Here is a 72,089-nt window from a genome sequence, read left to right as displayed (position 1 = left end):
GAACATTGTGACGCTGGCATCATCACTCATATCACTCCTCTTCAGCAGAGAGACAAAGTGGAATGCTTTGATACCAACTGAACAGAACCTTGGGAGAACCATTCAACCACGTCACAGAAGGTAGAAGCTAATTTTGAGCATCCTTATCACTAAAGTGCATGGTAAAGCGGTAAAGACATCCTTATCAATGTGGTGTCACTTAAAGTCAGCAAATTTTGAACACAATTAGTAACAAAAGACTAATGTGACTAACTACAAATATTTGAATGACGAATTTGATTAAAAAATCTTTCGATGACCAATTTGGAGAGCGAGTAATCTTTTAGGGACGAATTTGATCTTTACTCTATAAATTACATTGTTTGCTAAACAGATAGCTCATTGGAGACTCTTACTCCTTTTGTATCCATCGACATGGAAAATCTGCATCCAACACACCTATTGACACATATTTCATTCACATGTTCCCATCTGGACCTCTAAATGCAATTAACTACAGGAAAGGAAGGAATTAGAAAATTCGCCACTGCAAAGTGTAGACAACTCATCCCCACTTCACAATTGAAGTTTCCACTTGCAGATACCATTGCACCAGGAAATGATCATATTTTACAATAACCTCCAAACCTACTTTTCAGTTGACCCTAATAAGCCTCTATCACCATATTTTTAACCTTGCACCAAACTAAATCCAGTACTAATAGTATCGCACCTTCACTAATATAACTCAGTCCAATTAGTTGTAGCTATAAGACCGCTAATCCTAATTTTCCTACAGCCAGTGAATAAATTCACTCCAGTACTTCGAGAATCGGCAGGCTAATTCGCTTGACTAAGTAAAAATCAAATCTACTCATACAACCACTAAATAAAATGCAGATCATGAACGAAATTCGGAAGATGAGAAGGAACTCACATGAAGAAAGATGCAGTTAAGACGAGACCAATGGCGAGAGTAAGAATGGAGAGGGTCGGGTACAATGAATCTGGGACAGGACTCGTTATCGCTTTCGGAGCCTTCCACACAAACACATCCAAAATCAGAGGAAACAAAATTATATATATAACGAATAGAGAAATGTGAAGAAATATCGGTAGAAAACGGGAATTGAGGTTTTGAGGGATCACCATGAGAGAGAGGCAGATCTTGAGCTGTTACGAATCGGGAACCTGCTTGCACGTTGCTGACTTCCAGTCTTGGTTGGCCTCAGTCTCAGACTCTCATGTATAAAACTCTGTCCATAGTGGGCTTGTAATGTATTCAGCCCAACTATCATGGGCCTCGTTTGTACCAATAAGCCTTTTTGGGTACCCAAAGTCTCAGATAATTTTTTTTTTAAAATATGGAGTTCGGTACGGCAGCCGCTTAGTTCTTGGCGTGCCGGTGGAGATACCGTCGAAAAAATATGAGAAGCCCAAGTATTATAATTTATAAATTTGTACTCATATTTTCAAGTATTTGTATATAAAAAATATATAATTTATATTTATATTTATTAGAATTTATACACATAAGTCAATATAATTTGTACTCATATTTTTTAGAATTTATATATATAAATTAATAAAATTTATTTGTTAAAAAAAATTTAGTATTTATGAGGACCAAAATTATTAAAAAATGTCTATAACAAGTTTACTATAGAAGGAAATAACAGGCCAAATGTCTTCCAAAGTCGGACACGAACAATAGTAAAACATAGCAAAAAAGCAAAACTGTTTGTTTCCCCTCTTGAATTTTGACGGTGCTACATCAATTTTTGTAATGATCGTTTAGAAGACTTAATCCTCAAGTTTTAAAGCGTGTGTATTTACTTTAAAGCTAACATTATTACAAACTCTGAAATATGATCTGTCTGTTACATACATAGATCATGGATTTTCGTAGAGAGAAAAAGGATACGTTGATTGGTTTATACAAAATGATTTTGTTATAAGCATCGGGCGATGCAGTCAATTTCACGTGAAATTAATAGTTAAAGAGTCGTTAGATAAAAATTTAATCAAATCGTCTAACGGCTCTCAATTATCAATTTTACATGAATTCGACTGAGTTTCTAGCCATTTGTATTCTCTATAAGTTGAAGATACTTGCATGTTCACTGACAGTGCCACCAGAAAGCCGTCTCATAATCTGCCATAACTGCCTGCTTCTTCCGGTCATCAGAGGACCCGAATACGAGTGTCTTCTAAACGATCCAGATTCCTCTTCCTGCCTTCCCAATCTTACCGAACAACTGAATAGTTCTGATGCAACCAATCCTCTCTCAACATCCACATTGCTCACTCTCACATCCAAATCCATATCCTGAGTGGATGATCTTCTTGAACCACCTGCTTCTTCTTCTTCTTCTTCTTCTTCTTTCGCTTCCTCGCATTCATTGCACACGAGTTTTAAGGCCTGCACAACCTCCCCCATGAAAGGCCGGTTCGATACCTCTGGTTGCACACACATTGAAGCAATTGCTGCAACTTTGGCCACACTGTCAAAACTCACATCTCCTCCTAGATCTGGATCTACTATTGCCTCCAATCCTTCTCGACTCGCGAGAAGCGGACGAGCCCAAGCAACAAGGTTTTCTTGCCCGGGAGGCTGTGACATGTCCACAGGCTTTCTTCCTGTTAAAAGCTCAAGAAGAACAACGCCGTAGCTGTAAACATCACTCTTAACAAGAAGGTGTCCTGTCATTGCATACTCCGGAGCCACATAACTGTATGAATTTTTTACACATATCATCAAAATTCAAAAATGAAATGCATTATGCATCATACTTCAGCTAATAGTAAAATTGATTTTTTTACCCGAAAGTTCCCATGACGCGTGTTGATATGTGTCTATTATTATTCTCATCTGTTGCTGTTCGAGCCAATCCAAAATCGGATACTTTTGGTGTGAAATCATCTTCCAACAATATGTTGCTTGATTTGAAGTCCCGGTGTATAACACGGGGACTCGAATCTTCGTGCAGATAGGCTAGACCGCGAGCCGCGCCAAGAGCTATCTTCATCCTAGCACTCCAACCAAGTGGACTACTTTCCCTGTCAACTCCTGTCACAAGTCCACAAAGAAAAAACAAAGCATTTTCTTCAAGTGCTCAACACAATTGAATGCTAACTTAAGACTCAAGCAACCGCATTCAAGTACCATGTAAGTGGGATTCCACGCTGCCATTTGGAACAAGTTCATAAATCAAGCAGCGGACACTTTCCTCGGTACATATCCCAATCAACTTGACCAAATTTCTATGATGAAGACGGCTAAGCATCTCAACTTCAGCTAAGAACTCGCGATCGCCGTGATGATCTTCCCTCTTTATAACCTTGACTGCCACTTTTGTTCCATCTTCAAGGATGCCACCATAAACCAGCCCAAAACCACCTTCTCCAAGTATTCTTGAACCATGAAAATTATCAGTAGCTTTTATAATATCATTCGCACTGAAAGTCTTAGCAGACCCTGTATAAGCAGCAATGCTAGATCGAAATGATGTCGAAGCAGAACCAACCCCACCTCCAACTAATGATGCAGCATTACCTGTGAAATTCACTAGTTGGATATAAAAGAAAATTTACAAGTCTTCAATCATTTAGTTTCAAACATTTTGGCTTGTAATATGTAAATAAAGTTCTGTATTATGATTAACCATCTAGGAGAAGTGATCACGGTTGTCTTACCTGGTGGTTTGGTAAGAGAAGGTTGTGAAAGCCGTGGCGTTGATGCCGGTTGAGTAACATGATCTCCATACTTGAGCATAACCCAGGCTGCTGCTGCGGCAGCACATAACACAACTGCTAGAAAAACTGAAACAGTTATAATGGCAACTATGCCTCTGCTAAGTCCACTTTTATGCTGCCTCTTCTGTATGTCCACGCCAAGGGGCTTTATTATCCCTCCATTATTGCCATCAATGGAATATGGACCACCATCAATGATGGAAATGGTTGAAGGTGGTAAAGGAGGAGAAGGAGCCAAACCTATTATATGTTGGAGGATCCCATAAAAGTTCTTGCCAAAATAGTTATGGAAGAAAATGATAGAAAAGAAAATGGAAGTTCTATATACCTGGATAGCTCACATATAAAACATCATAGTCTCCAAAGTAGGAAGCTTTTATAGCAACCTGTTTATGCCAGAATCTGTTGGAAGTGAAAAGTGCTGTAGTACTGTCAAAGTTTTCACCAAGTGGTACCAAATCAATTAAGACAACCGTTTTCTCAGGTTGCTCGGTTGCTGCATTTGCTCCCATAATCCGAACTTGACTTTGCCTCATGAAAACTCCGGTAGCAATTTCAGAAGCCAGCTCTGAAACCAAAGGGAAGAAGGTATAAAGAGAGACACTGACACGGAGACCGACTCGCATGGGCCAAACACATCTGCAAGGTGCTCCGGGTGGAGAGTTTGTATAAGGTTCTAAGCAGACGGTTGATGAACACTCTGAAAAGTGAAGAACATGATGATGAATAAGGCTCGGAACAATCCAAAGAGCACAGATATTAGCACTTTGCAGCACTAACTTCTGCATAAAATGGATCAAACAAACAAGGTTCTAACCTTCATTTGGAGGTGGGGGTGGCAATGCTCGAACTTGAGGCGGGGATGGTGTCTTTGAGGGAGAAGGAGCTACTTTAGGGGGAAGAAATGGAGCTTGCACTTGCAAATACAATTAACAAATGCATGCTAATAAGTAAATAATAATGAAATGGCAAAATATCTAAACAGAAAGTTTCTAAATAATAAGAATGGAATTTCTATAACATAAAAAGGATGAAGGCAGTCATTCTTACTTTCAGTTGGGTGAGGAGCAAGTTCGATTGATGATGAAGGAGCCGACGAAACTTGGGTCATGGGTGAATGAGTAGGAGAAGAGAATGAAGGAATTGAAGAACCTACCATGCAAAATATAAAATAAAGTAATAATAATAATTAGAAATGATCTTTGTTTACCTATAGTACTAAAAGAATAAGAAAAAAAGGTTATAGTACTTATATAGTACTTTGGTTCATTGGAGGTGAAACATGATGCCTTTCCCCACTTTTTGGTTGTAATGAAGGAGGAATTGCTTTACCTAACATAGAAAACGGTTATATTTTTAGTTGAACAAGGAAAACTTCATTTGTAGCACAATTTAATAAATCAGGTAATACTGCAAACCTTGATGATTTGAAGGGGAAGAAGAAACCATGTATGGTGATGGTGGTGGAGGAGCAGAACTGGCAGTTGTGTTCCTTGTATGATGATGCTCAAGTGATGAGGCAGAAGGTGACAATGCAGGCGTATGCTTTTCTTTATTAGGAGTTTTAGTCAATGGCTCATGATCATGATCAATTTGCCTTGCTTTATGTGCAGCAGGAGCTACATTTATAAAAAAAAAAATAATAAAACAAAATAAAGGGTTGCATATATTTTGAAACTATTTCCAATGGCATTCTAATATGATGTATATATTTGCATTTTTTCAGTATTTTGAAAAACAGTTTATAGCTTATGCTCTTATTTCAGTCTTAAAAGTTTTAATGTTACCCTACCTTGAGCAGGGGAATGTACTACAGCTGGAAGTGGCTTTGGTGATTTGTACAAAGGTACAGCAATTGGTGGTGCATCACCATTTTTCCAATTGAAGCTTCCAGAAGAAGATGACTTGGGAGAGGCAACAGGTGCTGCACCACATGTTTTTGCACTAAATAAGTTTCATGAAGTGAATTATGATTGCACTATAGCATTTGAACATAAAAGAAAGTTAAGCACACACAAATGCTGAAGTAACCACAAGCACAGGCATACTTCATGACACTGAAAGAATCTTTGTTAACATCAAACCTGGTAATGTTGATGGAATAATTGGATGGACCAGTGGCGGATTCACTGGAAATGAACTTGGTGGTGATGCAACAGGTGCTGCATGAATTCAACAACATAAGAAATAATGATAAAATTTATCAGACTAAGTTAATAAAATATACCAGGCAATATGGATGGACTAATAGGGTGTGCTTCTGGTGGTGGAGGAGAAGGATTATGCTCCGCTTTCCATGGTGGTGATGCAGCAGATTCTGTGCTTCATTTAATGGGAAATACGAAGTTTAGAACCACATAGTATGGCCTGAAATTGACTTGAAACCAGAAGCATTAAGGTGGCAACTTTAAACTTTTATAACATGCCTGGTGTAACTGGTTCTGAATTGTGACCTTTCTTTGTGCCCTCTTGAGGAGGAAAACTTCCATTATCGCTTGGTTGGATGCTTGGTGAAATTTTCGGCAAATTGATAGAAGGTGTTGCAGCTGGTGCTGTTCAAGTATTCAGTAGAAGAGCATAAATAACAACAGGAATCTGTTGAATATGAAAAATAGAAAGCCATGGCAGTGAGAATTCTAGTGACAACATGAAATGCTAGAACTTTTTTATCACATACATGGTGAAACCGGCTCTTCTTTGTGACTCAGATTTGCATTCCCATTACCAATCTTAGGTGCTAGAGTTCCATGTTCAGCAGGTGTTTTCCCTAGTGGTGGACTTGATCTAAAGGGCAGCGGCGCATTTCCTTGTGGCGTTGATGGCAAAGGAACAACCTCATGTGGTGGTGGTGACAATGCTATAGTAGTTGGACTTGGAGTTGTGGATGGTTCTATGTCCTTATCATGCTTCTGAGGAGTTGGAGCTGATGCAGGAAGTGGTAAAGCATCCGGAGGAAGCAAGAATGACCCTTCATTGTGAAAAACTGAAGCATTTAGCTCGGATGATCCGAATATTACTTAATGGACTAATGTAATGAGATTACCATTTGCTACTGCTGGAGAGCTTGGGGCAATGTTAGTCCATGAACCTATTGCTGGAGATGGAGGTACAACCAGGCCTGAATGAAGTTATAGAACATCCACATACCATAAGGTAAGTTATCAAAGATCAAAATTTACATTTAGATATGGTGACATACCATGTGGAAGTAATGGTAAACTTGGTGCATTGCTTCCAAGTGAAGGAATCACAGGAAGGAATGCTGGAGATGGAGATACAGTGGACCCTGAAAAAAAGATATTATCATATGAATGCCCAAAATTCCGTGGAACAAAAGATTAAAATTTCCATCAGCAAACATATGGGTAGAATCAGTAATTTCTTCTACAAATTTGTCATTTTGATAAAATTGTAGTCACCCACATTGTCATGTCATAAAGATCAACTCGTTTCAAATCCCAGCAGTAACTTGCATTATGTTATACTACTCAAAATTAGGCTTTGGATGCAATGCAAAAGGACAAACAGATAGAAGGCATCTCCTACTCCATTCTATGGCTATTCAAACCAATCATTTAACTGTAAAATTTAACACAGAAGTTAAGTTTAGGTTCACTGAGATATAATAACATCATTGTTAAAAAGCAAGAATGTTGACCCATATCAAGTACTTCAAGGTTCTAGACTAAGAATAAGTTTGTTTTGCAAAGTTTACAGAGGACTAACATCAATGAATTATTCTGAAGATTAAGCACCTACCTTTGGATCGTGGGACAGCAACAGAAAGAAAAATGATGCAGAGCTTAAGAAGTTGCAGCATCATTGCCAATACCACCCTCATCCCATACCAGTCTCCAACTCCAAGCACAACCTTCTCAAAAGGCCAACACTTTCTAACAAATGAGGAATAAATTACAGACACTAAAGTTGGTAACTTGAAGCAAGAACAAAGAAAAAGGGTAAATGGATTTAGAAGTAGGAGAAGAAGGCCCACATATAGTGACACTGAAGCAATCAGAAAGCTGTTTTTGGAAAACGACAACACCCAAGAACATGTGTTCCTTGAGAACAAGAGCAATGGAATTAGCAGAGATTAGAAAATTCCATGGGAGTGGTAAAACTTGATTAACCTTTTTGTTCTCTTATTTTCACCTGAAGTTAGTTGCTTAAACAAAGTTAACATGGATCCAAAGAAAGAACAAAACATCACACGTGTATTTACAATTCAGAATCACAAGAAAACTCCTTGTCCTCTCTAAGAAGAGGCAGTCACATATGTATATATTTTACTAATCTTAGGTAAGGCAAAGAGGGTGTATTTTTTATTTTTTATTTTTTATATGTATTTAACTAATCTTCTGTGATAAGGTAATAATAATGTAATGTGGTTATGTCAGTGGAGGAACATAAAAAATAAATGAATTGGTTCAGTTCAGTTCTATATCTATATAGGTTGCCTAGTTGCTTTTACTTCATTTTTGGTAGCTCCTGTTGGCCATAATAAGATAGTGATTTATATTGAGAATAAGGGAGTGTTTTACCTGTCAAAAACTCATTCTGACACATCACACTCCCACATGCTCTCATTTTACTATGACTTCCGTGACACTTAATAATAAATGGTGCATTAAAGGAGTCATCACAAGCATTAAATTAAAGATCTACTGTATTTAAATTAAAAGGCCTAGCAGTCAGTCAGAAAATAAAATTAAAAAAAATAATGACTACTACAGTATTAATTACTACTTGATCCATCACAAGCATATGAAGAAGTGTAATCTAATTGGAAGCTGGTGTGAGTGTGAAGAGTCCTCCAATTTATTTGTTTCATTCAAGATAGATATTAATGAAAAAGATGTGGCGCCCGTGACACTCTTTATAGCGGACAAAAGGTAAAAACTTGACACATTGCTTGTCAGTTAGTACTCATAACTTAGTAAAATGTTATATCAAATTAAAGATAATAAGAATTTAGATAATATCTTTTTTGGTCACTGAATTTCACCCAACAAGTACTAGAATGACAAAATTGAAATTTACACTTTATAAAGAACAATTAGTCATGATTAATGTGGATTTAATTATACTAGTTGGATGAGAAGGAAAAGTTCAGATAAGGTAATACTTAATTGTCACAAGAGTCGCAGCAATTTAATCATGGTTCTTGTATATTACTACCAAAACAAAAGCAAAAGATGTGGACTAATAATAATACAAGACATGACAGTTGATGAAGCAATTAGAGGCAAAAAAATAATGTGTTCTTTCTTCCTTCTCTCACTCATACCTATACCCAAAAAAATAATGTATGGTAGTTTTCTTGGATTGTAGTGCAATGGGCAGTGGGCACTACCATCAAGATGGCGGTGCAAACTCTCTGCTGTAACACTAGGAATCATCCCCTTGGGACCCATCTCCAACCTTATTAGCAATAACTATATAATTAACAGAGTTGCATCACTAAGCATTACTATATATCCTTATTATTATTTATTATTATATACGGTTAGTGGAATCCAGTGCCCAGATACTTCATTGCTGTTTCCAGCACTTAAATTTTATGTGCATGCACGCACATATAATTCCGATGTTTATCTCAACTAAGGGAAATTGGCTGAAGCGTTCTCGGATTGATAAATACATAATTCGTTAGCTACGGTGCGAAAAAAAAAAAAAGAAAAAGACAGGGGGCAGATGATTTGAGACATTCTTGGGATCCACCGACAGCTTCCCTCAATCATCGATTTCATTTGAGGGGCAGATTGTGATCAGTTTATTTATTATTTTATCTATGTAATATGTCGGCTTAACAAACCACAAAGGAAAATTCTTGTAAACACATAATACAGCGTTAGGCCGCTACTTTTCAATCTAAATCATACTCTTGTGCGTGAAGGAATTCCTCACCAACGAAATGATCAAATGAAAGATCAAAGTACGGCCACATATGCCCACATGAGACATAGAGATACCCTCAGATTATAGATTTTCGGACTCCAATCAAAAGTTCAACGCATGAACCAAAAGGAACAAATCACAATCAGGATCGTATGCATATTACATCATTACATGATATTAAAGAACTCATTCCTCCAATCCTCCCAAACCTAAGAGAGAGAGAGAGAGAGAGAGAGAGAGAGAGGCTACATAATACAAACTACTACTAACTAAACAGAATTCAATTTCCATAACAAGGGCCTTTCATAAACCAGTAAAATTATTTGTCTATAAAATATACACTGTTAACTCTACGAAAACTACCAGCACAAATATTGTAAGTTGTAACATCTAAATAATATCGTACAAAATGATACAAATTCACCGGTTGAAAGTTGGAACAAACTTCCCTCACCTCACCCTCAACTAAGCCAGCTTGTTTCAGAGCTTCAATGCAGCTCGTGCAAGTTGGTTGCTGCATACAGCTTGATAGAATAGCGACTTTAGATTTATGATTCTTCACTTGAAATATATCCTAACCCAAAGTTGAGGTGGCATCTCCACAATGCACATCTGATTGTCACATTACAATTCATCAACCATGTATAGAAAGAAAGATGGCACAGGGAATCCGTGTTAAGAAAGTGGAGATTTACCGTGGAAACTGCTGAGAAAAATGTCAGATCATGAAGTCTCATGAACACCAATTCATGTCACATAATGAACAACTGAAAAGTCAATTGATTCCGACAATCAAGCAAACAGGAAGTTGATGATTACAAAAATAAATATGTACCTTTTAATTTGGCATTCAGCACCTAAAGCAATTGGACATTTAACCAAAAGAGACTGTAATCACAAGTGGCACTGCTGAAAATTGAGTCTTCGATGTATGAACAATTAACAGTTTGGATCATATTCTTGAAATCGGCTCTTGAAATCTTCTACAATTTTCATTTCTTCCTCTTTGTTATGTTTGCGATTCCTCCAGTCTGCATTGTCTGCCATATTGAGCAACCCTGCCAGGACCTGAGTCAAATTTATAAGCTCCAATCTTAAACTGATGAGTACAAGAGTAATTTTCCTTATAAGAAAAAGAATGATAATCGTTGATGTCCTCTTGGGAAAAAAAAAAAAGACTGATTAAGAAGTATGTGATTCATTCTTATATTAGCATAGCATTCCATCAGTTAAGTGCCTACCTCACGTCCAAATTGGGCAGGGAATCTCACTTTCTCCTCAACACGGTGCAGCAGAATTGTGCCTCCTGGGATTTCGGCATAGAACAAACTTGACTCCCCATCAGCTTGTGTCTTCAGAAATTTTCTTCCATCAGAAATGCTATCAACTTTGTCACAACAAAGAACATAAGAATGAATATAAACTCTAAAACGAGTCAAAGTGTAGATCATTTTCTAGAATAAACAAATTAGAATTGATTTCTCAAGTCATGTCATTAGTAAGTTAGAACTAATAACAAGAAATTACAAAGAGGGGGAAGAAAGGTTAGTCAGAAGCAGACAGAACAAAAAATGAAACAGGAAGCATGACCAGAAGATTAATACTTACAACTCTTGGACACAAATTTAAATCCCATCTTTTGTGCAGCTAAATTGAATGCCTTTTCAACCATAACTGCCTTGGAAGATGGAATAGGAATGGCCTACATGTAAGAGCAGAAATCACATAATAAGAATGAAATTCAAACATATTTGACAAAATACTAGTGTTATTAAGCAGAAAATAGCTGACCCAAAGGGGAAAAAGATAAACAGAGTGGACATCTACAGTGGAGTCAACATATCATAGAACTAGAAAAGGGACAAGAAGAAAGTTAGGGGAGGAGAGGCAACCTCACGTCAAGCAAAGAGCTACCCAATCAAGTTACAAGTATTACTTATTTTACCTGAAGATTTGCATGAGTGCCGCGTATGGAAACCCACTCAAAAAAGATGACTTCCTTTCCCTGGCTCTTGCAATACCTCTGAAGACTGTTCTGAAACCGACAGAGCTCAACTTCAGATTCAGATGACAGAGACAAGGTACTTGGCATATGCTCAACTGGTACTATCAGCACATGGTCTTCAACAAGTGGACCTTTAGCCAGTGCCAAGTAGTAATTTTCACCAATGCTTATGATCAAGTGAGACTCCACATTGGGGCTTGACAAGCAAAACCAACATTCTTTTGATCTGCAGTTGTAATGTAAAGATTTGTCAAACAAAAAGCTAAAAAATAAAATTCTGAGTGAACAAGAAAGATCTCAAGTAAATGAAGACGAGGAGTAAGACCTAGTATTTTCAGATCCAGGCCGCCTAGAAGGAGGCATATCGCCTTCATTCTGCAAACTGTGCTTAAAGCTGCAATCTGGACCCCTTTCACATTTTCCTTTATTCAAAAAATCAAAGCAAACCCCTCTCTTATATTGTTCCCTTGCATCCCCATCGTGTCGAAAATTGCACTTCTCTCCACGTGGGCAAGAACCAGAAGATACAAATTTGAAACATATTTTTTCCCCTTCCCCAGCATCATGTCTTCGACGCTTTTGAGAAACATCATATCTCCAATATTGATCGTCAGACATCACATCACCAGATCTCTTAGAGACATCCTTCGGAGATGTACTTTTTTCCATGAGTGTGTATGGTGATAAGGTGCTATTTGTGGTTTTCATGGCAATCTCAGTGGAAGACATGGTAGATGCTGGAGTGGGAGAAAGTGCATGAATAAATTTCTGAAAAGAGGTGAAGAAATTAACAATATTGAAAAGCTATTAACCTTTTAAAGAGAGCAACTAATAAGTAATAACACACAAATAAATTGTGCATAGCTGGTTAGGGCTGGTTAGGGGCATTCCTCAAAAGAATAAGACATTTTCTAACCAAGAAAGTTATCAGAAATATGACCAAATGAAGAATCATGGAGGAACTACTAATCAAAATGAAGGATAGATGATGAAAGAATAAGTAAATGGCCAGACCTGCTTATCTTTATTTCCAACAGAAGCAAGCCCTATGAAACGAGTCACATGCACAGCATCAACATTGGAATATGGTTCACGGGTATAGTATATACCTTTAGTGCCTGCAATATGGTAGCTGCAAACAAAATAATAATAATAAATAAAATGATGATCAATAAAGATTAACCTCCTATGTTAAAGAACTTCATGATGTCCCCTACAAGATTAATACTGAGTTAATCTCAATAGTCCAACCAAATTCCATTTTCCTTTAAATGTTTGTGGGATTGTCATCTCCAGACTCCAGCGATATGATTAAAAGTAAAAAAAAAATCTTCTATAAAATCAAAAATACAGTTGAACACAAAAATCAGTCAACTGAACAAGTATGCTGAGGGTCCTTCCCACCAGAGCTTGAAGTGCACAGTTTGACCAAATATTGTGAAATCAGGCATATCCATACCATGCCATCTGTTAACTGGAAAAAACTCAAGCCCTTCCCTACACACGAAACTTCCGGCAAGAAAATGCTATTTGTCCAATTTTCCCTTTTTTTTTTAAGTTTCTACAAATTAGATATCTATATAACTTATTAAGTGCCAAGTAACACTTACCGTGGTTTAATCTCTTGTACTAACTCCGATATGGTTGAATCGCTGCCTATGGAATCCGAGAATCCAGCAGGAATATCTGAAGCTCTATTTGTCACCCCAGTTGGCCATTCATTAGTAACGACGAATCAAGGAAACCAACAAACAATTCACACTTCCTAGAAAAGCAGAGTAGAATTAATACGAAAATTGCAGATGAATTCAAGGATATGTCAAGAACAAGTCGACAATTCCGGGCTCCTCGGCTATTGCTCGCAAAGCATCAACATCATCCTGACTGTAGGTTCCAAACTGTTGCCCTTCCGGTGATTTTCTCCCGGATAAATAGGCCACACATAAACCTGTATATAAGCCATATGAAATACACCAAAAACACGATATCAAATCACGAAAATAGATAACACAATCCAAACATCATGCTAAACTGCTGCTAAATATGACTGATTAATTTGACATGTTCAGCGAAGTGTAAATGCAATAGAGGCATTAATATTTATATATCTTGAAGAAGGAAAAAGGAACAAGTGGATACCAAAGAGGGAGAAATTGCCACTGCCTTTCAACCAGAACAAGTTTTCGCAGACTCTGAGACCGTCCATCTTGAAACCACGATTGGCGGAGTCCTTGGAAGCCGCCAGCAATACTTTAGCGGCACCGACGCCATAGTCGCCGATGAAGTAAGTAGGAATCGGAATTTGGGAGCTGCCTTCGACGTAGGCCATGAACTCGTCGAGCTGCTCCGGCGAGTCCGGGAAGAACTGGCCCACGCAGAAAAGCGCGTCGAATGGACCCGCCGATTTGTTCACCTAAAAAGACAAAAACAACAACAATCAGTGCTACGCCAACGAAAACTGTGCAAAGGTGATAGTAAACCCTAGAGAGATAGAGACCGATGAGACGCGCTTGAAGAGCTGGTTTAGCCGCCCAAAAACGTCGCCGCATAACAGGATTCTTGGAGGCATAATGGAAAGATATACAGAGAGAATGTGAAATTGAAATGGAAATGGAATCGGAGATGAAGCTCGATGTGCTCGCGAGAGCTTCACTCTTCACTCTTCACTCTTCACTGTTCACTCTAGCGGGAGAGCAAAACGACAGGTCCTGCTTTCAAACGACATGTAGTTTTCTTTTTTTTTTTTTGCACCGATATGTGGTTTTACCGTTTGGGCCAAGAAAAACAAAAATCTGAGCCCACATTATGGACTCGTGGGCCTTCTGCTCCAGAAGCATTATTGAATCAATACATAATTACATAACTAACTATCTTTATCAATACCAAAAAAAGTTTGCATATTACATATCTTTATGGAGTGTCTTCACCTATTTTATTTTTTATTTTAATTATAACTAATATAATAATCCTTCAATAATCATAGTTTTCCATATGAATAGTTAAGCGGATCTAACTTTTATATTATATATGTTAAATGAAGCAGACCTCTTGACTTGATATTAACTTTTAGTAATCAATAATTAATGAAGTGCTGTCTATTCTTCTTTTTTTCAAAGGAAATTCCAACTAACCAACCTTTGTCAATACTCAATACGTAGGTCGCAGAATATTGTATAAATATTTAAGTAATATTTTTATACTTCATATGATCAAATATAAATTAATTAAAAAGTGACATGCAGATAGAATATTATTTTTGAATTGTTTAAATTTAAACTAAAACATATCACTCTTTTATTGATATCCAATCATAATAATTTATTATGAAACAATTTTACCATTGCTATATTTTATTTGAAAATCCACCAAATATTTGGTGCTTGCAAGTTGCTACCAGGACTACTTTCAAATTATATCTCTTCACAGTTGGTACTTTATAGTTGATACCATATACGAGGAAGCTAAGAGTGTGTGTGGTTTAAGTATTACTTTGTTATAAATATTTTATTTCTATGAAAATTAAAGATATTCAAAAGGAAAATAGAAATTGAAATGATGGTATTTTAATTCTCTAAAATCAAACTTGCTTAAGAATAGCTTTTCAAATTTTAAACTAAACATAAAAATATAATATTCTCATATTAAAATTTTTAGGAATTATTTATAATTTTTCCAACCGCACACACCCTAGGAGACATGAAGATGACATTTCAAAGTTTTCAAGCCCGGTAAGAAAATAAAATCAAAGAAAAAGATGGGGTTTGGCACGTGGTCTGGTTGGTATGGCTTTATTACAAAGTGTGAATGCGAAAGTGTGAACATGCCCAGTTTTCTTTTAGTCTTCTACTTTTATTTATATATTTTTTTTAATATGATTCGAGCAAGATTTCAAAGTAGTCGTACATAATTAATTAATTCATTAATTAATTTGAAGTGGAAGTCGTTACATTGTGGAATAGATGAAAGTGAAAGGCGCTTTTAGGATGTTCCCGGCTTCTCTCTAGATTAATCGCTTTCCATGTATTGTAATTAAGTTTTGTACATTTAAAAGAAGATATCAACTTATCAAGTGATCAATATTTTTTTTATTTGATTTAACACTATTTAATTCTCCATTTTCTTTTACTAGAAATGCTAATTTTTTAATATTCTTCTAGCTATGTAGCTAATTCATTCTATGGTGTTCTTTAATTAACCCTCGTGAGTAATAAGTATAGAAGCTAGCCACATAATTACGTTTCAACTAAGGGACACGGTGCATGATTTGTATAATTAATTAGTGCAATGGTGAATGTGAACACAACAGTGATTAATGCTGTTGATGAAGTGGGTGGTACGGCCATGTGCTTCAATCCAGCTCTTTACATTTGGTAACCTCGATTAACCATGCATCGAAAGTGATTAGTCCCAAATTACATTTTAATTTCTCCATGCTAGCTGTCTATTTACTACAAGTGGGTGGATTATATTAAACCATTTATTTACTACAAAATTAAGTTTAATTTGTTATGTGTTTGTATTAAAATTTTAGATGTTGGTCATGTATTTTTTTTAAAATAAATACGGCACGTGAATAAAATCTATTTTTAATTAAAAGTATGTTACTGCAATGTAAAAGAGATATATAAATAACGCTGTATTATTAAATGTTCAAATGTCAGGGCTGTCACTGGTTAAGTCTATAGTATGGTATAGTACAGAGTACAGTAGACCAAAACGAGTGGCTGGAATATAGTCAAGGTCAACAAAATTCACCCATTAATTATATTTATTAATAAACTAAAAAACATGGCGAACTGAGGTATATATGTATAGCATCAGCATGCATTACACACCGTTGTTTGCGTCACATACTTTCCGAGTACATTTTCATTTATTAATTCTGGATGGATTGGTAATTAAATCCCAACACCAAATGGGAGTTGAAAATTTAAATTTCTGAGTGTTTCATGCAATTTATCATCAAAAGATACCATGCAATAATAATGCATCTTTAGAAAGGATATATCTTTTCCATCACAATATGTTTTCTGCACCACTATAATCTCGTCAAAGATAGTGAACACCATTTGCCTCTACATACCATGTGTAAATCGAATTGCTATTCTGTTTATAATAACGTTTCTCTTAAATTAAGGAAAATGTCTGGTAACCAAAGAATATTAGCCAAAAACAGTCAAAACTTGCTTTATTTAATATTCATTAACTGTCGCGACAATTAATAAATGTTAAATAAGGCAAGTTTTGACTATTTTTTTTTGTCTACGTAGCATTTTATTATACTTATTGATCCGTTACTACTAAAACTGGCTTCACTCAATAGAATTCAGAATTGATGACTGATCAAAAAAATAAACTCCCCCAATCTCTCTAATCAAACCGTTAGAATCTTAAATATTGGAGTATTAGCAAAAGAGTCTGCAAAACAAACATCAAAGATATTCATAACCACCTAAGACTACTCCTGTCCCTTGTATATACGAATGACCTACTTAGTCACAGGTACGTAATACATTCAGTTTTACTCTGAATTATCTCGAATTCTTATTTATTTAAATGTTGAAATCTGAATTATCTCGAATTCTTATTTATTTAAATGTTGAAATCTTTTTGTAGGTACCCAACGCCGCCTTCTCAGCAAGTAGACGACGTTCCACCCTTTCGCTCTAAGAAAAGCCGGTCTAAATTTCAGCAGAACGAATTTTACCTCAAAACGTCCAGATTTATACAGGAACACTTAGTGAAACTCATCACCTAAATTATTGTTATTCAGTATGTTTTAGTGTGTCGTTGTAGATATCTGATTGCAACAGTAATGAAGAAAAAGTTTGATATGCAAGTCGTTTCTTTTACTTTTAAAAAAGAAGGTTAATATGGGTTCCAGAATTTTGGTCTTAATACTGAATCCACTACCTATCTAACTCGAAACTATGTCTGCCAAATTGGAGAAAACTTTGTATTCAAGCGCACCTACCCAATCTAATTAACTACTATTTTACGAGTAAAGTAGCTAGATCCAAAACAAATAATAATAACAAATTAAATATGTTGCTAATAAAATTAAACCCCACATGTTCCAACATTAAGAACTAAGAAATTCCAGTAAATTAAAGATATATATAACTTTCATTATTTAAAAATATGGAAAAGTTTAGGGCCAGTAGTTTTATCGAATTTTGGCCAGCATGTAACCAGCAGAAAAAGATGAGCCATTGAATAAAATCTCACACCAATTTCACACCATCAAATCATCATTGATGGCTAGTTGATGACTAACAATCACAAAAATTGTTGACTCCCTAGCATTGCTCTATATAATTGCTCGGAACATACACATCAACCATTGCATGAAGACATACATACAAACAAAAGCACATGTTTAGTTTTCTTATTTAGGCGAAAACAATTTTCATATATATATTTGCTTTTAAAATACTGAATTAAACACTTTGAAGTTACAATACATTTTAAGAAAAAAAACACAGTAAGTGTAGCGGCCCGGCCCAGGCCACTCACGGATCAAACCGACCCACTAAATACCCGACCCGAGCGGTCGGGCATATGCATTTCACTACGCGACCCGGACACGCGTCTCTGACAGCTTCCCGCTGTAACTATAAGGAAATTTCGAGGAAGGTGGGCCTGTCCTTGTAGGGCCCACCTCTGACACAGTATAAATGGGGAAGGACCTGCCCTTCCCCCAAGGTACGTCACACCTTTACACCTTACCATTTTCCCGCCTGCACACTAGCTGACTTGAGCGTCGGAGTGTCTTTGCATGTGGCATCCCCCCTCTCCCCCGCAACGAGAGCTCGGCTACTCGGTACTCCCGAACCCAGCACGATCACGATTAGAGCATCCTCATCTCCTCCAACGGATCACCCGAACTGTCCGGTAACCGAACACCGAACATTGGCGCCATCTGTGGGGACTGCCTAGATGGAAGTCGCGCTGGGTCCCAGAGACTAAGCCCGGGCAGCCGGAGCGGAGGGGGCAGCCTCCGTCGCCTCGCTAAGGGGGCGGCGGAGGTCCCCCCGACAACACACAGAGCAGCACACGAGGACACGACCCTTCGGGGGAACGGGCGGCGACAGCGCCATAATAATGCAGGAGCTACGCCACAGGGTCCAGAACCTAGAACGACAGTTGACCGACCGGGAGCGGGACGGACGAACCACCGATCCCAGCTACACCCCATCCCCCGAAAGCGAAGAGGAAGACTCTCACCGAAGCCGCCCGCGGCGTGCATCCGCATCCCGAACGGAAGCGGAAAGCACGCGCGAGGAGTCTCCTATCCCGAGAAGACGAAATGACACGATCATCTACTCTCGGGGCAGGCTAACCCGCCGAGCGGCAAGAGATCGCGAAGACGTGAAAGGGAGATCCGAGAGAACACGACAACCTGTGATAATGGGCGCCACCCCATTCCACCGATCTATCCTCGAAGTCCGGTTGCCGAAACACTTCGACAAACCAACGGACATGAGGTACGACGGAACTCAAGACCCTCTAGAACACCTCACGGCCTTTGAGGCCAGGATGAATCTGGAGGGAGTGAGGGACGAGGTAAGATGCCGTGCCTTCCCGGTAACCCTAACGGGGCCCGCGATCAGGTGGTTTAACGGCCTCCCGCAGGGATCCATCTACAGTTTCTCGGACATCAGCCGCGCATTCCTGGCCCAATTTACAACACGGATAGCGAAGGCAAAGCACCCTATCAACCTTCTGGGGGTAACCCAGAGACAAGGAGAACCGACCAGAAGGTACCTAGATCGGTTCAACGATGAATGCTTGGAAATCGATGGCCTAACCGATTCGGTGGCCAGTCTTTGCTTGACAAACGGCCTCCTCAACGAGAACTTCCGAAAACATCTTACCACGAAACCGGTTTAGACAATGCATGAGATCCAGACGGTAGCCAAAGAGTATATAAACGACGAGGAAGTCAGCCGAGTTGTGGCCGCCAACAAACGGCAGCCCAGCTACAATCAAACCCGACAACAGGGCAACGGGGAAAGGCCAAAGGGACAAACCAGGGAAGACGCACCAAACAAGGCACCAAGAACATTCCCCCGAGTCGGGAAATTCACCAACTACACTCCACTCACTCTTCCCATCATGGAAGTTTACCAACAAATAGCCGAGAAAGGAATCCTGCCGAAACCCCGACCACTCAAGGACCGCACTGGAGGGAATAAAAATCTCTATTGTGATTACCACAAAGGCTACGGCCACCTAACGCAGGATTGTTTTGACCTAAAAGATGCGCTGGAGCAAGCGATAAGGGAAGGAAAACTAGCAGCGTTCTCCCACCTAATCAGGGAGCCAAGGAGGCGCTACCGCGACCAAGACGAAGAAGGCAAAACCCGTTCGACAAAGTGGCGACAAGAGCCAGAAGGCGGAGAACACGGCCTCACTGTGATAAACGTAGTGACGGCAAAAAACGCCGCACCAAGATCCAGATCCGCACACAAGAAGGACGCAAAGATATTGTCGATATCCTCCTCGTCGACGCGAAACTCTAAGAAGCCTCCATTCATTTCTTTCGGCCCAGAAGACCAATGGTTCGACGATGCCCCGGAAAATCCACCCGTGGTCATAACGGCCCGGGTGGGGACCGGTCTCGTCAAACGCATCCTTGTTGACACGGGAGCAGACTCGAACATCATGTTCCGCAACGTGTTCGACGCACTAGGATTAAGGGATGCCGATCTGACGACTCACCAACACGGCGTCATTGGATTGGGCGACCACTTCTTCAAACCAGACGGAATAATATCCCTGCCAATCTCAGTAGGACAATCCCAGGGCAGGAGATCGGCGATGGCCGAGTTCGTGATCCTCCGAGACTCCACCGCCTATAATATCATTCTGGGAAGAAAGACGATTAATGATTTCGAGGCTATAATCAACACAAAGCTGCTAGTCATGAAATTCGTTACCGATGACGGATCCATAGGGTCCATAAGGGGAGACCTTGAGACGGCGGTCGCTTGTGACAATGCCAGCCTCTCCCTAAGAAAGAAGTCCAAGGAGGCGTCCGGTGTGTTCCTAGCCGACCTAGATGCCAGAGTAGACGAAAAACCCTGACCGGAACCAGAAGGGGATCTAGAGAAGTTTAGAATCGGCGACGAAGAGGAAAGATTCACGTTCGTTAACAAGAACCTCCCTCACGAGTTGAAGGAGCCTTTGGTCGAAATGATAAGAGCCAATAGGGACTTGTTTGCCTGGACACCGGCCGACATGCCGGGCATAGACCCAAAAATCATCTCGCATCATTTAGCCGTCAAGGCGGAAGCACGTCCAGTAGCCCAACGGAGGAGAAAAATGTCGGCGGAAAGAGCAGAGGAGGTGGCCAAGCAGACGGCCAGCCTCCTAGAAACAGGCTTTATACGGGAAGTGGACTATTCGACATGGCTCTCGAATGTAGTTTTGGTGAAAAAGCACAACGGCCAGTGGAGAATGTGCGTAGATTATTCTGACCTCAACAAATCGTGTCCCAAGGATTGCTTCCCCCTCCCTAACATAGACGCACTCGTCGACGCCGCGGCGGGATACCGGTATCTAAGTTTCATGGACGCCTACTTCGGTTACAACCAGATACCGATGCACCGCCCAGACGAAGACAAGACGGCATTCATAACGCCAGGAGGAACTTTCTGCTATAAGGTGATGCCGTTCGGCCTAAAAAATGCGGGGGCAACATACCAAAGGCTGATGAATAGGATATTCCACGACCTCATAGGGAAGACAGTTGAAGTCTACGTGGATGACATCCTTGCAAAAACAACACGACCTGACGACCTTTTGAACGACCTGGCGAGTGTATTCGCGTCCCTCCGGCAGCATGGTATGAGGCTGAACCCCCTCAAGTGCGCTTTCGCTATGGAAGCTGGAAAGTTCCTCGGATTCATGATAACCCAAAGAGGGGTAGAAGCCAACCCGGAGAAGTGCCAGGCGATACTCCAAATGAATAGCCCAGGCAGTATCAAGGACGTCCAAAGGTTGGCAGGTCGGCTGGCCTCGTTATCACGCTTCCTCGGAGCATCGGCAACAAAGGCCTTACCGTTCTTTAATCTCATGAAGAGAGGAATGGCATTCGAATGGACGCCCGCATGCGAGGAAGCCTTTCGGCACTTTAAAGAAATCCTAGCGGCACCACCTGTCCTCGGGAAGCCAAAAGAGGGGGAGCCGTTATACCTGTACCTCGCCATAACAGGAGAAGCCTTGGCCGCAGTTTTGGTACGAGAAGAAGGAAGGGTGCAACAACCAGTCTACTTTGTCAGCAGGGCCCTACAAGGGGCAGAGCTGAGATATAACAAATTGGAGAAGTTAGCTCTGGCACTCCTGACCTCTTCGCGGAGGTTAAAGCAATACTTCCAAAGTCACCAGATTGTCGTAAGAACGGATCAGGGGATCCAGCAAGTGCTCCAAAAACCCGACTTGGCGAGGAGAATGATGACCTGGTCGATTGAACTTTCTCAATACGACATACGATACGAACCCCGGCAAGCCATCAAAGCGCAGGCGATGGCAGATTTTCTAGTGGAAGTAGCGGGGGATCCGGTCGAAGACACGAACACACGATGGAAGCTCCATGTAGACGGAGCCTCCAACCAGACGTTCGGGGGTGCCGGGATTATCCTGGAAAGCCTGGCTGGAGTCATATACGAACAGTCAATTAAGTTCGAATTTCCCATTTCAAACAACCAAGCAGAGTACGAAGCCCTTATAGGAGGCTTAACCTTAGCAGCAGAAGTCGGGGCAACAAGGTTGGAGATATGCAGCGATTCGCAAATCGTCACCTCCCAAGTGAACGGTAGCTATCAGGCTAGGGACTCACTGCTACAGAAATACTTGGAAAAAGTCAAGGACTTGAGCCGAAAGTTTGAAGAAGTCACGATCCAGCACGTCCCGAGAGAAAGGAACACACGGGCAGATCTCTTGTCAAAGTTAGCTAGCACCAAACCGGGAGAGGGTAACCGGTCTCTAATCCAAGGAAAGTTGAAAGAGCCGGCAGTCACACTACACCTATCGAAGCTAAACCCCTCCTGGTTGGATCCCATTATCGACTTCTTAGAAAACAGCAAGCTCCCCGACAACGAAAAAGATGCCAAAAAGCTAAGAAGGGAAGCCGCCAGATATGCCATCATCCAGGGTCAGCTTTTCAGGAAGGGATTCAATCATCCCCTACTGAAGTGTTTGCACCCCGACCAGACGGATTACGTCCTCAGGGAAGTCCATGAAGGATGCTGCGGCCACCATATAGGAGGCAAAGCCCTAGCGAGGAAGTTAATCCGGGCTGGATATTACTGGCCATCGATGATGGCTGACTCTAAGGAATTCGTTAAGAAGTGTGTCAAGTGCCAAGAAAACGCCAACTTCCATCGTGCACCCGCCTCCGAGCTCAGCTTGCTAACGTCCTCTCGACCATTCTCGCAGTGGGGAGTCGACCTCTTAGGACCTTTTCCCGTCGGCCCGGGGCAAGTCAAGTACCTCATAGTCGCTATCGACTACTACACAAAATGGATAGAGGCCGAACCGCTGGCCAGCATATCCTCGTTCAATTGCAGGAAATTCATGTGGAGACAAGTCATAACACGATTTGGTATCCCAGAAGTCGTCATCTCGGACAATGGGACACAATTCACCGATAAAAAGTTCATAGAATTCCTCACCGGCCTGGGCATAAAGCAGAGATTCTCTTCGGTGGAGCACCCACAGACAAATGGGCAGGTCGAGTCCGCAAATAAGATCATCCTGCTAGGGCTCAAGAAGCGGCTGGATAGCAAGAAAGGCGCTTTGGCCGACGAGCTAGCCTCGGTCCTCTGGTCCTACCGAACAACCGAGCAATCCTCCACTAAAGAGACACCCTTTCGACTAACCTACGGGTCAGACGCAGTGATACCCGTAGAGATCAGAGAGCCGAGCCCACGGTTACTCCTGAAGGGAGTAGAGGAAACCGTCGAGAAGGACCTGATAGAAGAAACCAGGGAAATGGCCCATCTGGCTGAAGCGGCGCTAAAACAAAGAATGGCCTTACGCTACAATGCCAAAGCGCTCAAAAGAAAGTTCGAAGAAAACGACCTCGTCCTGAGGCGTAACGACATCGGCCCGTCTACCCCGGGAGAAGGCAAACTAGCGGCGAACTGGGAAGGACCATACCGAATCAAGGAGGTAATCGGGAGAGGAGCATACAAGCTAGAAAGACTTAACGGCAAGGAGGTCCCGAGGACATGGAATGCGGATAACTTAAGGAGGTTTTATTCCTAAGCCATTTATTTTGTAATAGCACTTCAGTGTCTTCGTTACAATGATTGAACCTGCCCAATTTCCACATGCTATATTTGCCTATGTTATTTCTTAATTCCTAACTTTTTGAGCGACCACTATGAAAACAAGGACACGCGGCCTCGGGACTGATCACCCCGGGAGCCCCTCATATCAAAAACACGGTAAAAGACCACAACAAGAACGCACGCCATAAACGGCCAACGCGAGTAAACGGAAACACGAAGTAAATCTACGGCGAGTAAAGCAAGAAACTAAACATGCGGGCAAACGATCCCATAAACCCATTAACGGGCACCAAAGTCACAATACAAAGTTTCAACAAAAAAGAAAAGTTCAATAGTACAAACACTATTTCTTCGGCATATCGACAATCTTCCCATCCTTGATGGTCTTGAATATACCAATCGCCGACACGTCGAAGTCCGGAGAGACAATCCTCACTTGAGCCTTGAGGGCATCTTCAGTTACGAAAATTGCATTCTTGCCCTGCTCCTTAATCTCTTTGTGCTTCCGCTTGAACAACTCGGCCTCCTCCCGAGCAGCCTTGGCAGCCGCCGCCGCTTCGTCCCGCTCTTTCTCCAGAGCGGACACCCGACTTTGCGCGGCACTCAATTGGCTCTTCAAGATCGTCTCCTGCTCTGTTAGACGAGACACAGAGGCATCGGCAGTCTTCAATTTCTCCTCTGCCGAAGCAGCCTTTTTCTCAGCAGTATCAAGCTTATTTCCCGCTTCAACCAACTGATCCTGAAGCGTTTTAACTTGAGTTTTGTACTTGTTGTTGGCATCAACAGCGGATTCAAGCTTCCGACGAAGCGAGGCCATACCAGAAAGTTCGAACTCAGCCTTTCGGGCTATGGCCGCGCCGCGAAGAAGGGTGCGGTACATCCACCGAGCCTGCCCCGAGAGGTCGGTGCCATGGAAATGATCCTCTGTGCCCGGAAGCAGCTGGGCATCTATGAACGTCCCGGCGTCAAAATTCCTTTCCATGACAGTCAAAACCCCCTCAGGACTAGACTGGGACCTCTGTCTCTTGGGAGTGGGGATAACGGACAGCTCTTCCTCCTCCTCCCGACGAGAGGAAGACGAGTGCCCAGGAATAGGAATTTCTGGAGGAATCGGAGTTGCGGAAGTCGGGGTGGCGGCTTTTGCGGACGCATCGACATCGGGAGGAGGTACTTCTGAAGGAACCGTTGCCTACTGTCCTCCAGTCTCCTCACCCTCGTCATCCTGAAGGAAGGTTTGATACAAGTTATCCATGCCGGTTACTTCGGCAGAAAGCCCCACTACAAAACAAATTGAAAAATGAACAAGTTAATGGAAGCAGCAATGGAAAATTTAAACAAACGACTACACGACAAGAGAAACTCACGGATATAATCTCTGGGGGCCTCCCGGTTACCCATGAGGAGATGGGGATTCACATTGTTTCTCCCAAGAACCGCCCACAAAATGTCGGCTATCCGCCAATCCACAGTCGACATCCCTTTATAAGTAACCTTGATAAAAGGATTAGACCCCGCCCCGAAACTCCAATACGTCGGGATGAGGCGCTCCTTTTCCAAAGACAACCAAAAAGGGTGACGACCTTTAACCGGGCGGACCTTAAAATACTTGTCCTTGAACCCGTGGTAGGAGTCCTCGAACAAGCCAAAGATCCTCCGGCCCTGGGCAGACCGGAAGGACATGAACCCTTTCTTGTGTTTCCCCTCCTTTGAAGGGTTGGTTAGATTAAAGAAAAAGAGGAAGACGTCGACAGAGATCGGTAGCTCTAAGTACTCGCACACCATCTCGAAGCAGCGGATGGATGCCCAGCTGTTCGGATGTAATTGAGATGGTGCCACCGAAATTCGGTTTAGGAGGCTCATCTGGAAGGGGGAAAAGGGGATGCGGACCCCAACCTGAGTGAATATGGCCTTGTAAAACCAGATCCAATCGGCAACCCGTGGGGCATTAAAATTAATCTCGTAAAGCCGCTCGTGAGGGGCGGGGACGTAAACATCAAAATTTGCCTCCTCGTCGGTACCCCCACAAAGATATTCGGCCTGGCGAAATTCCGTAAGCTCCTCCTCACCCATCTGATTGGGAGAGTTCCTGAGGTCGGAAACCACCCACGCGTACGGGTCGTAACCCGCGGCGGAGCTAGAAGCTCGGCTAACAACACGAGGCATACCTACAGTGGGGGCACCGCGCGGTTGGTCCGTGAGGTCGGAAGCCAGGAAAAACCCAAAGAAACCCCACGTGCCATGACCACAAGGAAGGCCAAACGAAACCAAAACCAGAACAACGACACAACTCCCCCCATGACACACCACAGTCGATAAAATGAAAATGCGCCCATGAACAGCAATGAAAAGCAAAAACAAAAATGCTCATAACAAACATGCAAACGATCATGGAAGTAGAAGGGAAAAAGGTAGTCACCTGGATGGTCGAGGAAATTCGGATAAAGACGAAGCACACTGGAGCAATGGAAATAACCTTTGAGTGATGAGAGCGCAGGAAGAAGGAATGGGCAGTATGATCAGAAAAGCAAAATAAATGGAAGAAGAGGAGAAACGTAAAACTGTTTAAAACCGCTCTAGTGGAAGCGCGAAAGACCTGGGGGCAGAACAGTCTTTGCACGCGAGGGTTTTTTCGACCCTTAATGAGCATTTAATGCCCCTCGCGAGAAACGAGGCGACAAGAGAACGCCCCGAATTACGAACGGGCACGCACACGAACGGCGCGTCCCACATACGAGCGATCGACCTCGCGAAAACAGAGAACCCGCCTCCAACGACCCATACGGTCGGTTAACGGCGCGTGGGGGCACTGTAGCGGCCCGGCCCAGGCCACTCACAGGTCAAACCGACCCACTAAATACCCGACCCAAGCGGTCGGGCATATGCATCTCACTACGCGACCCGGACACGCGTCCCTGACAGCTTCCCGCTGTAACTATAAGGAAACTTCGAGGAAGGTGGGCCTGTCCTTGTAGGGCCCACCGCTGACACAGTATAAATGGGGAAGGACGTGCCCTTCCCCCAAGGTACGTCACACCTTTACACCTTACCATTTTCCCGCCTGCACACTAGCTGACTTGAGCGTCGGAGTGTCTTTGTAGGTGGCATCCCCCTCTCCCCCGCAACGAGAGCTCGGCTACTCGGTACTCCCGAACCCAGCACGATCACGATTAGAGCATCCTCATTTCCTCCAACGGATCACCCGAACTATCCGGTAACTGAACACCGAACAGTAAGTCTCCCAAATCCAAGAGTAAAGAATGAGGTGATGGTGAGGAATCTAATAATAATGACCATGCTAAGTGTGTATTAAAATATAAATATATATTAAAAATAAATTTAATTTTATATATATTTATATATAAATAATTAATTTTAATAATTAATTTTTATATACAGATATTATTGTTAAAATAATAAGGGGCCGTTTATCATATTAACAAAATAACAAGAAACACAAACTACAAGAAGTAAACGTCAACCCTGGCACCCTTGTTATTTAAAAGGAGGCCACTCAGGTAAAGACGTTTAAAATGTCATTTTTTAAAGATGTTTCTATGTTGTATTTTAATTGGTTTTTATATAATTTATTCGGTGTTCTTCATCACATATTATTAAATTTCTCAAAAGATTTTCTTTCAAAAAACAATAAAAAATATTTAATTTTTACTACAACAAAAAAGGTAATAGATTAATTATTAGATTTTTTTAAAAGATTATTTATATAAAAAAAATATCACATTCATCAAAATATATATATATATATATATATATAACAAGTTCAAGCCTTTTAAAATTTTTATAAATAAAAAAATAATTAATTTATATTCGTACAATATATAAAATAATTATTCTATTATTATTATATTATAGATTAAGATTCACTAATTTATATTTTTTTATTTTTAATATAAGCATTAGAAATAAATAAAATTTTTATAACTAAATGTAATGTAACAAAATATATATAATATTAATTAATTCTTAAAAAATTTTAAAAAAATAGTTTCTTTCATTTTAGTAAAATAACTATTTATTAAAGTAGACAAATTAATTATTTTCTTTTCATATACAATTTTTGTAAGACATAAAAGTAATTAATTAGGACATTGGTTAAGATGATTAAATTCACTATTTCATTAAATTTTTAATTTAAAGAAAAATCCTAGTTAATTTTGGTATAGAAATTTCGAATTTGAAAACATTGATAAAAATTATGTTGAATTTTGATTTATTTAATTCTCATTTAAATTAATCACTAGCTAAGTTAAAGTTCTGTTTTGAAGTTATATTCGAGCTTTAATCTGATTTTTAAAGTTTCAATTTACTTAATTTAATTTTTTAACTTAGGTATCCGTAACTCATATTAGGGTTTTAAATGTTTAGTTGAAAAAAATAAGGTAAAAAAATTTCAATTGTCACATCAAATAGTCGTTAGTCCATCTCAACATGTCGTTAACGATTTTGTGAGACAGTGACAAAAATAAGATTAGGAACCAATGTGAGTCATAACTATTAAGTTGGGAGACTAAATTGAGTAAATCAAAATTCTTGAAATTAGATTGAAACATAGTTGTTAGAACCGAACCAGTGATCGAACCGGTCAAGCTACAGGTTTACGGGTTTATTGGTTCAACCGATAAATCACTGGTTGAATCGATAAAACCGGTCTCACGTAAATATAAAATATAAAATAGTTAAAAGCTTAAAATTAAAATTTGAAATGCATATCTTCACTAACATTTTATGAAGAATCAAGTCTCAACTTCTAAAAGTAACTAATATAAAAAAAACCATAAAATTTTAATACTACAATAATATCTTATTTTGACACAATAAAAAAAATTAATTCAAAAAGCCTATCATCTAACTATAATATCAGTAGATTTTAACACTAACATCAAAACAAATAACCTTAATTACAATACTAGCAATAAAATAGATCAAGTAAATTAATAAATTTTTAGTGAAATTTATATTTATATTAATAATGGTATATAATTAAAATATAATTAATTTTAAAAATTAAAAAAAAACAAAAATTAAATTAAATTAGATATTTATGTATACTATATAATTAGTATTTGTCAAATATAGTACTTAGAAGTACAATGGCTAAGTGGCAAATAGAGGTTGCTTTTGCTCCAAGGTTCTTAGTTCGAGACCGTGTGGAGACATTTTAAAAAACTTTTCAAACAGATCAGTTCGATTAGACCGGTTTGCACCGGTTCTTACCGGTTCACACCGATTTTATTCCTTAAACGGTCCAAGGAGTAAATCGAACCGGACGTCCGGTTCTAGTCCGGTTCACTAGTTTTACGGTCGAACCAGCCGATCCAGCTCGGTTTTTACAACTATGGATTGAAATGCGAACATAATTTCAAAGATCAATAAGTATTATCTCTTTGTTGACAATTAAGTTGTTTTAACGGTAATTAAGATCTAATAATGGTTTATAATAAAAGAAGCATTCTTTTGCAACAATAAACCTATAGTAGTAGTTAGGGGTGTTCATGTATTTATCTATATCTGATCTGTAATTTGAGGATATGATCTGATCTGTAAGATAATCGGATTGGATCGAATCAGATCCACACTCTAATCAGATAGAAGTAAATATATTTAAAAAAATAAACAAAAAAATTATTGACCTTTTTTATAAAAATAAAATTTTTTAATATTTTTTATTTTATGGATATATTTGATATCTGATCCAAACATAAAAAGTAAGAATATTGAATTTGATCTAATGAGTTTAGTGCGAATTACATCGAAATTTCATCCATATCCCATCTGCAAACACCCCTAGTAATAATAACTAAAAAATTATAATGATTATATTTTTAACTAAGAGGAAGTGCAAAAAAAAGTACTAAATACAAGAACATTTAATCAAATATTAAAAGAAAATTTTACTTTAAAACAGTTGGACTTTTTTTGCTCATATATATATATATATATATATATATATATATATATATATATATAATGTAATAATAATAATAATATGATAATTGTTTTATATATCACACAAATATAAATATTTTTTCTATGATCTTAAGAAAGGTTTTGTAAGTCCTTAACCTTGTTATCGATTTTTGTAGTGTTAGCCATCATATTATCAATTTGATTCATATATAATTCGGATGATAAATTATTTAGTGACGTGCTTCTTTTTTTACTGTGATATACTTGTTTATTATTATTATTATTATTATTATTATTATTATTATTATTATTATTATTATTATTATTATTATTATTATTATTATTATTATTATTATTTACATTAAAAAATAATAGGCCTTATTGCCATAACATAATAGAAGTATGGAAGTTTATCATTCTTCTCTAATGGAAAAAACAAAATTCTTTTCAATAGTTTATTTAATGTTTAGTAGAATAAAAATAAATTTTATTAGAATAAATTTTAGTACAAGTTTAATATTTTTATTCATAATAAAATATTTATAGAATTACTTGTAGATAAATTTTAGAAAAAAGAAAAAAAAATCATGATTTTTAATTTTATTTTTAATTTTAAAATAAAATTTATTTTTATTTTTTAATAATATTAATTTTTTACCGTATATAATTATTCAATTATTTTTTAATCATATATAAATAAATTACTCTTAATAAGATTTTTTTGTGTTATTCAATTATTTTTTTAAAAAATAATTAATTATTAAAATAATTAAACTTTTCACAACAAAAAAATAAAAAAAATTATGAACAAAAAAAATTAACCATCCTGATAATTTTTTATATTTTTATTCATATTTTAATTATAAACATAAATATAATTTACTTATATTATTTATGAAATGTGACTATAGAGGTAGATAAAATTTAGTTATATTACTTATATATAGTTTCATTGTATTGTATTGCTTATAAAGTTAGATTATAATTATGACAATAGAATTGTTCTTGTATTTTTATATGTGTGACTAATTGGTGGTGTTAAAATATTACTCTTAATTATAAATAAGGTTTATAATTTAAAAAATCAAAGACTTAATTAAAAAGATACGAAAAAAATAATGTTAAAATATTCTAACTCTTTAAAATAAAAGTATTTGAAATTCAATTAAAAATTATTTAAAATTTAAACTCAATAAAAATTTATATTCAATGTGTTTTGTATTAAATATATTTAATAACCTATTATATCATATTGGTTGAAATTAGTTTTTATAATGTTAATTTTTTTAATGACACTTTATTAGAAAAAAATCTATCTTTTCAGAATTTTTTAAAAACTAATTAATATTATATATATTTTGTTACATTACACCTTGTTATAAAAAAATTTATTTATTTCTAATACTTATATTAAAAATAAAAATAAAATTTAAATTAGTAAATTTTAATCTATAATATAATAATATAGTAATTGTTTTATATATTATACGAATAAAAATTAATTATTTTTTTATTTATAAAAATTTTAAGAGCTTGTTATATATATATATATATATATATATATATATATATATATTTTGATGAATATGATATATTTTTTATGTAAATAATATTTTAAAAAAATTTAATAGTTAATTTATTACCTTTTTTGTTTTAGTCTAAATTATTTTTTTTATTATTTTTGAAAAGAAAATATTTTGAGAAATTTAATAATATGTGATGAGGAACACCGAATAAATTATACAGAAACTAATTAAAACACAACATGAAAACATCTTTAAAAAAAGACGTTTTAGGCGTCTTTATCTGAGTGCCCTCCTATTTAAAAATGTTATATAATCTATTATATCTATTAGGAAAAATATATAGACTCCTAACCAACCGAAAATTAAACAACTCATTTAATTATAATAATTTTAATTAGTTTTATTTATTTTTAATTTAGAATATTTGGAATTAATTGCTTTTTATCCTAAATTATGTTTTTGAATGATACGTTCAAAAATTAGCTACGGGGATCACGGAAGTTTGCTTCAAAGAATTCCGAATCTCTTCACCCTCTCTTTCAAGCGGCGCCATCCCGATTCTTCACCCTCTATCCCAAGCGGCACCCACCTCCTCCATCCAACCATCCAAGCAGCGCTCCCTTCTCGATCGGTATCCGTCGGTCTGTGACGCCACATATTGGGTTGTGTTGACCATCGTTCTTGTTGTTCCCGATTGCTGCCATTAGTCCGTGCCACCACTCTCTCCTTCAAATCATTCACTTTGAAAGTCCAGAAATCGCTTCTCTCTGCGGGTGCGTGTCGCCATTGACGGTGACATTCTTGATCGTGGATCAAGTTGTGTTCCCGACTCGGTAACAGAAACTCCCGCACGGATCATCACGCCAAGTGTTTCCTTCACAAAGAAGCGGTTGTTGCGGTACAAGAATTCTGGAACCACATAACATCGTCCATGAAGTTTTCAACTCCGGTGGGCGCATCGAACAACACATTGACCAATTCAACCCAAGGCGATGAAGAATTGAGTACGGGAGAAGTTGTTATTCAAGAGCAAGAGGGGTCTAAGGTATGTTGCATGGCCTGTTCTTGCATTGTAGGCAATTTTATCACAACGTGTTATGTGAATATTTTTTCTTCATGTTAATTAGATGTTTTTTAACTTTATTTATTTGAAAAATTCTGGAACGGTGTTGTATTTAGTTGAGAAATTATTAAAGTAAGATAGGAATTGTTATCAAATATTTACCCAGCATGTTCAAATCCAAAGAATTGCTATTATTAAATTAGCCTGACTCCCATATGCCCTTGCACTATTTTGTTGATATTTTTTATTTGAGTGATTCATTATATATTAAGGTTTTTTAGGTTGTAAAAGTTTTTTCCCCGTATATTTAATTGAAGGGCGACAAAGTTATCGACGTCATTGTGATGAGTAAGGATGAGTTGGAATTGAGACACGAGGTGTGAATTATTCCTTATTATTTGTTATCGCGTTATAGTTACTACATTAATGCTAGCTTCATTCGTATTTGGTTCTATAAATTGTCTTTACAATTGCCGGATCATAGTGGCATCAGCGAAAAGAAAATTCCAGTCATAGGAATGAGTTTTGATTCGTTACATTTGGCACAGAAATTTTATGCAAATTAGGCAAAGAAAGTGGGGTTCGTAACCAAAGTCAGGAACACGAATTTCGACAAGATGCAGAAGGAATCAAAGATACCTGTTAATCAATTTCTTCACTGCACACGAGAGGGTTATCGGGAATCTCGGGTTAAGGCAGCAACTCGGACAAACAGAATAACAGCCACGAGATGCAGAGTAAGGATGTATGTTATGCTGGACAGGGAGAAGGAATGTTGGGTTGTGTATAGGTTAGAATTGAGGCATTCTCACCCCTGTTTGGCTAAGAAAGCTGTCCGCTATCATGAGTATAGGGAGTTGACCATGCATGCTAAGTGCGTCATTACGGATAACAATGAGGCTGACATAAGACCCAACAAGACGTATCTAGTACTGTCAAACGAGGTTGGTGGGTCTTCAAACCTGAGTTTTTCAGAAAGAATGTCAGAAATTACATCACAAGCAAACTCCGATGCTCCGATGACAATGCGGACTTCAAGGGGATGATGAATTATTTCGTTCAAATGAAGGAGATCAATCCCAGCTTCTTTTATACCATAGATGTTGACGATGCTAATAAATTTAAGAGTGCACTCTGGGTAGATACAAGGTGCAGGACTTCGTATGAATATTACGGATATGTGGTGTCGTTCGACACCATTTACAGAAGAAACAAGTCTGTATTGTTGTTGGTGTTTTCTCAGGCATGGTCTACCGTTTGCATCATTTGTCAGTGTAAACCACCATGAGAAGTCTACTCTTTTTGGCTGTGCTTTACTTGGGAGCGAGGAGATCCCTAATTTTGAGTGGGTGTTCACGCAGTGGGTGAGATGCATCAGGACTACGCTAAGGGGGCTCATCACTGACCAGTGCAAGGCAATGACTGGTGCTATTAGGAAGGTCCTATCCGATATTGTCCACCGATGGTGCATCTGACACATAATGAAGAAATCACAATTCATGCTCGGGGGCTACACTAGGTACGGAGAATTGAATACTGTGATGAATCACATTGTGTGAAATTCTCCTTCGTCTGACTCGTTTGAAGCTGATTGGGCTAGTTTCATCAAAGAATTTGACCTAGGCCAGAACAGACGGTTAGCAGGTCCGTGATCGTTAAATTAAATCCCATCTGTTGGTTTCATGTTGCCTATTTATTCACTTTATGTTATTTCTGCCAGCTTGATTCCGTTCTTGTATTTTTTCTAAGAAATGTAGCTGAGTTTTCTACCTTACTAGTCAGTGGATGTTCTTTTTAATACACAAACAGATGTTTTTTTCTCATAGTGTGTCTGGATGTTTTTTTATTTGTTTTCTCAGTGCTTTGGAAGCTGTCATCATGTTTTGTCTAAGCGACACTCTTATGTTTTTTTTTTTTGGCAGACCTTATGCGAATCGATGGAAGTGGGTTCCAATATTCTTCAAGAGTGAATTTTGGGCCAGCATGAGGAGTACACAGTGGAGTGAAAGTATGCATGCATTTTACGGGGGCTTTCTGCATTGCAAGAGTAGGTTGGTTCAGTTCGTCCATGAATACGACAATGTGCTTGGAAACAAAGAGCAGAAGGAGTTGGAAGATGATGCTGCGGACTCGAAAGGAGTCATCCCATGTATAGGGAGCACAGCCATTGAGAGACAGTTTTACCAGGAATACACCAGTAATATGTTCAACCACACGGGGTCAACCATAACTACCTAGCACATCTGAAACTGGAAAACATATTTAGAAATAACCAAATAGCAAAGATAAGAAACATCTTGAGTCCTTTTAGAAGCAGCATCCACCTACATACTGGCATAAAGTAATCGATTACTAGAGAGAAATGAGTACCTCAGATATAATATATTGCACCTTCTTTTCTAGCCTCTCCGAGGTCCATGTAGTGAGCCATGGCCCATGCTCATGACAGTTGTTGAGCTGACCGTATTGCTACCGCTGAAAATAGAGGACCTGCACAGAGGATGGGTATAAGTTGTGTTCTACGTAAAGGAAAAATAGCTTGAATATATTTTTAAGTTGAACCGTTAGAACCAGATATAGTTCAGGATGGTAAAAGGTTGGAAAGCAAGGGGAGAAAATTTTTGGCATTCAGAAAAATTACTTAACAAATAGTAAGGTAAAAAAAGAAAAGGAGAATCAGTTTCGGCCATTCATTGCAGGACTAATAATATAAACTTTTTGAGTGGGAAAGACATATTGCATAAAAGACAAAAACCATCTAATCAGTATAAAAAAAACATATAGATGTCCACTTAGATAATCATCCACAACGCTACCAATAGATTGAGTTAAAACTCCAACAAACCTGTTCAAAAAATCACTTTTTGATGCTGCAATTTTAAATAACGACATTCAGACAAAAGTTTGATTTAAAACAAAAAATAAACTTACTTATAACTAACTTTTTTCTTACAAAACACCCATTACACAAGGAATAACATCAGCTAGCATATACAAGAGACATAATGCAAGGCACACAGAACTAGTGACATAAAACATTCAGCTAAAATCATACGCTGAAACATCTAAAATTAGTCAACAAAAATTCAAGTTATTCAGCAAAATATCAGTATATCTCATACGAATAACAGTACTAGTGCCTGAACTCTCGAAACTAATGCAGAGGAAATTAATTTTCTACATAAAAAAAACGGCATACTGAATTTACTAATAGTCATTGCGTCCTACCAGCATAACGAACATGCAGCCTTCACAAGTTTTGTTTCCTTTCAGCTTATACTTCTCGACAGCCATGTCGAACCACTTTAGAGTTTGCAATGGCCAGTTGAATCTTCGTGGATCAGAAACATCTAAGACTGGGTAAATGTGCCATGGCGAAATTACCTGTTGAGTGGTGGGGCACAAGAACATTTTCATTACCACCAGTAGAAAATATCTCCTGAACTCCATTCTATCTGATTCTGTTATCATAAGACAGCTATACACTAGATCCCAGAGTTCAGTTGTTGTCCGTCTGGGGAACCTCTTTTTCAGGGCCACGTGGGATGGATTATTGTCATCCAGTTTTGGGAATAGATCTCCTACAACATGTCGATACGTCAGTGCATGGTGATAAGTATATACCCAATGATATTTGCACTAATATACCCGTGGCACATTTAGTTATTCGGAGAGCGGAACTCACCTCCAGACGGAATGTCGAACACCTTCCCGATTAACTCGACATTAAGGCGGATGTTGCCAACGTTGAGTACAAAAGTTCTTGTCTTAACCTGATATGACTCGGCCAGGTGAACCATAATGATCTACTTCACCGACCAATTAGGAACAAGCCTCAGGAATCCGAATCCGATTTGATCAATCTTCGCAAGCTTCTCAATGGAGTTGTTTTTAGTTAGCGTGCTCATCACGTCATGGATGTAGCTGGGCGAGCACCACGACTCTAACCATTTCTGTCAACGGCAATAGTAGATGTAAGTCAAAGATAGGATTATGTGGAACGACATATTGATAACGGTAAATATCATTCTACTTTTTTTCCCATTTTGATTGGCTTTTCTGTAACATAATCCTGGTGCGCGTTCACAAGAAACAAGCGCAAATCCTTTAATAGAAACTGCATACGAAATCAGAAGCAAAACCAAAAGAGTCTACGATTGCAAATAGTTGTTGCTGCTATACGAAACCACAATTACTTATTACCATATTAAACCCAAAGTAGAAGTATCATCTATCAAATTGCAAGATATTCATTTTGAATAACATCCAAGTTAAATTTGACATATAGAAAAAATTGTTTAACAAGTAGTAAGATACAAGCAGAGAAGGAGAATCGATTTCAGTGCTCCAAATGAAATGACTCTTGGACCATGATTAGGACCAAAACAAAATTTGACCAAATTTAGACTAAATTTAATATAATTTCCTCGTCAAAATCCCATGTAATTATTAAGAAAATAGCAACATTCAATCTTTAATCACATACAATTCAGCAAAATCCAACTCCTAATAACAGCATCATTCGTTCACTAATTTCATCAACATCCAATCTCTAATTACATCAATTCAAAAACTTCCAACAATTTAGCAAAAGTCAGTCACATCGACTACATCCACAGTTTCTGAACTATAGCATAGATTAACAAACACAATGAACACAATTTTCATCTTTTTTTAATCTAACTCCCAAACCACAAAAAAAAGAGAACCAATGTAGCATGTGCAAACTAATTAAAATCTTATAAATTCAAATTGATTTTGCTGGTTATAATTTTTTAAAATTCGTGCTGGAAAATTCTTCCTTTTTCTTTTATTTGTTTTGAACTGCTGTTCACATGAAAAAATAATAATTTAGCAATAATAATTTGGAAAAAAAATATATGCAACATAGAAAACACATATGCAGGTGGGATGATGCTAAGCTTCAACAATAAGTTGGAAGTGCATATGAAATATAAAAAGAAATCTATATTTATGTATGATGCTAAGCTTCATCAACAGATCAGGGGCACCCTGTTTTAAAAATCAATTGTTAGATAAATCGAATAACGTATACAATTAGTATTCAATTATTTTCCAACTATAGTAGAAAAGAATCATCTAGCTAAATAAAACACCATAAGCAAATCCTTTAACAAAACCGTCAGATGCAATCAACAACAACATCTAACAAATCTATATTTATTACCAAATCAACGGTAACATCCAACAACTTGTAAACCATGGTACTCAAACCCTATATCAATCAACTCCAATTATTAAAAACTTACCAATTAGTTCCGTCAAGCAATGATTCGAGGTTGAGGGCAGGGGACGTCCTATCGTGACAATGTAGGGTAGAGAGGCTTCAAGGGCGCCACCATCACTGACATGCAGCAGCAGCACACTCTTGATGTGAAAAAGAACCTCCTTGTTCCTCGCAATTGGGTGGCACGGCAACGCTGAGGCATAGATGGTGTTGACTCCAAGTAACGCGGCAGTGACCACGTTGATGAGAAGGAAGCTTTGCGGCGTTCTGAAGCGAGCTACGGAGGTTGGATATTGCTCGCACGTGGTGGACCGAAGAGCAGCGTCCATCGGGGGCAGAGGATAACGCCACGAGCTGAACTTTGTAGTATGGCACTACCGTCGATGGTTTCTGAGTTGTGAAACGGTGAAACAATAAAATTAGAAGAGAGGGTTTAGTTAGGTTAATTATGTTTACCTAGGTTAATTTTGGATGTTGCTAAGGCGGATTGGGCTTTTGAGTCCCAGCCCAACAGGAGTTGGCAGGTTTTTGGCTGGAAACCCTCTTGGTTCCCTAATATTATTGTACTTATTATCTATTATATATCTCTAATTTTACAACCAAACATGTCACTTTCTCATTGCAATTAAAATCAAATCTTTTATTCAAAAATTAAGGAATTATCCTCTCCTCGTTACTAATTTTACAACCAAAATATGTCACATGTCACTCTCTCATTATAATTGAAATTAAATCTTTCCCTCAAAAATTAAAGAATTCTTCCCTCCTCCTTACTAATTTCACAACCAAAATGTGCCACATGTAACTCCCTCATTGCAATTGAAATCAAATTTTTTTCTCCAAAATTAAAGAGTTCTTCCATCCTCCCTCTTCCTTTCTCAATTTCTCTCATTTCTTCAACTACTTTATCTATTTGATATATCATTATCAATATCAATGACTAATTACTAATTTGATAATCAAAATGTGCAACATGACATTTTTTAATTATATTAAAATTAAAATTAAAATATGAAAATTGAAATTGAAATATACCTATATTATGTATCATAAATTACTATCTAATTTAATAGTCAAATGTGTCACATGACACTCTCTTATTAAAATTAAGAGAAAATATTTTTTTCTAAATTAATAAATTCCTTTTCTAAATTTTCTCATCTACCTCTCTCTATTTTTCTATTTCTTTCTACCATTTTTACTCTATACATAATTTATATTTTATATTAATAATTTGACAAATCAAAATATATCATCTGGTATTTTTTTACAATTAAAATAATTTTTTTTCCAAAATTAACAAACGCACACTCTTACTCTCATTCTTCATCTTTATCTCTCTTTTCTCTTATCTCTATTTTTTCTATCTTTCTGTTCTACAAAAAATAAAATTAACAAAATAATATAATTAAAATAAAAAATATTATATATATATATATATTTAGTTTTAAACTTTTACCGCTTGTCTTTTTAATTTATATTTTTATTTTTCTTCTTTCAAATATTTATTACATATAATTTGGAGAGAATACTAATGTTATAATTAAAAATTAGAATCAAAATTCAATTATTTAAAAAAATTAATTTTGAATTAATTTTATAACTATTAGTATAATTTTTTATGCTAATATCTAATTATATTTTTATATACATAGAGAAAAAAATATTATTTTTAGATAACAAGTATAAAAATTAATTATTTCTATTTGTGCAATAGACTTAAAATCTAATTCAATATAAAAATATACAAGTTAAATTGTTTTAAATTTTAGATAACAAATGTTAAAATTAATTATTAATAAAAAATTAGATTTTTTCATATAAAAATAATAACTAAAAATTTTATTATTTGATTTTTTATCTACAAATGCCTTGGTCTTCTTAATTAGAGACTTTTGTCAACTTATGACTTTTTTTATAAAAATAGTTTGATTTTATAAATTTTTTGTGTCATGCATAATCTATGCTGTCAGAACAAAGTGACCGATAATTTTAAAAAATTTATATTCTCGTAATGGAGTAAAAATACTAGTAATATATAAAAAATAAAGTGTGTAAAATAATTAGAGAGATTAAAAAATTCTTTAATTTAAAAAAATCAAATTTTAATTATGAAAAGTAATATATAATATATTTTATTCGTAAAATTAGTAATATATAATAAAATTATTTGTGCTGTTATCAACCTATCATGTTGGCGATAATTTAGTGTTTATCTCGTTTGCTAAATAAATAGAAGAAAAGAAAGGAAACGTCTCAGAGGTCAGCAAATTTTGAAAAAGTTGGCTAGTATTTAACTATAAAAAATTGAATGATCTTATACCATTGAATTTAATCTAACACTATTAATGGCTAATTAATAATTACAAAACACAATAATTACTGACTCCCTACCACTCTTCTTAAAAAAATAAGAGAAAGTATGAGGAACCAATGGAATATTTATATAATATGTACAATGGAGGTTTATGAAGTATTAGAGATATAACTGTTAGTGTTACCTTTTCTCATCAATTCAAGTTTTTGGGATGAGTGATATCATAACATAGTATTAGAATGCTAGATTCGAAAGGTCAAGAGTTCGAATCTTGGTGAACTCATTTTATAAATATAATGGGATGTTCATTTATACACATTATATAGATAATCCATTGTCTTCTTAGCGGGATCCAAAAAATAAATAATTTTAGAGCCCAGAAAGAGAAAAGTTGTTCGGAGGAACAACAACGCTGTCTTTGAAATGCAGTAAACAGAATTCCCGAAAACAAAAAAGTATATATGAAATTGTGGGTCTTGCTTATGAGACCTAACGAAGAAGAAAAGGTGCGGAGACTAGTGAGTGTTGGTTCAACCGTGGTTGGATTGCTGTGTTACGCTTACAGCACCTATTTCATCCACCTTTTCGGAGAGTGGAACTGGTGGAAGATCTTTCTTTACCTCTTATTCAGTGAACTCCTCACCGTCTTCACGGGAGCTCTAATTGTAGAGCTCATGGGAATCAAGTTGTTCTTAGGTGCTGTGGGAGTGGTTTTATGCTTCATCTTCATTGTTCCAGCTCCCTTTTTAGAAACATATCTTGTTGAAACCCAAGCTCAGTCTCAGCCTTCTAATCAATTTCAATCCTCCAGCCAAGATGAGCATCAAGTAATCGTTGATATACATCCGCGGGTGGAAGATGAGGAGTCGGTGGAGAGGAAGAGGCCGGTGAAGACGAGGGAGTCGACAGGTGAAGACAAGGAGGTGAGGCAGAGGCCGGCGACAACAACGGAGTCCACGGGTGAATTTGAGTCAATTGATAATTCGATAGCTAAATTAAGTCGGAAGCCAATTTTCAGGGTGATTTTGAGAAAACCCCAAAACGAAAAACACACTGATGATTAATTATAGGTGCTGCTATATAGGAGATTGTATTGTATGATCAGTAATAAAATTAAAGTATCTTCTTCAAATGAACTTGTCCTGTAACACCTATATTATTAGCTCTGCATATTTATGTTCTAATATCTAATCTTACTAAATATGAAGAGTACTTGAAAGCTAATATGATTAATTTTTTCCAACTAATAATTGATATTTACCTTTTCCCTAAAGAATATAAAAGTAACTTTAATTTCGGATTCAATGTGTATTTTGCGTTTAGATTATGAATTTTGATTATCATTTGTCCAGTTCATCCCTTCTTTTTCTCTACCAATTAAAAGCCTTTTTCTACAATGTTGTCACTTGTCAACAAAAGAAATCAAAATAAGTATGTATATTTAAATAAAAATATTATTTGTATATTAAAATCAACTATTAAAATTAGTCACTAATATATTTATACAAGTTTAATCACCCGTGCCATGCACGTGATAAGATTGAAATTATAATTTTAAGTTGTTGTGTTAAATTTTATTTTAATTATAATAATTTAATTAATAAAAAAATAACTTGTATGCGTTGTTTTTCTTTTCTTAATATAGTATTAATTGTATTAACTATAAAATAGTTATTTAATCTACTTTTTTCAATAAATCAGGCATATATACTCAATATGACCATAAATAATTTAGTAATACTTAAATCTACCAACAAAGTTTTATATGTTGGTTTACTGTGAAGTAAGAAAATATCAAAATCAGCTCAAAATGAAGAACAAATTAATAGAGAATCCTAATGCAGAAAGTTTTGTAATAAACAATAAATAATTTAAACTTATTGAATAACAATTCAATGCTATCCTTTGATACCTGCAAAATATATACATAAAACAACACTGTATCAATGTTTGTATATAAAATTATATGATTAACGTAATTATAAAATTGTTTGTCAAGAGAATAAAATTATACGAATTTTAATGATAATTTTAATATTCTCAAACTATTAATGTACAATAAGAATTCATCTATTAGTTCCTAGAATTTCTAAATTTTTTTAAGTGATAGTAATAAATTTTAATAAATAAATAGATTTAGTAAGATATTTTGTTATTACCTTTTTATTATAGGCTCTCAAAAACTTCTCTATATACCACATTCATCGTGTAGTTATCTTCCAAGTGTACATGATCTTACAACAGCACTCGCAGACTATCTTTACTCGTTACCCTTGATAACGCAACATACAATTGACCATAGGTGAAAACTGGCCTTGGAAGGTAAATTCCAACTTTCGATAGAGTTTGTCCTTGAGACTTATTTATTGTCATTGCAAATGACATGATAATTGGAAATTGTCTTCTTTGAAACCTGACCGGCAATGTTTCATTATTTGGAATTAGATTCAGTCTTGGGATAAGAACAATACTTCCAGCTTTGTTACCAGTTAAAGTCTTGCATTCTATCACATGATTTCCCATTCTTCTAACTTGCATCCTCGTTCCATTGCACAAACTATTAGTTTGGTTTATATTCCGCAGCAACATAAAAGGAGCGCCAATCTTCAGAACCAACTTGTGTGGTGGTAGACCTGAACAATTTATTCCATTTAGAATCTCCGGTGAGAAAGCATCTAACTCAAATTCCATATTTCCCTCTTCAGCACACACAAAGTCTGAACTTAAGTATACTCTTTCTTGTCCAGGTAACCCTGCAGTCATCTTGTTGTTGACATCAGTGACACAATCTAAAGTTGGTACAAGGATTGCTCTATCCTTGAAATAATTTTCAACGGATAAATTGGATAACATATCTGGATATACAAAATTAATGAGGTCATCCAAAGCTGTCTCAGAGTTCTTAATCAAAATGTCAGATGGTATATGAACGATCGATTTACCATCTGTTGTATCACCAGCCAAACCATCACCAATTTTAAGTAGCCATTCTCCAAAATTTTTGAGTTCTTGTATGTTGTTGTTTTCACCTAGTAACAATCTCATGTTTTTTGTAAGCTTCAAAACCTTACAGTTATGCCACAAATATGAAGAATTAATAAAAGACTGAATTATATCTTGCTTTGAACCTCTGGGAATCACAAGTAAAATTTGTCTAAAATCTTCTCCAAGAACAGCAACTTTACCTCCAAATGGCAAATGAGCATTATACGAATCTGAGCACCTTAAGATGTCTCTGAGGCATTTGTCTAAAGTTTCGAAACAATACTTACTTATCATTGGAGCTTCATCCCATATGATTAATTTGGCTTTGGATATTAACCTTGCAAGAGGACTTCTCTGTTTAATGTTACACAAAGAATCCTCATTTATGGCCAAAGGAATTTTAAACCTTAAATGTGCAGTTCTTCCATTAGGCAACAAAAGTGCAGCAATCCCACTCGAGGCAATATTTAAAACTATACCTCCTTTAAACCTAATTGAGTATGATATAGTTGACCATAAGAATATTTTTCCACAACCACCTTGACCGTATAAGAAGAAAAGTCCACCCATATTACCGCTAACAGCACCAATTATTTGATCGTATGTAAATTTCTGCTCATTAGTTAGCCTTTTTAAATACCTACTTAGTTCATTCGCAAGAGCATTAACGTCAAAATAATTGAAACAATTGACTATTACGATATATATATATATATATATATATATATATATATATATATATATATATATATATATATATATATATATATATATATATATATATATATATATATATATACACACACACTAATTACAAACGATATGAATCTTTAATGGAAATACTTGATACTAATAGAAAAAATTATATAAATAGAAATTATTTAATTTCAATTTCAATTTCATATAACAAAATAATGGTTTTCAAAAATTATGAAATTTTTTTTGACATATGTATTATGCCATACGTATAAATTATACGGTTTATTATATAAATCCATATATATACATAACAAAATAGTTTAATATTATATATTTTTACATTAAGTATATGTCAATAGTTTAAAAAAAAATAAAAAAAAGAGATATATAAATATGTATAATATTATTGCTACATATGAAGCAGTTTTATATTACTTTAATTATAGAGACTTACTATAATTATATAAAATTTAATTTGAGGAAATAATTTTCCTTACCATAAATAATATATTAAAACTGATAGTATATTATCTTCTTTATGGTTAATTGAATTTATCAATGATTTTTCCGTGTAAATCGTTATTACCCAGTTTTTAATAATTACTTAATATACAAAATTTGAAATTGGAAATTGTTATTACTAATTCAATTAACTGGTTAATTGAGTAATAATTGTCAAATTATTAAGGTGCAAAATTATTGATTTACTCAATTGATTTTCATATATTATTTATATTTCAAGTAATAATTTAAAATTATATTATTTACCCAGTTAATAATACTATTATTAAAAATTATTTTTTGCATTGATTTTTAAATCAATTATTAAATAATTGTTTTTGTTAAGATAATTGTTTATAAATTATTTCAAATTATATTTTGTTAAGATATAATTATTTAGATTATTACTTATGACACCGGTATAATGTTATTTTATACCAATTAATCAATTATAATTATATGACACGCGTGTAATTTCAATTTTATCTACGGATTATTTTTCGTAATAATATACAACATATTATTTACCGTGATAATTTGATTTGATTGATTTCTAATTATTTACGTACATAAATGATTAAAATATATAACATAAATATCGTAATTATTATAAATCTATGATATAATTATAATTAACATATTTTATCATAATTAAATATTAATTTGATATAATTATAATAAAAATACTTTTCCAAAATAATATAATCTACTATTATTCATCCACTAATTATTTGGTAATAAACCTTAATATGATTTTTTACATCTCTACTATGAGAAATAACTACTTAGATATACCAAATAATATATAACATATTACTACTTGTATAAGTTAAGGTACAAAGACAGGATTTAATTAAGGTGATTAAAACTTTCACCAAACAGAATATGACCTCAATCGAATAAAAAAGAGTACTCAATTTTAAATTAATTAGCTAGTCGAAGAAATAACATACTCATTCATTATTCATGTTTTATTATATTTTTTAAATAATATATAGAAAATATATATCTTGTGTATAAAAATGTGACTATTAGTAATTTTATTAATAAACCTTTTTTTAAACTATTACTAATTTTAATTTTAATAGAAAATCTGAGGAAATAATTTCGCTTGCCATAAATAATATACTAAAATTGTTAGTATATTATCTTCTATATGGTTAATTGAATTTATCAATGATTTTCCCGTATAAATTATTATTACTCAATTTTTAATAACTACTTAATATACAAAATTTGAAATTGAAAATTGTTATTACTAATTCAATTAACTGGTTAATTGAATAATAATTGTCAAATTATTAAGATTGATTTACTCCATAGATTTTCATATATTATTTATATTTTAAGTAATAATTTAAAATTATATTATTTACTCAGTTAATAATACTATTATTAATAATTATTTTTTGCATTAATTTTTAAATCAATTATTAAATAATTATTTTTGTTAAGATAATTGTTTATAAATTATTTTAAATTATATTTTGTTAAGATATAATCATTTAGATTATTACTCATGGCACGAGTATAATTTCATTTTATACCAATTAATCAATTATAATTATATGACTCGGGTGTCATTTCAATTTTATCCTCCGATTATTGGCAAATAAATTTTATTTCAATTATAAATAAAATTTGTTTTTATTGGCAAATAAATTGTCTTTAGGTCAATAATTTAATATATGTGTAGGTTCATTTTTTGTCAAATATAATAAAATACAAATAAAAAAATAAAGGATAAAAATAAACTTAATAATATCTGACACTACTTTATTTTATTAAATTATTTAAAAATAGCACATCCACAAAAAGATCGTAATATATAAATTGAGGCAATAATTTAAAATTCTATAATTATAATTTAATCAAATACTAATAGTAAAACCAAATTACCTAAACAATATTGAACCTATTCTAGTCCTTAGTCACGTATAGTATAGAATCATTCTTGTAACGACAATACAACCAACTGAAATAACATCGTAAGTTTCAATGTTTAGAATTCGTGAAAAATCAGACTATCCTCTTGTTAGATAAGCTTCATCATCCGCTATCTATGCAATGCGGCAAGGTATAGAATTGTTACACCGAGAAACTAAACTAACTCTTATTCCCCTCAATGGCATTGCATGCATGCAAGAGAAAGTTGGTAATTTCTGAAAAAAATCAAAATATGTTAAAAATTATTCTAATAATGAACAGCTTAAACTAAGAAAATTTAAATATATTACCAATCGTTGAAATTGCATATTTGAATTTGTCATGAATTTAGCAAAACTAAACGCTTACATCCTTCGGTAAAGTAGAGACTATTGCCTCTTCTTTGAACGCTTACATCTATGTAGTTGGAACCCGAATCAGTGAAGACAACTCGATGAGGTATTTCATGGATGTGATGCATTGTAAATGATTGTGGCAAAAGACAGTTGAACTGGAACATTAGACGATAAGAATAACTTAGAATAACAACAAATAAAAAATTATCAAAAGAATAATATAATAGAATGAGTATATAAAAAAATATTATAAAAAATTATAAATTGTACCTTAAAAAGATCAACTTCAATAAAAAACGAAGAATACATTCTTATTCTATGAAGTAGTAAAAAAACACTAAATATAAAATTATGAATTGACTCTCAAATTTAGATTCATGTACCACAGGAAAACACTATATATATAGACTTTAGTAAAACAAAAATAAATATGTAAATTACCTATTATTAAGGTAATTTTTTAATAATGCATTAAATTTTGATTTGATACAATTATAACGAAGATACGTTTCTAAATTAGTATAATTATATATTATTCATTAAATATTAATTATAATCTAATTATATTAAAGCTATTTTTTATAAAATAATTTAGAAAAATTATTTGATATACGTGAATCGGGCAACAAAGATTTTTTATTATTATTATTACTATTATTGATATTATTATTATCATTAAAATTATTAAAAGTATTTTTAATTGATAATTGATAAGTAGTTTAATAGTGCATTAAATATTGATTTGATATAATTATAATGAAGATATGTTGCCAAATTAGTATTATTATATATTATTCATTTAATATTAATTATAATATAATTACAATAAAATAATTTAGAATAGAAAAAAAATTATTCGTTTTGGAGGAAAAACGGAGACATGAGAGATCGACACATCACATTTAGTAGTCAGAGAAAAACTCAATTTTAGTATATTAAATAGATATACATATATATGATTTAATTTATTTTTAATGTATATTTATATTTTAATATATATTTTATATTAGTGACCGACTTTAATAACTAATTTTAAAAATACATATAATATTACTCATATTTAATTTGTGTTTGTATAAGCTACAATAATAAAGGTTTATTACCGTTGTTCTTACAAATAAAAGATTCGATTATATTATTGATACAGTTATTACAAATTCGATGTTATAACTCCACATCACAAATCGAGTTATCTCCATATTACATACACAAGAACAATTATACATAACAATCTTATTATACATTTAAATATTTTTTATAATTAAATTCAATTAAATAATCTAAACTTAACAAAAATCAATTTTATTAACGAAAACATCTAGACACGCTATAACTCCGATCACTATTGTGCGCTTTTTCATATGTAAAAGAAATATAAATAACGCTGTATTATTAAATGTTCAATATAATGTCAGGGACTGTCACAGGTTATCTCTGTGGACCAAAACGAGTAGCTGGAATATGGTCAAGGTCAACATAATTTACCCATTAATTATATATTAGTATAAACTAAAAAACATGGCGAATCTGAGGTAATATATACTTAATTATTTATAGCATCAGCATGCATTACACACCGTTGTTTGCGTCACATACTTTCCGAGTACGTTTTCATTTATTAATTTTGTTAATTAAATCCCAACACCAAATGGGAGTTGAAATATAAATTTCTGAGTGTTCTCATGCAACTTATCATCGAAAGATACCATGCAATAATAATGCATCTTTAGAGAGGATATATCTTTCCCATTACATACTTTCCACTTTCCAGCATCACAATATGTTTTCTGTACCACTATAATCTCGTCAAAGATAGTGAACACCACATGGCATATGCCTCTATATACCATGTGTGAATTATTGCTATTCTACTTATAATAATATATAGTAATAATAATTGTTGAGAAACATAATACTAACTGTTCATACCCTGGCCCAATAACGAAGGCCCAGGTCCAAATAAAAGGCCTAGTCCAAAGGATTAAGCCTAGCTAAGTACCGACCTTCACATAAGAAGTCGGTATCAACCACGACTTGCTCTAAAGAAGTCGGGCATGAGATTAGCTGGCAGATAAACACTCATTCAAGTGAGTAACCGCCCCTAAAATCTCTCTAACCGCTTCATAAAGCCATATCTTAACCTCTCTAAGATAATGGGACGGTTAACACCCTAAAGATACGGCACTACTCCAACGGTGGTTATTGGCTCACCACTATAAATACACTGACACCCCTCAGGTATCTCTAAGCCCAATACTCTCTAGACCTGCTAACACCCTTGCTAACTTAGGCATCGGAGTGTCTTTGCAGGTACCACCCCCCATTCACTCACGAATACAAGTCGGAAGGAGGCTCCAGCGTGCAAACCAGCTCGGAGACTACCATCCGCGGACGATTGGGCCAACTAGCGCCATCTATTTTATTAATCTCCGGTTACCCACCGTAACATTGGCGCCGTTGCCGGGGACCCGAGAGATCATCCATCGATGGCGGACAAATCCCACGAAGAAGGCCACGTGGAGACAGATTCTGAGCAAGAGAATCTGGACACTGGCAATAACGATACGGACCTCGCCCTCCACCAGGAAGTTGACAATCAGCACAGAGAAGGCACCTTCGGGGTAAAAAACCCGAAGGTAAATTCCTCAGATGGGCGCGAATCAGAAAAAGAAGGACCATCCCACGTAACTGAGCTCATGGGGTTAGTCCACAGCCGCCTAGAACAGTTAGAACAAGAGCGGGAGCGGCAAAAGGAAACTGAAAAGTACCTAAAAGAGGAGATGGAACGGCGAAAAAAGTTAGAAAGAAAACTCTTAAAGCTGGAATCCTCCCTCAAAAGTCACAACTCCCGCGACGAACGAGAAGAGCCGCCCTTGGGTGAAGAGGATCCTTTCAGCGAGGACATAATGAGGGCAAAAGTTCCGAGAAACTTCAAAAGCCCGGATATGGACCTCTACGATGGAACCACGGATCCAAAGCACCATCTAAGCAACTTCAAAAGTCGGATGTACCTAGCTGATGTTTCCGATGCTACGCGATGCAAAGCTTTCCCGACCACTTTGTCGAAAGCAGCAATGAAGTGGTTCGATAGCCTTCCCCCAAGATCTATAACTAGCTTCGAAGACCTCTCAAGGAATATTTTGATGAGGTTCTCAATCCAGAAAGACAAGGTGAAACATGCACCGAGCCTCCTGGGAATAAAACAGGAGGTCGGAGAATCTTTACGAGCCTATATGGAAAGGTTCAACAAAGCATGTTTGGAGATCCAAGACCTGCCCACAGAGGCAGTCATAATGGGGCTAGTCAATGGGCTCAGAGAAGGTCCCTTCTCACAGTCCATATCTAAAAGACACCCCGTTTCTCTAAGTGATGTACAAGAAAGAGCTGAAAAGTACATCAATATGGAAGAAAATGCCAAATTGAGAGACCTGAGTTGGCGACCTGGACCCCCTCACTCAACTAAAGAGAGGGAAAGGGAAGCCAAGAAAAAGGAAGAACTCGGTCTCGAGAGGCCAAGGAAATATCACTCTTATACTCCCCTAAAGGTTTCTATAGTGGATGTATACAGAGAGATCTGCAACACTGAAAGATTGCCGCCCCCAGACCCATTAAGAATAAAAAAGGGGGGAGCCGCAACGATTATTGCGAGTACCATAAAATATATGGTCACTCCACAAACGACTGCTACGACCTCAAGAATGTGATAGAAAAGCTGGCTAGGGAAGGTCGGCTTGATAGATATCTCATAGAAAGGTCGGACAGTCATGGAAAGAGAAAGCGAGATGATATGGATAGAAGAGACCCACCACCGCAGACCCCAGAGAGACATATCCATATGATCTCAGGAGGATTTGCGGGAGGGGGACTCACCAAATCCTCTCGCAAAAGACATCTTAAAAGAGTCTACCAGGTCGGGGAAGAGTCACCCGACCTTCCTACCATTTCATTTACAAAAGAAGATGGGAAAGGAATAATCCCTGGGCACGACGATCCAATGGTAATAACTATGATCCTAGCAAATGCCCATCTCCACAGAACCCTAGTAGACCAAGGAAGCTCGGCGGACATTCTTTTCAAACCTGCTTTCGACAAGCTAGGGTTAGACGAGAAAGAGTTAAGAGCCTACCCCGACACCCTATACGGATTAGGGGACACGCCAATAAAACCACTAGGATTCTTGCCCCTTCACACCACTTTTGGAAAAGGAGAAAAATCAAAGACTCTGAGCATAGACTTTATAGTCATCGACGTGGGGTTAGCATATAATGCCCTAATCGGCAGAGCTACCCTTAATCGGCTCGGAGCTGTGGTATCCACTCCCCACCTCTGCATGAAATTCCCGACCTCAGCGGGGATAGCCACGGTACGGGGAGACCAGAAATTGGCAAGGAAATGCTACAATGAAAGCCTAAATCTGAGAGGAAAGGGTAATAGAGCTCGGCGGCGCAAGGGCCAGAGAAGAGCTGCGACCACAACCGGGAGGAAGAACCGAAGAGATACAGGTCGGTAACGAGGAAGGGAAAAACACTTATATAGGAGCCAACCTAGGGGAAACTCTAAAACAAGGGCTGGCCGAACTCCTAAAAGATAATTCCGACCTCTTCGCCTGGAAGGCCTCTGACATGCCGGGGATTGACCCCGAGCTCATGTCCCACAAGCTCTCGGTCTACCCAGGGTCCCGACCTGTACAACAAAGAAGACGCAAGCTCGGCCCAGAACGAGCCCTAATAGTAGAAGAGCAAGTACAGGCGCTCTTGGAAGCCGGCTTTATCAGAGAAGTCAAGTACCCAACATGGCTAGCCAATGTAGTGCTAGTAAAAAAACAGAATGGTAAATGGAGAATGTGTGTCGACTATACCGACTTAAATAAGGCATGTCCCAAGGACCCTTATCCCCTACCAAGTATTGATACCCTAGTGGACTCCAGCTCGGGGTACCAATACTTATCATTCATGGACGCCTACTCGGGATATAATCAAATCCCGATGTATGAGCCCGACCAGGAGAAAACATCATTCATCACACCCAGAGCTAACTTTTGCTACGTGGTCATGCCATTCGAATTGAAGAATGCAGGAGCCACATATCAAAGGTTGATGAATAAAGTGTTTTCCCCTCACCTAGGGACCCTAATGGAAGTATACATCGACGACATGCTGGTAAAAACCCAGAAGGAAGTCGAACTCTTATCCGACCTCTCACAAGTCTTTGATACCATAAGGCTGCATGGGATGAGACTAAATCCCGCAAAATGCGCCTTCGCGGTGGAAGCATGAAAGTTTCTAGGGTTTATGCTAACACAAAGAGGGATTGAAGCCAATCCCGATAAGTGTAGAGCCATCCTAGAAATGAGAAGTCCGACTTGTTTGAGAGAAGTCCAGCAGCTCAATGGCCGACTTGCAGCCCTCTCCAGATTTTTGGCAGGATCGGCACTAAAATCCCTCCCACTGTTTTCCTTATTAAGAAAGGGATGCCAATTCGAATGGACTCCGGAATGTGAGGAGGCGTTCCAAGAGTTCAAAAAGTTTTTAAGCCAACCTCCTATCCTAACCCGACCAGTATCGGGAAAAGACCTCGTTCTATACTTATCCGTAGCAAACAGGGCTGTCTCGTCAGCCCTGATAAAAGAAGACGAGGTCAGACAACATCCAGTCTACTTCATCAGTAAAGTCCTACAAGGCCCTGAACTAAGGTACCACAAACTAGAAAAGTTTGCCTACTCCTTAGTAATAGCCTCACGAAGGCTACGACCTTACTTTCAAGCCCACACAATAAGAGTCCGTACGAATCAGCCCATGAAGTAAATCCTCCAAAAAACGGATATTGCAGGGAGAATGGTTCAATGGGCGATAGAGCTCTTCGAGTTCGACTTAAAGTATGAAACTCGGACGGCGATCAAAGCTCAATGCCTCGCCGACTTCGTGGCAGAATACACAGGGGATCAAGAGAAAAAGCCGACTACATGGGAACTCTATGTAGACGGATCCTCCAATAAAACAGGGAGCGGCGCAGGCATAATATTGGCAGATGAAAGAGGAACCCAGATAGAGGTTTCTTTAAAATTTGAATTTCCGGCTTCAAATAATCAGGCAAAATATGAAGCCTTGATTGCCGGACTAAAGTTGGCAGAAGAAGTCGGTGCTACAAAGGTGGTGATATACAGCGACTCACAAGTGGTGACCTCCCAAATAAGCGGAGAATATCAGGCAAAGGACCCTAATATGAAGAGGTACTTAGAAAAAACTTTGGAGCACCTTGGGCGCTTTGCAGAAACCGAGGTCAAACATATAACTCGGGATCTAAATAGCAGGGCGGATGCCCTATCCAAGTTAGCAAGTACCAAACCAGGAGGGAACAACAGAAGCCTGATTCAAGAAACCCTCCAGGAACCCTCAGTAGCAAAAATAGAAGATAAACAAGAAGTACTTGAGGTAACTGGCCTAAACCTCGGATGGATGAACCCCTTAGTAGAATACATGAAATTCGACATCCTCCCTAAAGAGGAGAAAGAAGCTAAAAAGATCCGAAGGGAAGCACAACACTTCACCTTGGTGAGAAATATCCTCTACAGAAGGGGGATATCAACGCCATTGTTAAAGTGTGTACCGACCTCAAGAACAACCGAGGTATTGGAGGAAGTACATGGTGGAATCTGCGGAAATCATCTCGGAGCAAGGTCACTCGCCAGGAAAGTAATCCGAGCAGGATTCTATTGGCCGACCTTGCAGAAAGATGCCACAGAATTTGTGAAAAAATGTCAACCGTGTCAGATGCATGCAAATTTCCACGTGGCTCCACCAGAAGAGCTTGTTAGTATCACTTCTCCATGGCCTTTTGCAAAATGGGGAATGGACTTGTTAGGTCCTTTTCCCCAAGCGCCAGGACAAGTCAAATACCTGATCGTGGGAATAGATTATTTCACAAAGTGGATAGAAGCAGAACCGTTGGCTACCATCACCGCCCAAAGAAGTCGGAGGTTCCTCTACAAAAATATCATCACAAGATATGGGATACCTTATTCCATTACTACAGATAATGGGACCCAATTCACCGACGCCACCTTCAGAAGCTTAGTAGCCAGTATGAAAATCAAACATCAGTTCACCTCGGTGAAGCACCCACAGGCCAATGGGCAAGCCGAGGCAGCCAACAAAGTCATACTGGCAGGGCTAAAGAGGAGATTGCAAGAAGCAAAGGGAGCTTGGGCTGAAGAGCTTCCTCAAGTGCTACGGGCCTACAGGACAACCCCCCAATCCGCCACGGGAGAAACACCTTTCCGACTAGTTTATGGCGTAGAAGCCATGATACCAATAGAAATCAATGAGCAAAGCCCAAGGGTAATTTTCCACGATGAGGTCGGAAACATACGGAGTCACAAAGAGGAACTCGACTTGCTCCCCGAAGTCCGAGAGGACGCCCAGATAAGAGAAGCGGCGTTGAAACAAAGGATGACTACAAGGTACAACAAAAAAGTCATTCGAAGAACATTTGCCCCGGATGACTTGGTCCTAATCAGAAACGACATTGGAGTCAACAAATCAGGAGAAGGAAAGCTCGCCGCAAATTGGAAGGGACCATACAAAGTCAACGAAGTTTTAGGAAAGGGTTATTATAAAGTAACCGACCTGAACGGCACCGAGTTACCAAGGTCGTGGCATGCTTGTAATATGAAAAGGTACTACAGTTAAAAGCGAACTCTACTCCCTGATGTACTCTTTTCCCAGCTTCATGATTTTTTCCCAAAAAGGGTTTTTTCTGAAGAAGGGTTTTTAACGAGGCATTACAGTAGAGGCTAAGGAAAAATAGGCTATAAAAACCCTTAGTAGCAAGAAGGTACCTCCCCAATTAATAAAGATCTTTTTCATCTACGATATCTCTTATAAAATCCTTTTTATTTTTTAAGTCTTCCTACGAAATGCGCCGACTTAAGCTCGACAAAACGTGAAAATCCCATGAACCGACCTAAATGGTCGTCAGGATAAAACGACGAGGTACAAGTCGGTGTAAAGAGGTTATAAGAAGTCGATCGTAAAAACTCGGGAACAAATCCGACTCATAAGTCGAAACGAGATCCCGAGTAGAAAAGCTCGGGAATACTTCGATCCATAAATTGGAGTGAAGAACCGAGTAAAAGAAAAACGCATCGCAAAAATAACCTAAGTCATAAGAACTCACTAACACAAAGGTGAGCATGAGGAACAACAAAAAGAGATAGGAAAACCTAGGAAGAAGTTTAAAGGCTGTCCCAAAAGTCCTTAAACGAAAAACATGGGAAAACAAACAAGCCAAAAGGAAAGGTTTTCAAGAAAAGGTCAAGGGGAATTCAGAAAATCAAAAAGGCATACGCGCATAAGGTAACTTAAACCTTTATCCAAAAAAAGGGGTATTTATTTTTGTTAAAACCCTTATTAAAAAGGGTACGCATAAAATATTTTGTTTACAGCCTCAAAAGACCAAAGAAAATTGTTCAAATGCCACCAATAAAGAGTTTAAAAACGGGGGCCCACAGGCCGGACCCATATAGCCACAAATCATTTTTTAGAAAGATCACCACCACCGGAATCAGGAGGAGTGCCACCAGAGGTATCCATGGGAGATGAAGAGATAGGAGGAACTACTGAAGAATTCGGAGCATCTTTAGAATGAGAAGGGGACTCAATAATCCTCTGCCCCCGAGTCTTCAATTCTGACTCGGAAACGATTACGGGGGCAGGAGGATCCACGATGGCACCATCAATAACAACTTTGTCAGGATGTAAAGGAGAAAGATCCAAGTCGGGAGCAATTACCCTGACTTGCTCCAAGAAAATCCTCCAAGACTCCTCGGCGCCATCAGCAATTGAGTCCTCCAACTCATCATATGCCTTCCGAGAATTCAACAGATCATTCTTCACAGACACAAGATCTTTGAATAAACTTTGATAGCTGGCCTGCGCTGTCTTCCTCAACTCCATCTCCATGTTATACTGGGCCTGCAAAACCTTCCCTTTCTCCCGGAAGGTATCTCTCTCCTCCCTCAGCTTGGCGATCTCCTTCTTCAACTCTCCCTCATGCTCCTGATATGAGCGAAGCCTTCCCTCCAGCTCCTCGACCTTCGAGGTCGTCCCTAAAGAGCTGAGGGGGGCCTTCTCAAAAATATCCAAGAGCTTGCCACAAACCCCCGCCGCCTTGAGACTCTCCTCGACCATAGTGGTAAGGTAGCTCCGAACAGACATATCATCCATGCCTATACGAACATGGGGATAGATATTCTTTCGGACAAACTCAATAGCATCCGCCTTAACCTCACTAGAAGCACCAGACTCTAAAGTCTTGCGCTTCTTTGGATCAGGGGAAGGTCGGACGACGGGGAGCGGTTGAGGGGGAGCTGAAGAAGAAATTACAATGGGCTTGGAAAGAGTCCCAACGTTCCGAGGAGGAGGAGGAGGAGAGATAACCCTGGCACCACCGGCCCGAGCGCGAGACTTAGCCTTGGCCTCCTGGACTCTCTGAAAAGATTCTTGAGCATTTGTCTTAGCCATTTCTGAAAAAGAAAAACAATAGCTAAGGAATCAAACAAGTCGGAATGATCAGTCGATAAGTCGGAAATTAAAAACAAGAAAAAGCTACCTAGCTGCGCCTGGATAAAGGTCGGAGACCCTTGGAGAAACTTCTTAGTATCCAAATATGGGGCCCTCCCCCACACTTCTCGGAGGAACCCCACAATGGCAGCCTCTACTTCATCCAGGTCATCCAGACTATATTTCTCACAAGGGGAGGCCTCCAGCCAGTATAAGGGAAAGCAAGGAGAAAAGTTATCATCCAGAAAAAAGGGGTGGTGACCCTCTACAGCTTGCACTTTGAAAAAATAATTTTTGAAGTCATGGAAGGATTCGTCAAAAAGGGTGAAAATCCTCCGACCTTGTATGGCTCGGAAGGATACCCATTGCTGTTTGTTGTTTAGCCCACTAAAGGGCTTAGTCATATGGAAAAGAAAAAAGAAAATTCTCAAAGAAGTCGGGAAGTCCAAAGCTTGACTAATAAATTGATAAATTTTCAGAAAACCCCAAGAGTTGGGGTGAAGTTGGGTAGGGGCAACTCGATAGTGGTGCAAAACAGACATCTCAAAATCCGAAAAAGGAAGAAAAACACCCAGACGGGTGATCATACATTCATACATAAAGAAGAAATGAGAAGACACCTCAGTGGCCCTCCCAAAGCAAACCCGGTCTTCTGGACCCGGGACTACCAACTCATACTTCGGCTCGTCATCCTCAGAAACACAAATCCTGTGGTGAGTACGAAGATGAGTAATAAACTCCGCATCAACCAAAGGTTCCTCTCCTAGGACTGTGACATCAACCTATTGAGAAAGAGCTTCTACAGAAGACATTTTTCTAAAAATACGACGAAAACCTACAAAGGAAAAAGGAAAAAGAATCAAAAACGAAAGTCCCTAAGGGGATACGAAAGGCTACAACGTCACTTCTCCCTCTCCAAAGAATATAAAAGCATGCAATCACAAAGCATGTCATAAAGGTAAAACACTAACCTTTATCCGAAAGCAAAGGTTGAAAGAAGCAGAGGTCTCCGAACGAATGCAGCACGAACAAAGCAAGAAGAAATTTGAAAGGTTGCAGAAACGGAAAAATGAAAGAGAGGGAAAGTATTTATAAACATGCTAAGGGGCATAATGGTAAAAACGGAGCAGTCATTAATGAGAGTGCACCGTTACCAAAGCCATCAATCCCTAAGTGCATCCCTAACGGACACGACGCTTGAATAGACGTAACTGTCAGAAACAAAAGGTCGCGAAAATCACGTCGGTTTAAAAACCTGTGTTTTCTCCAAGAAAGTCGGCTACGAACCCGAGTTAAATACTTGAACCCAAGCCCTAAAGAGATCTTGGGCTCAAGTAGGGGTACTGTTCATACCCTGGCCCAATAACGAAGGCCCAGATCCAAATAAAAGGCCTAGTCCAAAGGATTAAGCCTAGCTAAGTACCGACCTTCACATAAGAAGTCGGTATCAACCACGACTTGCTCTAAAGAAGTCGGGCATGAGATTAGCTGGCAGATAAACACTCATTCAAGTGAGTAACCGCCCCTAAAATCTCTCTAACCGCTTCATAAAGCCATATCTTAACCTCTCTAAGATAATGGGACGGTTAACACCCTAAAGATACGGCACTACTCCAACGGTGGTTATTGGCTCACCACTATAAATACACTGACACCCCTCAGGTATCTCTAAGCCCAATACTCTCTAGACCTGCTAACACCCTTGCTAACTTAGGCATCGGAGTGTCTTTGCAGGTACCACCCCCCATTCACTCACGAATACAAGTCGGAATGAGGCTCCAGCGTGCAAACCAGCTCGGAGACTACCATCCGCGGACGATTGGGCCAACTAGCGCCATCTATTTTATTAATCTCCGATTACCCACCATAACACTAACCAAGTTAATTATTTAGTTTTCGTAGCTCCTTCCTTGAAGCTAAGAAGAGGCTCTAGAACTCATAAATTTCAAGTTAATTTTCTCTTAATTATTTATACTTGTGGAACTCGTCACCTAATGAGTGTATACATAAAGAGAAAGTATTGTTATTCAATATGTTTTAGTAGTGTATCGTTGTATACATCGGATTGCAATAGTTATTAAGAAAAAGTTTGATATGCATGTTGTTTCTTTTTCTTTTTAAAAAAAATATTAGAGAAAATTCTACTTCCTGGGAGATATTAAAATAATATTTTTTATTTTATAAATGTATATATTTTTTTTAATTTTTAAAAAATCTCTTCTTTAATCTATTTTAAATTTTTTGTACTAATTAATGCTAATTAATGCTAACTAATGTTAACTAATAATTAAAGACGCTGAAAATATCTTTTTATAAAGATATTTTTTTAATAATTAAAATTTAATATTTATAATCGATTAAATCGTGTTATTTTTGTCAAAATTAGACTAGATAAATTGATTTGACCAAAAAATGGTGAATCAAATCTTGAACTGGTCTAAATTAATATTATTTTTTATAGAAAATGACTACAATATTTTATTATAAAAAATGACTAAAATACTTTTATTATATATATTAATTTTCAAAATTCTAAATTTTAGTCCTTTATTTTTCTATCGTAGAGTTAGGATTTAGAATTTTAAATATATATATATATATATATATATATATATATATATATAAGAGTATTTTAATCATTCTCTATAATATGCGTATTGTAGTCATTTTTTATAAAATAATAATATTAATTTAGATTAGTTCAAGATTTGATTCACTATTTTTTTGGTTAAATCAATTTGTCTAGCGTAATTTTGACAAAAATAACATTATTTAATCGATTATATATATTAAATTTTAATTACTGATAAAAAATATCTTTAAAAAAATATATTTTAGGCGTCTTTATTTAAATGACTCATTTATAAAATTGAGAAAAAAAATTTTAATATCTCAGGAGTGAAATTTTCTCAAAATATTAATATGGGTTCCAGAATTTTAGTCTTAATATCAAGTCTACTATCCTATCTAACTCGAAGCTATGTCTGCTAAATTGGAGAAAACTTTGTATTCAACCGCACCTACTCAATCTAACTTCTATTTTATGAGTAAAGTAGTCAGATCCAAAACAACAACAAATTAAATATGTCGCTAATAAAATTAAATCCCATGTTCCAACATTAAGAAATAAGAAATTCCAGTTAATAACAACTAGTAAATTAAAGATATACCTTTCATTATTTAAAATATAATAATTGCTCGGAACACACACATCAACCATTGCACGAAGACATACATACAATACAAACAAGGAAAAGTCTAGGGGGCAGCAGTTTTATTGAATTTTGTCCAGCATGTAACCAGCAGAAAAAGGTGAGCCATTGGATGAAATCTCACACCAATCTCACACCATCAAATCATCATTGATGGCTAGTTGATGGCTAACAATCACAAAAATTGCTGGTCCCTAGCATTGCTCTACAAACAAAAGCACATGTTTAGTTTTCTTCTTTAAGCAAAAAACAATTTTCATAAATTTGCTTTTAAAATACTGAAATAAATACTTTCAAGTTACAACACATTTTAAGAAAAAACACAGTAAGTAAGTCTCCCAAATCCAAGAGTAAAGAATGAGCTGATGGTGATAAATCTAAATAATAACAATTATGTTATGTATACAATAAAATCAATTTTTAAAATTATTTATTAATATAAAATATATATTAAAAATAAATTTAATTATATATATTTATGACTAATTTTAATATAAAAATAGCATCTTTGAAATAATAAAGAGCCGCTTAACGTATAAACAAAATAACAGAAAACGACAAACTGCTACAAGAAGTAAACGTCAACCATGGCACCTTGCCACTCATCTCATCATCACTTATAAATTTCTTCAACCTTTTTTTTTCACCTCATTCACTCTTCACATAGAGCATCCATGGCAGAACCAACAGCTTCAGTGACGCTTCTCATAGCCAGCTGGTTAACACCTTCTTCCCTCTTCATCTTTGTCAACCTCGTCATTGGCACCATTGCCATCACCTCCCGCTTCACCTCCTCCCCCAACAACCGAATTCAAGAACATGAACTCCAACACCCTTTCACTCGCTCACCCTCCCTCCTGCAACGAGTCAGATCCTTCAGACTCACTCATCAATACACCTACGACACAACGCCGAGTACTGCCGAACCCGGCGAGTTCACTCAGCCTCAACTCGTTCGAACATCCTCGCTTTTGGAACGAGTCAGGTCCTTCAATTTCAGCCTCCACAAACACGAAACCACGGAAACATCACATGCAGAAAAAACAGATCATAACCAGTCCCAGGCCCAGGCCCAGGCCCAAACCAACCAACCGGAATCCGAAGAGCCGGAGAAACCGAAAGAAGTACCGCAGCTGAGACGAACTCCGTCGCTGTTGCAGCGCCTTCAGTCTATGAACTTCTCGCGCCTCTACAGAGGAGAAGAAGAACCCGAACCAGCCGAGGCAAGTGGTTCGGGTTCGGATCCGAGTCGGAAGGATGCTGAGATGAGGAAATCAGCGAGCGAGAGGGGGCATAGCGAGCGGGTGGAGGATGAGGAGTCGGTGGAGAGGCGGAGGCCGGCGACGACGAGGGAGTCGACGGGTGAAGACGAGGAGGTGGACGCGAAAGCGGACGATTTCATAAACAGGTTCAAGAAGCAGCTGAGGCTGCAGAGGGTTGATTCCATTCTCCGTTACAGAGAGATGCTCAGAGGAAACTGAACTCAACTACGACGCTTTTGGATTCCGCCATTGACGATGCAATGTGCGATGCTCAGCGAGTAACGTATTTTGTCTTATTTGCGTCGGGGAAAAGACTAAAATGCCCTTCTACACCATTAGTAATTGTGTGTCTTCACTCTTCATAGAGAGATACATAGTTGGGTGAAGTTATTATTGTACCAGATCAAATTAATGAGAGTAGGATTATGTTGATGATTAATTATAGGTGCTTCTATATATCAGATTGTATTGTATGATCAGTAATAAAATTAAAGTATCTTCTTCTAATGTACTTGTCCTATAATACCTATATTATTAGTTCTCTGCATATTTTAAGAGTACTTGAAAGCTAATAATATGATTAATTTTTTGCAACTAATTAATAATTGATATTTACCTTTTCCCTAAAGAATTTAATTTCGGATTTGATGTGTATTTTGCGTTTTGATTATCATTTGTCCAGTTCATCCCTTCTTTTTCTCTACCAATTAATTAAAAGCCTTTTTCTACAATGTTGCATTGTGATCAGCAAAAGAAATCAAAATAATTACTCTACACAAAATAAGTTAGGACAAACTATGGTAAGCATTTGTAAATGATGAATTAAAAATATGTTAATGGTTAGTAAAGATTTTCACGGTATTTAAATATGTAAAGCATCAAGCATGTGACAGAAGGTGGAGGAACTTAAATTATATTCTCTTGATGATTATATTGAAGAATACTAGATATCTCTTAAAATTAGCTTAATTATGTTTTTTGTTGTGCTTGTAAATACATGCAGTAGGTCGGTCATAGATTTCTGCATGCGTGCTCCTTCGGAACAACTTTATTATAATTATTAATTATCCAAAAAAGTTGTGTGCTTTGAGAAAGATGATGGATGCAGGACTACTATGCTATTTGGATAAGTTTGCATGAAAAATAGAAAATCTGTTGATTCTATTCTAATCACACAGCTAATTATGTCTTGTCAAGATAGTAGCTAGCTGTGTACAACATGAGAAAAATTAATCATTGTATATTTATAAAAAAAATTAGTTAATAATTAAATTTTAATGTACGTATAACATCCTTAATAAAAAATAAAAATAATTCACTTGGATTAAGTAGACAATGCAAATATATCCATTCTTTTCTTTTTCAAAAAAAGCATGTGTTTTTACCACCATTGTAGTGTATAGAAATATTAGAATGAAAAGGAAAAATATTTGATATTATGCATGTAGTCTGCCTCACAAGGCACAAACGGAGATTTTTTATTTAAATATTTTATTTATAAAAATATATAAATAGTAAGATATTTATAAAATTGTATTATTTTGAGTGTCAGTACTTAATTTTTGTCTTAATACATATCTAAAGTACACCTAAAATATGTCATTCAGTCACAGAATAGAATCTTAGACGTCGAGATATGGTTATACCCTCAGCGTCCGAAATGTGTCTCGTAATATAATTATGTAAATACCTCATAGTTTATTTATTTTTTAAATAAAATATCTACTTTATTTAAATAAAAAAAATTCCACAAGCGGAAACTTGTATTTATTTATTTATTTATTTTTCAGACACATATTATTCAGTGTATTGGACTATTGGAGTATAGCTAGTTAAACTAACTGAGATTAGTTATATTCACTGTGTCAGGTTGTTAGTTTGTTAGAGTGTGACTTTTCTGAACTCTGGTGTAACAGTTTTCAGTCTAGCGCTCAAGTCTGGTAGTGATCGGCTTCTATAAATAGCTGTGGCTATTCTCTCTCTGCTTTAGCTATTCCAGATTCTGATTCCTCTCTGCTCACTTTAGTTTCTTCACTGTTACTTTCTGCTGCATGACTCTGATATCCAAGGATCTTAGAATCCTGTCACAGTGAATCTCCAACATCACGTGCATTTTCATGGTTTACTCAAATACGATTCACGACCGCAAAACCTAGTGGGCTATGATCAGCAGAATCTATTTGAGCATCCGCCCAATTTTATTAGTCTCCTAAACCCAAGAAAGTAATAGATAGTGCACCAGGCCCAAAATATGGGCTAAAGAAAGCAAGGAGAAAAAACATATAGTTGGGCTTCAACCCCCTTCTTTTACTCTAGAACTACAGAATTAATTTGTCAATCATATCCTCGTTTATAAACCCAAAAAAAAAGATGTCAATCATATATATGCAAAAAAAAAAAGTTGTCAATCATATATTATTGTTACTGCTACTTTTCTATTGTATATAATCACCCATGCAATGAGTGAATTTTGTATAACTAGGTAAAATGACAAGTATATAGCTAAGATTTCAGGATTATTGATCTTATTTATTTATTTATTTATTATATGTGGTCCAATGATTTAAGATTCTTTAAACCTTGTTTGCCTTAGTCGATTCTAGTGAATATTAATTCATTTCGACTTTTTAAGTATAAAATTTATCAGGAGGAATATTAGAGGATTTGGAAGATTTATTATTTTTAATTGGTAATTAATAATATTTAAAAATATAAATTTAAAGTATGTTGTTAGATTATTAGACTAAAAAAATTTAAACTAATAACTAAAAATATTAATCAAAATTAATAAATTCTACTAACTCTTTAAATTTTTTTTATAAAAAGATATTAACTTAATCCATATGCATCATGAAAATTTTAGAAGAATCATTTTACCAAGTAAAAAAAAAGAAAAGAAAAGTTATCTTACGTAAGCTAATTTTATTGTGAGAAACGAAATAAACAGCACATACAATCATGTTTTTTTATATAAAAAGTTAAAAACACGACATATAAAATGCGACTATAAAAATGGTCAAAGCAAAACTTAATAATGATTATAAATGTTATGATAAACACAAAGAATATGAATGCCATGCAAGTGAGTCAGTTTTTATGTTACCAATAGAGAATGAAATTAATATGGGTTAAAAACATTCTTTCTATATGCTTATAAATAGGAGGTTAACCTCCATTGTTAACACACACAATAATAAACAAATACTCTCTCTTTATGTTGCAATCAAATACTCTTCTCTTTATATTTCTTCTATAATTCTTTCTCTTCTTTTATTTTATTAGTATTTTAAATTCTCTTTTCTATTACTCTTTACATATTATATTAATAGCAATATTAATCATCTTTATTATATTGAGATAGTAACAATAAATATATGCGATTCTCTCTCTCTTTATTTTTAATACTTCTTTCTATCTTTGTATATATATATATATACACATTACAACATATAATATTATTATATATATATATATAAATTATTATTGAGCTAATAATTTTAATACTAGAGTTTTCTATTTATACATCTTTATTTTATATATATCTTTTATTTTACAACACGTTATCAGCACGAGACTCTGATCAAATTCCTAGAAAGACTCAGGTAACAAATTTTCATTATGTCGAAACTCTCTCATCTTGAATTCAATGCTCTTGATATATCTGGAAACAATTATTTATCATGGATACTAGATGCTGAAATCCATCTTGATTCAATGGATCTTGGAGATACCATTAAGGCTGAAAATAATGCATCCCAGAAGGATAAAGCTAAAGCCATGATTTTCCTTCGTCGTCATCTTGACGAAGGATTGAAAAATGAATATCTTACATTAAAAGATCCTGCAGATCTTTGGAAAGACCTTGAAGAAAGGTATAATCATCAGAAAACGGTGATACTTCCTCAAGCCCGATATGAATGGACGCATTTGCGTTTACAAGATTTTAAATCTATAAATGAATATAATTCTACAATGTTTCGAATCACTTCACGAATGAAATTGTGTGGGAAAAAAATAACTGATCATGATATGTTGGAGAAAACTTTCTCAACCTTCCATGCCTCGAATGTGCTCCTGTAGCAGCAGTATCGAGAGAAAGGGTTTAAAAAATATTCTGAGTTAATTTCTTGCCTTCTTGTTGCCGAACGCAACAATGAGTTGTTATTGAAAAATCATGAAGCGCGCCCAGCTGGCGCTGCCCCATTTCCTGAAGTAAATGTGGCAAATTACCCCAGAAGAGGTAAATGGCAAGCTTTTAATAACAAGAAAAATTATGGAAGGAAAAAGAATTATGTTCAAAAGAGAGGATCTCACCAGAAGTGGGATAAAGAAAGGAATATCGGGCAGAATAAATCAACCGAGGAGAAGTGTTTCCGCTGTGGTGGAAAGGGCCATTGGTCACGTACCTGTCGTACCCCAAGGCACCTAGTTGATCTTTACCAGGCATCTTTGAAAAAGAACGACAAAGGAAAGGAAACAAATTTTGTTTCAAATGATGCTGAGAACTCCACCACTCATTATGATGTATCTGATTTCTTTGAGGATCCTGAAGGAAATATTGGTCATTTGATCAATGATGGAATAGTTTAATATGTGGGATTGTGAAGTATATATATAAATAAATAATGTAAAGAACTTATTGTTAAGTTTTATTTTCTATATATTTAAGTTTCAAATGTGATGTACATAAATAATGAAATATTAATGTTTATGAATTTTAAAATTATTAAATGTGTCAAATTTTAAAATAAAATTTCAGTATATGACATTATTTTATGTACAGTGTTTCTTAGGAAAATAATTTTGATCAAGTATTCAATTTAACTGTACATACTACTCATTTTATTATTATTTGTTTTTGAAGAGAATGGCAATGATATGTAATGAAGATGTATGCCTTGCGGATAGTGCAAGTTCGCACACTATTCTCAAAAGTGATATATATTTTACCCATCTTGTGCCAAAAGAAGAATATGTTAATACTATTATTGTCTCAGGCAATGTGATTGAGGGCTCCGGAAGAGCTATAATTTTGTTTCCTGGAGGAACAAAATTTATAATAAATAATGCACTGTTATCTACCAAGTCTCGAAGAAAATTGTTGAGCTTTAAAGATATTCGCTGAAATGGATATCATATTGAGACTATGAATGAGGGAAATCATGAATATTTATGTATCACAACTCATGATTCAAATAAGAAAGTTATATTAGAAAAATTACCCTCACTTTCATCTAGGTTGTATTATACCAAGATTAGTGCAATTGAATCACATGCCATTGTAAACCAGAAGTCTACTAGCCCAAATGAATTCATAACTTGGCACGACCGTTTGGGTCATCCGGGAACAACCATGATGAGAAGAATTATTGAAAACTCTCATGGACATTCACTAAAGAACCAGAAGATTCTTAAAGCTAGTGAATTTTGTTGTGCTGCATGTTCTCAAGGGAAGTTAATTTTAAAGCCATCACCAGTAAAGATTGGATTTGAGTCCCCTGAATTCCTAGAAAGGATTCAAGGTGATATATGTGGACCTATTCATCCACCATGTGGATCTTTTAGATATTTTATGGTCCTGATAGACGCATCTTCGATATGGTCACATGTGTGCTTATTATCTTCTCGCAACCTGCCGTTTGCGAGATTACTGGCTCAAATTATTCGATTAAAAGCACAATTTCCAGAAAATCCAATTAAAGTAATTCGTCTTGATAATGCTGGTGAATTTACTTCCCAAGCTTTTGATGCTTATTGTATGGCTAATGGAATAAGTGTTGAACATCCAGTGGCTTATGTTCACACACAAAATGGGTTAGCAGAATCACTTATTAAGTGCCTCCAATTAATTGCTAGACCTTTGCTTATGAGAACAAATCTCCCAACCTCGGTTTGGGGGCATGCTATTTTACATGCTGCAGCACTTATTCGTTTGAGGCCAACGAGTTACCATCGGTTCTCTCCTATGCAATTAGCTTTTGGCCAACAGTCAAATGTCTTCCATTTAAGAATATTTGGGTGTGCGATATATGTTCCCATTGCATCACCTAATCGCACCAAAATGGGACCCCAAAGAAAATTGGGAATATATGTTGGATATGATTCTCCCTCTATAGTGAGGTATCTCGAGATACAAACTGGAGATGTATTTAAAGCCTGGTTTGCAGATTGTCATTTTGATGAATCAAAATTTCCAACATTAGGGGGAGAGAATAAGTGATGAGCGGATAATTTGTATGCTTTTTGGCATTGTTTTTAGTATGTTTTTAGTATGATTTAGTTAGCTTTTAGTATATTTTTATTAGTTTTTAGCTAAAATTCACTTTTCTGGACTTTACTATGAGTTTGTGTGTTTTTCTGTGATTTCAGGTATTTTCTGGCTGAAATTGAGGGTCCTGAGCAAAAATCTGATTCCGAGACCAAAAAGGACTGCAGATGCTGTTGGATTCTGACCTCCCTGCACTCGAAGTGGATTTTCTGGAGCTACAGAAGCACAATTGGCGCGCTCTCAATGGCGTTGGAAAGTAGACATCCTGGGCTTTCCAGAAATATATGATAGTCCATACTTTGCCCAAGATTTGATGGCCCAAACCGGCGTGGCAAATCAGCCTCAGAAATTCCAGCGTTAAACGCCGGAACTGGCATAAAACTTGGAGTTAAACGCCCAAACTGGCATGAAAGCTGGCGTTTAACTCCAGAAAAGGTCTCTACATGAAAATGCTTCATTGCTCAGCCCAAGCACACACCAAGTAGACCCAGAAGTGGATTTTTACGTCATTTACTCATTTCTGTACACCCTAGGCTACTAGTTTACTATTAATAGGATCTTTTGACATTGTATCAAGAACCTTAGGACCTCATGACACTTTACACGTTTTCTCATTGTATCTTCCACAGCATGAGTCTCTAAACCCCATGGTTGGGGGTGAGGAGCTCTGCTGTGTCTTGATGGATTAATGCAATTACTATTGTTTTTCATTCAATCATGCTTGCTTCCATTCTAAGATAATACTTGTTCTTAATCCGGATGAATGTGATGATCCGTAACAATCATCATCATTCTCAACCATGAACGCGTGCTTGACAACCACCTCCGTTCTACCTTAGATTAAGTAGTTATCTCTTGGGTTCTTTAACCGGAATCTTCGTGGTATAAGCTAGACTGATGGCGGCATTCAAGAGAATCCGGAAGGTCTAAACCTTGTCTGTGGTATTCTGAGTAGGATTCAATGATTGAATGACTGTGACGTGCTTCAAACTCCTGAAGGCGGGGCGTTAGTGACAGACGCAAAAGAATCACTGGATTCTATTCCGGCCTGATTGAGAACCGACAGATGATTAGCCTATGCTGTGACAGAGCATCAGGGACGTATTTTCACTGAGAGGATGAGAGGTAGCCATTGACAACGGTGAAACCCTACATACAGCTTGCCATGGAAGGAGACTTGCGTGTTTGAAGAAGAAGACAGTAGGAAAGCAGAGATTCAGAAGATGGAGCATCTCCAAACCTCAACCTATTCTCCATTACTGCAAAACAAGTAATCATTTCATGTTCTTTTGCTTTTCACCATCAATCCTGATAATTTCTGATATCCTGACTAAGATTTACAAGACAACCATAGCTTGCTTCAAGCCGACAATCTCTGTGGGATCGACCCTTGCTCACGCAAGGTATTACTTGGACAACCCAGTACACTTGCTGGTTAGTTGTGCGGAGTTGCAAAAGTGTGATTGCAATTTCGTGCACCAAGTTTTTGGCGCCGTTGCCGGGGATTGTTGAGTTTGGACAACTGACGGCTTGTCTTGTTGCTTAGATTAGGACTTTTTTATTTTTGTTGGTTTAGAGTCTTTTAGTTGAGTCTAGTTTCATATTCTAAGTTTGGTGTCAATTGCATGCTTTTATTTTTCTTTTGATTTTCGATTTTTGCATGTTTTTAATCCCTTTTTGATTTACAAAAATTCTAAGTTTGGTGTCCTCTTTGTGTTTTTCCTTTAAAAATTTTCGAAAACTGTGTGTTTGATTTTCTAAAAATTTTAAGTTTGGTGTCTTTTTGTGTTTTTCTCTTTCCTCTTTAAAAAAAAATCAAATCTTTTTCATAAAAAATTTTCAATCATATCTTTTTAATTGCTGTTTTCAAAATCTTTTTGAATAACTCATTGATTCAGTTTTCAATTTGCTTTGATCTTATTTTCTTTTTAATTTTCGAATTTTTATTTTAATTTTATTTTGTTTTATTCTTTTTTTTCGTAAATTCAAAAAGAAAAACAAACAAAATTTATCTCTTTGCAATCATTATCATTTCCCTTTTGTCCATTATGGACTTAAGTGGGATCAATCAGTCCAAAAGGACTCTGGGGTCATATGCTAACCCCATTACAGCTGCATATGGGAGTAGCATCTGTACACCTCCCATCAAAGCAAGCAGCTTTAAACTAAATCCTCAACTCATTATCATAGTGCAACAAAATTGCCAGTATTCCGGTCTCCCACAGGAAGAACCTACTGAGTTTCTGGCACAGTTTTTACAAATTGCTGACACAGTACATGATAAAGAGGTGGATCAGGATGTCTACAGACTGTTACTGTTTCCATTTGCTGTAAAAGATCAAGCTAAAAGGTGGTTGAATAACCAACCTACAGCAAGCATAAAGACATGGAAACAGTTGTCAGACAAATTCCTGAATCACTTTTACCCTCCTAAAAGGATGACACAGCTAAGGCTGGACATCCAAGGCTTTAAACAAGAGGATAATGAATCCCTTTATAATGCCTGGGAGAGGTATAGAGGTATGCTAAGGAAGTGTCCCTCTGAAATGTTTTCAGAGTGGGTACAGTTAGACATTTTCTACTATGGGCTTACAGAAAAAGCTCAGATGTCTTTAGACCACTCAGCTGGTGGATCTATACACATGAGGAAGACAATTGAAGAAGCTCAAGAGCTTATAGACACTGTTGCTAGAAACCAATATTTGTATTCTAGCAATGAGTTCTCTCTAAAAGAGGAAGCCATGGCAGTAGTCACTAACCCTAATCCTCAAGAACAGATAAATGAGCTTAATCAACAATTGCTCCTGATGACAAAACAGTTAGCAAACTTTAAAGAGATGCTCAATGAAACTAAAGTTGCTAACAAGAGCATAGAACTGCAGTTGAATCAAGCAAAACAGCAATTATCTAAACAGATAACAGAGGAATGTCAAGCAGTTCAATTGAGGAGTGGGAAGACCCTGAATAACACTGCTCAAAAGAGTAAAAAGCCAAACAAGGAACAATTGACAGAGGACAACCAAACTCCTGTTCAAAATCCCTCTGAGGACAGCAAGAGCCCAGAGAGGAATGTCACTGGCGTTCAGACGCCAGAAAGGGGAGGAAAGCTGGCGTTAAACGCCCATTCCTTGCCCAGTTCTGGCGTCCAAACGCCAGAAAAGGGGGAAAAGTTGGCGTTAAACGCCCATTTTCCTCCCAATCCTGGCGTTCAAACGCCTAGGGAGAATCAGACACCTGAGAGTGCTGACAGTAATCCCTCTAACAAGGCTTCTTCAACCACTTTTGTAAGGAATAAACCTGCAGCATCTAAGGTTGAAGAATATAAAGCCAAGATGCCTTACCCTCAAAAACTCCGCCAAGCGGAACAGGATAAGCAATTTGCCCGCTTTGCAGACTATCTAAGGACTCTTGAAATAAAGATTCCGTTTGCAGAGGCACTTGAGCAAATACCCTCTTATGCTAAATTCATGAAAGAAATCTTAAGTCATAAGAAGGATTGGAGAGAAACTGAAAAAGTGTTTCTCACTGAAGAATGCAGTGCAGTCATTCTAAAAAGCTTACCAGAAAAGCTTCAAGATCCAGGGAGCTTTATGATACCATGCACATTAGAAGGTGCTTGCACCAAGACAGCCCTATGTGATCTTGGAGCAAGCATCAATCTAATACCTGCATCCACTATCAGAAAGCTTGGGTTGACTGGAGAAGTCAAACCAACCCGGATATGCCTCCAACTTGCTGATGGCTCCATTAAATACCCATCAGGCATAATTGAGGACATGATTGTCAAGGTTGGGCCATTCGCCTTTCCAACTGACTTTGTGGTGCTGGAAATGGAGGAGCACAAGAGTGCAACTCTCATTCTAGGAAGACCTTTCCTAGCAACTGGACGAACTCTCATTGATGTACAAAAAGGGGAAGTAACCTTGAGAGTCAATGAGGATGAGTTCAAGTTGAATGCTGTAAAAGCCATGCAGCATCCAGACACACCAAATGACTGCATGGGCACTGACATTATTGACTCTCTGGTAGAAGAGATCAATATGACTGAAAGCCTAGAATCAGAGCTTGAGGCCATCTTCAAGGATGCTCAAACTGATCAAGAAGAACTAGAGGAGGCAAAGGAATTTTCGAAAATTCCTCAGGAGGAGGATAAGCCCCCTAAGCCTGAACTCAAACCACTACCACCATCCCTGAAATATGCATTTCTGGGAGAGAGTGACACTTTTCCAGTGATTATAAGCTCTGCTTTAAATTCACAGGAAGAGGAAGCACTGATTCAAGTGCTAAGGACACACAAGACAGCTCTTGGATGGTCCATAAGTGATCTTAAGGGCATTAGCCCAGCTAGATGCATGCACAAGATCCTACTGGAGGATAATGCCAAACCAGTGGTCCAACCACAGAGGAGGCTGAATCCTGCCTTGAAGGAGGTGGTGCAGAAGGAGGTCACTAAATTACTAGAGGCTGGGATTATTTATCCTATTTCTGATAGCCCCTGGGTGAGCCCTGTCCAAGTTGTTCCCAAAAAGGGAGGCATGACAGTGGTTCATAATGAAAAAAATGAACTGGTTCCTACAAGGACAGTCACAGGGTGGCGCATGTGTATTGACTACAGAAGGCTCAATACAGCCACCAGAAAGGATCATTTTCCTTTACCATTCATAGACCAAATGCTAGAAAGACTAGCTGGCCATGATTATTACTGCTTTTTGGATGGCTATTCAGGCTACAACCAAATTGCAGTAGATCCTCAGGACCAAGAGAAAACAGCATTCACTTGTCCTTCTGGCGTGTTTGCCTACAGGAGAATGCCTTTTGGTCTGTGCAATGCACCTGCAACCTTTCAGAGGTGCATGCTCTCTATCTTCTCAGATATGGTAGAGAAATTTCTGGAAGTCTTCATGGATGACTTTTCAGTATATGGAGACTCATTTAGCTCCTGTCTTAATCACCTAGCACTTGTCTTGAAAAGGTGCCAAGAGACTAACCTAGTTTTATACTGGGAGAAATGTCACTTTATGGTGACTGAAGGAATAGTCCTTGGGCACAAAATTTCAAGCAGGGGAATAGAGGTGGATAAGGCAAAGGTAGAGGTAATTGAAAAATTACCACCACCTGCCAATGTTAAGGCAATCAGAAGCTTTCTGGGGCATGCAGGATTTTACAAAAGGTTTATAAAGGATTTTTCGAAAATTGCAAAACCTTTGAGTAACCTGTTAGCTGCTGACACACCATTTGTGTTTGACACACAGTGTCTGCAGGCATTTGAGACCCTGAAAGCTAAGTTGGTCACAGCACCAGTCA

At 36.8% G+C, this 72,089-nt stretch overlaps 6 protein-coding genes across 14 annotated transcripts in view; 2 read left to right on the top strand and 4 right to left on the bottom strand.

Moving 5' to 3' along the window:
• LOC112697149 (uncharacterized) overlaps positions 1-1,275 on the bottom strand; it is a 2,068-nt gene extending 793 nt beyond the window's left edge. Inside the window, exons 1-2 of the mRNA XM_025750202.3 lie at positions 1,129-1,275; positions 917-1,017 (exon numbers count right to left, since the gene is read on the bottom strand). Of these exons, the coding sequence (XP_025605987.1) occupies positions 917-1,017; positions 1,129-1,131 (104 nt within the window). The 5' untranslated portion in view covers positions 1,132-1,275. The remainder of the gene's footprint in view (positions 1-916; positions 1,018-1,128) is intronic.
• A 1,083-nt stretch (positions 1,276-2,358) lies between these two features.
• Positions 2,359-8,032, bottom strand: LOC112697145 (uncharacterized; the record flags this gene model as incomplete). Its single annotated transcript, XM_025750195.3, is given in 17 exon segments — positions 2,359-2,711; positions 2,803-3,049; positions 3,146-3,547; positions 3,676-3,975; positions 4,064-4,435; positions 4,553-4,651; positions 4,786-4,887; positions 4,996-5,067; positions 5,154-5,354; positions 5,528-5,659; positions 5,820-5,897; positions 5,963-6,052; positions 6,162-6,287; positions 6,413-6,703; positions 6,779-6,853; positions 6,935-7,021; positions 7,495-8,032. Coding segments are annotated over 17 exon segments (3,109 nt in total), but the record flags the coding sequence as incomplete, so codon positions are not given.
• A 1,885-nt stretch (positions 8,033-9,917) lies between these two features.
• On the bottom strand, positions 9,918-14,341 carry LOC112697131 (zinc finger CCCH domain-containing protein 64). 9 transcript variants are annotated; one of them, XR_011864138.1, is made up of 12 exons: positions 14,136-14,341; positions 13,778-14,051; positions 13,457-13,586; positions 13,249-13,359; positions 12,653-12,770; positions 11,964-12,406; positions 11,579-11,864; positions 11,242-11,335; positions 10,875-11,020; positions 10,469-10,701; positions 10,329-10,400; positions 9,918-10,245 (listed from the first exon to the last, which is right to left on the bottom strand). XR_011864138.1 is itself a non-coding variant. In XM_072199640.1 (10 exons), the coding sequence occupies exons 1-10, from the start codon at positions 14,205-14,207 to the stop codon at positions 10,573-10,575; spliced, it is 1,806 nt and encodes a 601-aa protein (XP_072055741.1). In that variant the 5' UTR covers positions 14,208-14,341; the 3' UTR covers positions 10,429-10,572. The 9 variants fall into 9 exon arrangements, 2 of the variants coding, with proteins under 2 accessions (XP_072055741.1, XP_072055746.1); XR_011864134.1 differs by having other exon boundaries at positions 13,249-13,364; positions 13,459-13,586; XR_011864135.1 differs by having other exon boundaries at positions 10,329-10,365; positions 13,249-13,364; positions 13,459-13,586.
• Positions 14,342-32,319: 17,978 nt separating this feature from the next.
• LOC112749483 (protein FAR1-RELATED SEQUENCE 6-like) lies at positions 32,320-34,689 on the top strand. The gene is made up of 6 exons (XM_025797777.1): positions 32,320-32,433; positions 32,769-32,828; positions 33,018-33,395; positions 33,521-33,600; positions 33,695-33,916; positions 34,311-34,689. Exons 1-6 carry the CDS (start codon positions 32,320-32,322, stop codon positions 34,687-34,689), a joined length of 1,233 nt encoding a protein of 410 aa, XP_025653562.1.
• A 7,562-nt stretch (positions 34,690-42,251) lies between these two features.
• Positions 42,252-43,571, bottom strand: LOC112749403 (uncharacterized). Its single transcript, XM_025797683.1, has one exon. It carries the CDS (start codon positions 43,569-43,571, stop codon positions 42,252-42,254), a length of 1,320 nt encoding a protein of 439 aa, XP_025653468.1.
• A 15,766-nt stretch (positions 43,572-59,337) lies between these two features.
• Positions 59,338-61,024, top strand: LOC112697123 (uncharacterized). Its single transcript, XM_025750160.3, has one exon. It carries the CDS (start codon positions 59,930-59,932, stop codon positions 60,734-60,736), a length of 807 nt encoding a protein of 268 aa, XP_025605945.1. The 5' UTR covers positions 59,338-59,929; the 3' UTR covers positions 60,737-61,024.
• Positions 61,025-72,089: the final 11,065 nt, after the last annotated feature.

The sequence above is a fragment of the Arachis hypogaea genome, chromosome 1 (assembly GCF_003086295.3).
Source record: "Arachis hypogaea cultivar Tifrunner chromosome 1, arahy.Tifrunner.gnm2.J5K5, whole genome shotgun sequence".
Taxonomy (NCBI): domain Eukaryota; kingdom Viridiplantae; phylum Streptophyta; class Magnoliopsida; order Fabales; family Fabaceae; genus Arachis; species Arachis hypogaea.
The sequence above is the reverse complement of the archived record's forward strand: the minus strand, read 5'-3'. Positions and strand labels throughout refer to the sequence as shown.

Coding starts and splice junctions, on each gene's coding strand:
- LOC112749483 (XM_025797777.1), top strand. CDS start 32,320: ATGAAGTTTTCAACTCCGGTGGGCGCATCGAACAACACATTGACCAAT. Junction 32,434..32,768: donor AAGAGCAAGAGGGGTCTAAG/GTATGTTGCATG, acceptor ATTTAATTGAAG/GGCGACAAAGTTATCGACGT. Junction 33,396..33,520: donor ATCTAGTACTGTCAAACGAG/GTTGGTGGGTCT, acceptor GTTCAAATGAAG/GAGATCAATCCCAGCTTCTT.
- LOC112749403 (XM_025797683.1), bottom strand. CDS start 43,571: ATGGGTGGACTTTTCTTCTTATACGGTCAAGGTGGTTGTGGAAAAATA.
- LOC112697123 (XM_025750160.3), top strand. CDS start 59,930: ATGGCAGAACCAACAGCTTCAGTGACGCTTCTCATAGCCAGCTGGTTA.
- LOC112697131 (XM_072199640.1), bottom strand. CDS start 14,207: ATGCCTCCAAGAATCCTGTTATGCGGCGACGTTTTTGGGCGGCTAAAC. Junction 12,771..13,248: donor GTACAAGAGATTAAACCACG/GTAAGTGTTACT, acceptor TTTTGTTTGCAG/CTACCATATTGCAGGCACTA. Junction 12,407..12,652: donor TTGGAAATAAAGATAAGCAG/GTCTGGCCATTT, acceptor ACCTCTTTTCAG/AAATTTATTCATGCACTTTC.